The sequence below is a fragment of the Protopterus annectens genome, chromosome 1.part2 (assembly GCF_019279795.1).
Source record: "Protopterus annectens isolate FY-2018-M chromosome 1.part2, PAN1.0, whole genome shotgun sequence".
NCBI classification, from domain to species: domain Eukaryota; kingdom Metazoa; phylum Chordata; order Ceratodontiformes; family Protopteridae; genus Protopterus; species Protopterus annectens.
The window spans coordinates 139602531-139674619 of NC_056727.1; positions in this window are offsets into that span (position 1 = coordinate 139602531).

Genomic DNA, 72089 nt, shown 5'->3' on the forward strand with positions numbered 1-72089 from the left:
CAGTCAGCATGTCTGTGTATGTAGTACTTTTCTGTAGTATTTAATGTGCACGCAATCCATATAGTGGAAACAGTTATCTTGTAGTGATGTATTGTTGAGCATAGTAACACTTGTAGTATTTTTGTGTGCTGCTGTAGGTCACAAGGCAAACACCACATACACCACAAGGGATGCTATATAAGGGCTTTGAACAGAAATACTCCTCATCAGCCGATGTCAGTGGCAGAGCTGGTCCAACAAGTATATGTTGATATATTATAACTGTAGCCATATGTATGGGTGTATTACAGAGAATAACATGTGGAAGGTTGGGCCACTGTGCAAGTATGATTTGCTTTGTGGGATATTGTGCCAAGAACTGTGTAATGTACAGTATTGTAGGCAGATATGTATTACAAGCTACATAGCATTACTGTAATGTTAGGCAAACATTAGTTATGTCAATCGGCATTTACAATACACAATAACAGGATACATATGTATTTTAGTGAGCCGACAATTTATCAGCATGATAGCAAAGTAAAATGGAAGAGCTATTTAACTATCCATGCACATAAGACATGTAATATGTGCAAAGGTAAATACTAGGCTGTCTTAACAAGGGTATCTGTAAGCCTAGCTAGCATGTGTTGGCTTTTGCCACCCCATTAGGTTGGTTCCCTGTGCCTCTGAACAGCAGAGCCATCAGTTCCCTGTGCCTCTGTCCAGCAGAGCAACTGCAGTGATCCCTGGGGTACATGTCTGTCTCCCATCCACACGTCAAGGTTTCCCTTGAAGAGTGCTCATGAGGGGCCCTGCCTGATGTACATTGGAATCATGTTCCAAAGCACAGGGAGTGTCCGGGTCAGGAATCTATCTGTCCAGCATGTCTTACTCATCATAGTGGTTAGGGGTATATCCCTAGAGCATGTGGCTCTCAGGGGCTTCGGTTTAGGTGGAGTATATCCAGCAATACAGGGTTTGACATGGGCCTTGTATGTCAAGCAGAGATCACCTGTGAGTATGCTGTATGCACCTGAGTACGGCTGGAGTTTCATAGGTTGGGCTGCATAGGTCATCTATTTGAGGTCAGTAATCCTCTTGGTGTGATACTGGTGTGGTCTTTCAAGCTGTTGCAGTTGTCTTGTAGGTATATCCCAAATGGGGTGTTGTATCCTTTAATGGGTCTAATATGACATGTGTAGAGTCACAATGGCCCTCTGATCTGGATGCAAACCCATTAGAGATTAGGGGGGCCATGCAGATGGATATTCTAACCACCTTGTCATTATGGGTATCGAAGGAGAGATTGCTATCTACTGGGGTTCCCGGATCTCACATTACCTTTTCTGTATGTAGGGGACGAGCACCTATGTGGTAATCCACAGGTAATTAGTTATATCCAAAGGGGATGACTATGCATTTTTAGGCATTCAGCTTGACGCCATGATATTAACACCAGGTATCTGTCTCAGTGTGACCCTTCCAGAGGGTGTCTGTAACAGCTGGGGATAATATAAATGCATGGCCCCCTCCCCCCAACAGGTACACAAGCATATATCCATGTACACCACAGGGCCCCTGTACCCACAACTATGCAGGTACAAGCTGCACTCAGTCTGCATGGGACCTGCCCACATCACAGGTTGTATCATACACATATGGCAAAACAAGATGCTCTTCATGTACACATCATGTAAAACATAGCTCCATGTCAGGTTGTGTACATACTGAATGGTGCACACCAACAGGTATCACAACCCACAAAGGGGGAGACACCACTGATAATGGGAAGTACTTTACTACTACCCTGCTGAGTCTGGTCTGGTAGGCCCTGAACCTTGATCACTTAAGTGATGTCAGCAGTACAGATGTAGATGACAGTATGGTTGATGTCACACTGCATATCATAACCTTGCCAGGTCACAGGACATCATCACCCATACTGTGTACCACCTACACTCGGTATACTAGATGTACATTCCTATGTCACATGAGTGTTTTGCAACAGGACTGCTGGCAGAACCAACACTACAGAAGGTGTCTGAATAATACGTGATCATCACACCAGTAGCAGGTACAGTATGTCAGGGTTAATGAATTTTATTCCCCCTCATTGTAGTCCATACCTCACAGACAAACAGAAGGCATCTGCCTATTGAAGTATGTGAATGACTATGAACTAGGAGCAATAGCTGACTCGCATTGTCACCCCTATGTTAATAACCCTGTACCCATGAACTATCACCTAGGCAGCGGTCAACATAATGGACATCTGTGTGAGGAATGCAGCTGGGCAGTTGTCTTTCCTGTGATAGCTACGTCACCACACCTGTCAGGTAGTCATATGAGGCAACACTAATAATGATAGGGTGCCATTCATGAATATAGAGATCATTGTCCAGCCATACAGAACACTCAAGTGACCCATATCAGATCACATATTTCCTTTAAGGGGTATTGACCATGTGCAGATGGCCTGCACCAGCCTTCCCATTCCCCATCTCCACTATGTAGCATGATGCATACCCTGAATAAATCCATGTCCAACCCAGTGATGTTGGACATGCTACACGTACTCATCCTGATCTCGAACACATACTTCAAGGACATCCACCTACCAAATGCTGGACAGATCCTTGTCCCATACACTTGACAAAGTCCTGCCATACTATGCATTCCTGTCCATCAAAGCTGCACATTGCTCCCCTCTCAGGCATTGTGTGATGAGTGCTTGGTAATGCATGGTATATGTATCATTAACCCTGTGGCTCAGTAATGTGGCACTGCTCCACTTGGCCCCAGATCCACCTGTCGGCTACTGCCAGGTAACCTTTCATCCTAGATTCATACATGGCCCATGGCATATAGCCCACTAGTTGACTTGAGAATCATCTCACTGACATGAATCCTCACAAACTTTATTGCCAGATGTGTTGACAGCTCTGCATAATATGGTGGAGGTGCTCTTCACTTTAGGGACGTAATACAGATCTGTGAATACAAACAGTACTACACAGTGGGCTGGAGTATGGCCAGCACATAGGTTTCACTGGTGTGGATCATAGCCCTGCTATGAATGTCACACAATGTGATGTGATATCTTGACATGTCCATGACATCTATTGGCCTGGCTGCTACACTGCCTAGCTAACCTGAAAACATATCCCACATACCATCCTTTATTTGCATAACCCTGTTGTCAGTGGAGCATATATGTCATATGGGACAACACAGACATGTGAAATAGATGCCCATCACAATAATTTGGGCAACACATGCACACACATGGCCATGGATGATGGCCAGAGACATGGAGCAACACACACAGTAGACGTGTTATGCTTGTGTGTACACCCTGCCGTACAATGGCTACACATGGTTCAATCATGGCCTTTGTATAATGGTCATAATGTAGATGTGGAAGACTAGACATCCTACAGGCATGTGCACATCTTGTATAGGTGTAACATCAATCCACCACATAAGATGTGTTGCACATCTTGAGGGTGTTGCAACATGACAACAGTCACCTGTACAGTATCCGCATCAGGCCACAGATACAGTACATTCCCAATGCTGGTGTTGGACATAAATGCCATACTAGCTCCTTGTGTGTGTGTGTGTGTGTGTGTGTGTGTGTGTGTGTGTGTGTGTGTGTGTGTGTGTGTGTGTGTGTGTGTGGTACACAGATGTCATGTGGGACATGGTGTACTGACGTGTTCGCCATGTCTGGCCATAGTTGCCAGGCTGCAGCAATATGGTTGCAGATGTGCAGGGGTGTCATCCATATACCCATCAGTGACCTGTGTCACAAATTCCACATCATGGTTTAGTGTGTATACACCTCAGTGATGTGGGTCACATCCCACAGTATATATGTATATATGTATTGTATCTGAACACAGTTATGGCTATGAACCCTGTCTGTAACTCACACTGTATAGCACTAGAGATGCCTCATGATTCCCTGCAATGGCCATGCACATCAGCTAAATTTGCAGTATATCTGTAGGGCGGACAGACAACACAAAGAATTGGTACACCATTGCCCCAATGTATATTTGACAGGACACCATTGTGTTAAACATGTATGCATGTCATTGCACACATCAGCAGATCACAAGTCATATTATATGTGATTATCAAGGTCATATGCCACACATCAGGCAGGTGTACTGCTAACCTGTACTGGTCCACATGGTGTAAAACAGGGATTTATGCTAACCACTACTATGATTGTGTAATTTGCATGCCATCTGCTATGATACATGCATGCTGTTGTGTGCAACCTAGGGATGTATGATAACTACCACTATTATTGCCTGCGCTGCATGCCATCTGCCATATCACATGCATGTTGCATGCCTTCTGTCATATCACATCTGTGTGTGTGTGTGTGTGTGTGTGTGTGTGTGTGTGTGTGTGTGTGTGTGTGTGTGTGTGTGTGTGTGTGCGCGTGTGCGCGTGTGTGTGTGTGTGTGTGTGTGTGTGTCTATTGTATAGATTGTAATGTACAGTTCTTGTTTGCCCTCACAGGTGATGTAGGTGCATTGCCCTCCTGCGGTACATCTGATGTTAGTGTCCCCACAGACTCTAGCAGTGATGATGAATGTATGATTGGGACACAGGCAGAGTTGTCAGGGGCTGAAACTGTGTCATTGGTTACAATTCCATCTATATCCACCTCATCCCCGCACACAGATCCCATACCTGCACATACCCCATCACCAATGGTCATAGAGGAAGGGCAGTTGGCACGTGGTAGCTTGAAACAGGAAAATGTGGAGGCTATGGAAATTGTGCCTGCACACCATGGTGTCAGCCAAACTACTGGTGGTGCCCCACACAGGCACGTGGCCAGTGGTGCTCGTAGGAGGGCCTTTGGCTAACATGCTCCTGCACGACAGAGCGCAGCAGCTGGTGTCACCAGATGCATGTTTCACGCTGTAATGGAGGCACAGTCAAATGCTGAATGGTGCAAAAGAGAAGATCAGAGGCTACAGAGGGCTGCTGTCCATTCTTTAAACAACAACATCCAGGCAATGTTAAATGCTCAACAGCAGATTGCTGATGCTTTGGATAGACGGTTGGGTGACATGGCTGGAGTCCTTGACCGCGGCATTACAATCCGTGAGTGTGAGATGTCTATGTTGGAACATCTGGTAGGAGTGAGGCGTCGGACACATGGACGTAGGCCTGCTACATCACCTGTGTCAGGTCTACGTGTACGAGCTACCTCACATGCCCGCTCCCATAGTGGCAGTAGCAGGAGCAGTGCATCTAGTGCTGTGCTGTCCACCCCATGACACAGCAGGCCATGTGCACGTGGCCCGAGATGGTCCCAACAGGGACACAGTTCCAGTGGACAGGTGACATCAGACAGTACCCAATCTGCACCTCTGTCTGGTAGTGCCCATGCAACCCCTGGCTGGCACAGGTCACATGTCCATGGCCGGACACAGTGAACTGTAAAACCTCACCTGTACAGTCTGCAGCTGTCAATAATACTCCTGGGTAGGCCAGACACATGGGAGAACTGTGTGCATACATACATGCACACACTGGACACATATGTAGGGCACCGCAACACACACATGCATAACATCCACACACGCCCAATTACATCAAAGGCCCAAACCCACACACATGTCATCCAATGGTGCAGCCTAGGCCTCTGGCAAACATTAACACCCTGTGCATATGATGATGCCTGTGCCGCATCCCTGACATCCACACCATCAGTGCAGGGACATGCTTATATGATCTGATGCACAGGGTCAACAGACTAGGATGATATGTGTAGTTTGCAAATATTGAGGACTGTTGACAGGCAGCAGATATACCATGTAGTACAGGTGTACAATACTGTTAACAGTATGTGTCTTGTGTAACAACAGTGCAGCCTAGACCTTCAGCAAACATTAACACCCTGTGCATATGATGATGCCTGTGCCACATCCCTGCCATCCACACCATCAGTGCAGGGACATGCTCATATGGTCTGATGTACAGGGTGAACAGACTAGGATGATATGTGTAGTTTACAAATGTTGACGACTGTTGACAGGCAGCAGATATACCATGTAGTACAGGTGTACAATACTGTTAACAGTATGTGTCTTGTGTAACAACAGTGCAGTCTAGGCCTCCAGCAAACATTAACACCCTGTGCATATGATGATGACTATGTCGCATCCCTGACATCCACACCATCAGTGCAGGGACATGCTCATATGGTCTAATGCACAGGGTGAACAGACTAGGATGATATGTATAGTTTACAAATGTTGAGGACTGTTGACAGGCAGCAGATATACCATGTAGTACAGGTGTACTATACTGTTAACAGTATGTGTCTTGTGTAACAGCAGTAAATGCATGTTGGTCATGATGTTCTGCTGTCCTTCTTCAGGTCAAATTGAATGTGCCGGTGGATGTCAGTGTTTGCAGTTAAGTGTCCCATATGTCAATGTTGTCTACTCACAGGTATGTATGAATATACCAGCATGCACCGTGTAGCTGCCACATACCAGTGGGTATGTCCCATGTTACAAACATGTCAACCGTTCCAAGAGCATGATAGCTGTGTGTTAAGCTACTGTGGCCACAGACGTGACATCCATAAAGGGTGACATCACAGGCGCAGTTACATGGAGTGGTGAGGTAAGAGAGTGGTCTAGCTGATTACAAGGGTAGAGGCCAGTGGGAAGTGTGATGCCTCAATGGGAATCAGTGATACACGTTCCCATGTCAGGATGCCAACACACAACTGCACCCACACACTCAAGTATTGACACACATGTATTCAGTGACACTGTAACACACACACTCATGGCTTCACCGACACAGTAACACACAGTCACACACAGCTGCTACTGGTGGGATGAGGACCCCTGCCTATGTGCAAATCATCATTACAGTACTGTGCACCTACATGACCCACCACAGAGAATACACATGTACAGGTAGTCAGTAAGGCCTAAGATCGGGGACATCAACACGGATAGTAGAATCCATTGCCTGGATGGTGGGAGGGGTCTTATCAGTTCAGTATGGTAATATACATCCTCATCCCGGGGACCAGTCATCCCTACATACACATACTGTGGCATTCAGTAATTAATACACCTATGTCTTGCATATACAGAAATCTCATATGTGTGAGATACACTCCCCTGCCTATGTCCTGCTTTCTACATTGCAGTCTGTACAGATGTGTACACTAGTGTACAGGAGAGTGAGTAACAATTGAGATGTATTCCCCACAATACGTGACATATATGGACACACACGCAACCACACATGCCAGTACTGTGAATCTCAGACCTGCCTAGCTCTTGTTATGTATGTCAGATGTACAGCAGTATTGCATGCATTACAAACTGTACTGACGCTTCCTGTGCCAACAGTGCTAATATATGCACTAGGGACGTCATATCCATTAACAGGTGTCAAGTGATTTACCTTCACTGTCACCCTGACTGCTGTCTAAGTTGTGTGTTATGTCCTTCAATTAATGAAACCATTGCTTACCAGTTACACAGAGTATTGTAGGACTGCCTGTGACACACCTGTGAGTTGTCCACAGCAAACATCCATCAGCAAAGATGCCCCATCACTTAGTTATTTCAGCACATCTGTCCATACCTGTGGTACATCTTTCTGTACATTCAGCATATCACCATATACAGTTGGCAATGTTGAGGCTGCATTGCAGCTGCATGATATACTAGGATACACACCACCAGCATACATCAGCAACTGCACATGCATGTTATCTGAATGGGCAACACTACGTGTACAGGTGTGTAGGTCCTACAATCCTGACATCTGGTCTTGTTTGTAGGCATTGCAATTGGTGGATATGTGTAATGACATATATGACACATGGACTGTTGTATGATATGATGGGTGACCAGTACAGAGGGGATGTTACCTCTGTCAACACTGATATCACACCTTATGCACTGCTAGCATTCAGCAGCCATGGACCTACATTCCATGTGCATGTGTGTAATAGATGTAGCCACCTGTTTGAACAAAGGACTACAACAGCTATGCTATTAACAGGTATGTTGTGTGTGTGGCATGTACATACCCAGGGCAGGTACATGTATGTCATATCCATACATGAGGGTGTATACTGGTGTACAGCAACAGACATCTGCTAATGGTGGAAAGTACTGAGGGCCCCTGGTATGTGTGCATATCACTCCTACATGGTCCAGGTACATGTGAGGAGGATGACCCCATTGTACATAAAACACTACCGGTCCCTCTATGGTTACCCCATTTACCTTTATCATGATGATGATGTTGCACACAGCACAACGCAGGAGTACTATTCACACATAATGATTGGGCAGGTACTGCTGTGTTAATGTACATTACATGCACAGAGTGATGTATACGGCCAATGTACAACTATTTGCATGTATGACTGACACATGTCTGTCTGAGGGAGTCTTGTGATCACATAGAGCAACACCATTACATAATACAGGCATTGCTGGTGTTTCCTGTTTCATTAGTTTGTAATGCTTTGTTGCCACATGGTATGTCCCTGATACATCTCTATATATGTTTGTACCTGCATCTTAATACCCTGTTCAGTCTCAGCCTCTCCACAGGATATGTGCCCAGAGAATGGCACACGGCAACAGTGGTCCCGCTACACAAGGGTGGGGCCACAACTGACCCTGGGAACTACCGACCAATAAGCCTGACCAGTCTGATCTGTAAGGCTATGGAACAAATCCTTATGGAACTCATAAATGGAGAGATTGGGAACCTCCAGTCGCTGGACCCCACACAGTTCGGCTTCGTCAAGGGCAGATCATGCCTCCTGAACCTGGTGGATTTCTTTGAGACAGTTGCTCAGGCTATAGATAAGGGAAAGGAGGTACACACGGCTTACCTTGACCTTGCTAAAGCATTTGACACCATTCCCCGTTCAGGTATTATTGATAAGCTCACCAGCCTGGGCATAAACCCTTACGTCACAAGATGGATCGCAAACTGGCTCTCAGACAGATCCCATAAAGTAAGAGTAGCGGGATCTATGTCCGAATCCAGACCAGTAACGAGTGGTGTGCCTCAGGGCTCTGTCCTGGGGCCCCTCCTGTTTGGCATATACTTCTCAGAAGTACAGGCAAGCACGGAAGGGCTGTAGCTGACTAAGTTTGCGGACGACTGCAAACTGGGTGCTATAACAGAGTCTCTGGCCAACATGGAGATACTCCAGAAGGGCCTAAATGAGACTGATGCATGGTGTCAAAGCCATGGTCTCAAGCTAAATGCATAAAATGCGTAGTAATCCCCTTTGGAAAAAACAGAGTACCCGCAAACTACAACATAGGAGGTAATCCCCTGAAATCTGAAGAAGAAATAAGGGATCTAGGGACCAAAGTAGATAGCCAGCTTTCCTTTGATAACCATGTTGCCAAAGTGGTTAGAAAATCCTTCTATGTGACCCATCTGATCATGAAAGGGTTCGCATCAAGATCTAAGGATGTAATGGTGACCCTCTACTCTTCCCTCATCAGACCCATTATTGAGTACAATGCACCAATTGGAATGCACCTGGCTAGACAGCTCCAGCAGCTGGAGAGACCACAGAGGTACCTAACCAAGAGAATTACTGGCCTCAAACAGTTGGCCTATGCAGCACGACTGAAAAAGCTAAGACTGTTCTCTGTTGCATACCGCTTTCTCAGAGGTGATCTCTGTCTAATGTACAGAGCCATGTCCAACCCAGAATTGTTGAAGATGCTCCATCTTAGCAAAATCAAATCTACTCGAGCTACACACTCTAGGGATATAAACCTCAACACAACAATGATTAGAACATGCTGGAGGGATAGATTCCCTTCGCAGAGACTTCCCTTACTATGGAACAGGGTCCCGATCTACATAAGACAGAGCCCCTCACTATCACTCTTCAAGAGGAACCTTGATGAGTGGATGGGTAACAGAAAGTTCACACCGGGTATCACACCAACAGCACTACTAGATAGGGGCCAAGGGTACTAGCTGCTAGTACAAGGGTCTAGGGAACTACTAAAGGGGTGGTGAATACCACACAACATGGATGGGCTAATATATGCCTTCGGGCAGATAGCTCAGTACCAACCTATGAACCTATGAACCTACCTATATGCTGGACATAAACACTCACATGTATATCAACATGATGGGATACATTCCTATACTGTTGAATGACTGCGCTGTATGATATCCTCTGGTTACAGCCTCTTATGCTCAATTAGCCTCTACATTGCTTAACCAATGCAATACTCGCATACTGGTAGCCAAATACGCTTACACCCGCTCGATCCCACACTTGTTAATGCACTGGCATTGGTGCTTGCATCTGTCACTCACACCCCTGGGTGTGAGCGAGGACCACAGTATTACCTTGTGATGCCTATTACATCATACTACATGACTCCAGTATCGGGTCTGGCCACCCATTAGGTGATGATATCGCGTTCGACTGTACGGAATCAGCGGCCTGTCCAGTGACACAATCATATTTGTGTGTCCCTCATACAATGTGCTCCCACCTTGTGATGCCTATCACATCGGAATACATGAATAAAGTATCAGAAACAGCTGCCTACTAGGTGATGGCATGGCATTCGACTGTATGGAATCAGCGGCCTGTCCGGAGAATCCTTCATATTTGTGTGTTCCTCTTAGGCATACCTTGTGATGCCTATCACATCTGACTACATGACTACAGTCATAGCCGACCTTAGGCATAGGCGAACTAAGCGGCTGCCTAGGGCTCCGCTTTAGTGGGCGCACTTTACCAGTATTTATTTGGTGTAGGTAGACCAGGATGGGGGCACTGGGTGGTGTGGTGGGGGGTGCCATTGTGCCCTATGCCTAGGGCACCAGTTGACCTAAGGCCACTCTTGACTACAGTATCAGGAATGGCTGCCCATTAGGTGATCGCATGGCGTTTGACTGTACGGAATCAGCGGCCTGTCCAGTGAATTAATCATATTTGAGTGTTCCGCATACATTCTGCTGCCATCTGGCTGATACATGGGAACCAAGACCCTGCATTACAAACAAGTATTTGGATTGTGGCAGCCACATCCGTTGGATGGGTCATGCTACCGCATACCTATTCTAGGTTTGCCACCTTCTCAATTGGCGAAGGTAGGACTTCAGGGTTACCACCTGTCCCACTTTGCGAGGGACAGTGCTAAAATAATCAAGACATAGCACATGTCCAGATTACAGGACATTATTATATTCTACGTTTAATTAATAATTGCATACAACAGTTATTTTACATATGACACTTCTATATGTTATGTGAAGTAGCATAAGCAATTCGAATGCAACTTGATTAAGTTTTTATTTGTGCAAATAAGTGTAATCCTGTACTATGCATGGCTGTAGGTATGTTTAGTCCTGGAATGTCTGACATTTCTACAGAACATGTTCCACTCTGGCCATTTGGAAAGGTGGCAACCCTATAGAACCTGTATATAGAGACATCAGACTTTGCAAAGCAACACACCCACAGCCAGTAGAAAGGGGTATACTTCACTGTTTGCCTAAATAAAAGGTTACTCTTTTAGCATTATAGTTGCTTATACTGTTACCTATAACATTTAGGTGTTTCAGAGGAACATAATTGTTTTATGCTACTACTACAGACAATATAGGTAGTCTTTGCCCTAAATCACAAGACATTTGCCTTAATTACAGCTATTATGCAGGACACAACTGCTCACAGGGGAGTGTCCCTCGCAAAGGTGGACAGCTGGTAACCCCAAACCTATTATTCTATCAACTTTCTAAGGTAGTCAGCAGAACATGCGCTTTCTCTCACTATCAGACCTCTCATACGAATGGGGAAGAAGAAATACTGAATCAGGGACACTGCATAATGACCTCAGGGACACATTTAGATGGTTGGTGCTATTAACCTGACACATTGACGGACACAGAGCACATATGTATTCATACACATTGTCTGAGGTGCATGCAGTTTATGACTCTTACATGTTGTCATTATTCATTACATGTATTCCGCCACCTTTCCTCCTAATATCACTAGTTCTAGGATGGTTTAGTTGGGACTGTGTTAAGATTCTGATTCGTAATCACGGAAGTCCCTGGTAATCAGGGAGAGTTCAATGATATAGTCCCTATGTATTCCCCCAGTGGTTTACGGACTGTCCAGTAGATGTGCTCTTATAGTTTGGGACGTATGGGCATCTGCTATACCCACACTGGAATATTACTTACACCCACGGGGCAGTCCTATTACATGTCTGTCAGCCAAAACCTGCATTCCTAGCCCCATAATCGCATACCCATAGTTCCCCCACCTGCCACTACTCTACAGCACTCATCCTTACTGTGGGCGCAGGTGGATGCAGGTGGAATATGAACACACCTCTACACACTGCCCACTCTCCCCATGTTGGGACAAATGTCGTACGTTGTGTCAACCCATGTGTTATCAGGCTTGCACAACCTACTGTTCCGTGTACAGCTACATCCTGTTCATAATTGTGATCCCCCATTGGCTTATATGTACCAAATGTTTGGTGTCCCGCAAGGGACGTCGCTGTCCATGTTTAAAGTGTAGACCTTGTAGATCTCTCCCAATGGTAGTTTCCTGCCGGTGGTCTGGGAAGCAGTGTTGTATTTACCTTTATTGCATGTCTGTATGTCTCAGCAGCCTAACTGGGGGGTTGGTAAGTAGACGTTTGTTGAGTGGACGTCCCACCAACATATGCCCGGTCTAAACATGTTACCAGTAACTGCTGTAACATAACCTAGGTATAGACATGTGTATATTTACTGTAATATATATATATATATATATATATATATATATATATATATATATATATATATATATATATGTGTGTGTGTGTGTGTGTGTGTGTGTGTATGTATATATATATATATATATATATATATATATATATATATATATATGATTGTATATATGTACATCAGTGGGTCAATACATTCCCTGCTCATACGCACTTACATATGCGTAATGGTGTTTATAAGCTTCACCAGCATACTAGTGCCTTATTCATTATAATACCGACACACTCCAGTTATCTTGTAGTCGGTATGTAGCACGTTATACAGCAGACAGATATCGCTATATGTTCATGTACGGATTACCGATGGTAATTGGAATGTGATAGTGTGATTCGACCCATCCCTCTTCTGCACAGCCTATTATTCCATGTACTGTCGATGTTTGTATGGGCACATTCCTATTATTTATGTCAACAAATGGAATGCATGTGTTACAGAATGTGTACTTCAACATATTTTGTTGTCTGCATGTGAGTATGCATATATACCTATTACTACCTAGCTGACCTCCATGGAGCAGTCCATTAGAACTGGCTCATCCAATCCTGGCACGCCTGGGTCCATAATTGCATGCCCATAGTTCCTCCACACCACCTGTGTTAAATTTACATGCATAACATCCATTATCCACTTGTTATCACAGCCATGACACACCTTTACACATTTCCCTCTCCAGAGCTTTTGGGGCCCTACACACATTCTGTCCCACCTCGTGTATTCACAGGGTCTCCCGCCATGTATATTTGCACATATGTGCCTTTCCTGGGGTTATGGAATACGGCCATTTGCACTTTCTAATTTTTGGAGGTCCCAGTATGGGACTATATTCCGTCTGTGTGTAAAGTACACCTAGCATTTCAACGATGTTACTCCCACTGGTAAAACCCTGCCTGTGGAGTGAGTAGGGGTGCTCTGCTCACTCCTGGGCAGCTTTTTATGACATATGCTGAAAGCACTTTATAATACCAACATTGCTCTTGATTTCCTTCACATCCCTTGTGTATGCTTTACTGTTACAATGTCCATTCTTTATATAGATATATATATATATATTTCTCATATATGTGTGTGTGTGTGTGTGTGTGTGTGTGTGTGTGTATATATATATATATATATATATATATATATATATATATATATATATATATATATATATATATATATTACATCTGTACATACAAATATACATTTCCTATGCTGGGAGCTGCTTACACTCACGCAGGCGCACTTGCCTATGCTTACCGTGCATTACATATGTTTACTGTCGCTTATTTGTGCTTATTTGTGCCTTATACATTATGAAAATACCACTTTGATTGAAAGGATCTGGTTAATAGTCCCATGCAATGCACACATTCACCTTTACATGTTTAAATGTCGGCTTTACAGCAGAGCAACATTCATTCCACAAGGAAAATGATATGTGCTATTGTCGACCTTGAACCGTGAATGCCTTTTCTTTAGGCGGATGCTCTTACCAGTGCACTATTGGTGTTCTGCCTCATTTATATGTATACCCATGGTGCATAGTTACCCGAACACACGAGTCATCACTTCACTTACACAGCAGGCATCCATTTACCTGTTGGGAAAAATGCACTACTACACATGCCCCATTCCCTATTCCTTACTGCTCTGGACTCGTGCCGCATGTTGACTCACTCTGAGGATATTCAGACCTCCAAAGCTTATAGTCCTGGCACATACGTGTGTTCAATTGTCAGGGTGTTCATGTGGTCTTCCGGGTTTAGGCTTGTCCGACTGGGGACCGGGACTGCCCTGTACCTAGTTGAAAGACAGACTTAGCAAGGGGAGATTGTTCATTCCACTTTTAGTGTCCTACCTGTGGTTGGGGATGCAGAGGTGTGCTCACCTATGGCCATCCTGATATATAACAGCACTAACTATTACAGGGATTTCCTATATTGTGACCATGCTCATTCTTCATATCTATATATGTGTGTGTGTGTTCCCATACCGTTGAATCACCGCCACCTACCGTCGTGCATACACTCTTGCATACCCGCTTACGTCTCGGGTTGCCACCTTTTCATATGGACAAAGTGGGGCATTTTCTGGACACACATCAGATTTTACAGGCCAACACATACCCATGGTCAGTACAAAGGTTAGAACTTTACTTATTTGCCTAAATGAAAGCTTATTCCTGTAGCGGTTTGTTTGCTTAATCTGTATCTTGTAACATTGAGTATTTTACATAAATAACTGTTTTATGCAACTGTTACATGAAATATGGTACATATTTCCTACAATCACAGGACATTTGCCATTGTATTATATTTGGTCTGGACATAACTGCCCAAAAAGGGACTGTCCCTCACAAGGTGGGGCAGGTGGTAACCCTACTTACGTCTGCTTTAAAGTGCCTTAAGCACCCTATATCCGACTGTCACTATGTGAATGTGTAAGGTATATATTCTCAATAATGCACATGGGGAGATGTGCATCACGGTCAGGTGTTTAATCCCTCGCAAGATGGGGCAGGTGGAAACCCTACTTACGTCTGCTTTAAAGTGCCTTAAGCACCCTATATCTGACTGCCACTATGCGAATGTGTAAGGTATATATTCCCAATGATGCACGTGGGGAGACGTGCATCACAGTCAGGTGTTTAATCCCGGGTCGTAGGTTCTGCAGGACCGGCTGGAGGCTGAGCAGTCTTGTGGACAACTACTGCTCATACAGTTTGTGCCCAGATGTATACAGGACTGGACATCATGTCGTGACACCAAGTCTAATGTTTAGAACAGATACATATCCCATGAGGGATATCCAAAAATTGTGGGGACCGATGACCATCTTTGCTTTACGGCTGTAAGGTAGGTTTATACATGCAAGGGATGCATAGTTTGCAATCCTGAGACTGCCTAGGGTGAGACTGTCTACTAGATATTGGTAGGGGGTCACTATGTGCAGATATGGCCGCACCTATCTAGCAGCCCAAGTATGGCTGGTTTTGGTGGACATTCAGGAAGGGTGGTGTGCTGTGAAGGAGATGATGGGTATTCAATTATGTATCCAGGTGTGTTGGGGTTGGATGGCTCAGTTCAGGCTGGACCATTATGTGGGTATGTGCCGGTAACGTTTCTGTACATGTGCATTGCACATTTTAATGTTCACATGTTTGTGGGATTGTATTGTGGATGTGTATATTTGTTTTTTGGTTATCTTCCTGATTCACCCACCGCTCCCTCATAGACCTTCAGTTCACCTATTGTGCATCCAACCCAGTCTCCCCTTGGCGAATTATTACATTACCCGTCACCCCCCACCCCCATATTCCACAAACAACATTCATCCCTTCTCTAGTTGATGGCCCATGGCAAAGTCAATAGAACACATTACGTACACTACATATCTCTGGAATCAATATGGTTGTGAGGTCTACACTAACATTTCAGATCATCCACATGCTGTACTTCACACACATAGGTACTTGCAAATACTTATCTTTCATGACATGGTAGGTAGACCCGGGTAATACACTTTCATCTATAGGCCATCCTGACAAGGACGACTTGGACCATGAATGGGCAGATATTGCACGAATGCTCTGACCATTGGTAGGGTTGCCACATTTCCATATAACCTGGATGGGACATTTTCGTGGCACACATCTGAGTTTACAGGCCAACATATACCCACGGTCATTACAAAGGATAGTACTTTAGTTTCATGCCTACATATAAGCTTTTATTGTTGTAGCGGTGTAGTTGCTTATTCTGTTTCATTTACTTGCTTATTCTGTTTCTTGTAACATACAGGTATTTTATATACAGACATACGTACTGTATGGAACTATTACATATCGGACATAATTATGTCCTACTATCACAGGACATTTCACATTTATTATGATTTTGGTATAGACACAGCTGCCTAGTGGGGGACTGTCCCTCACAATGTAGGACAGTTGGTAACCCAAACCATTGGGCTAGGCTTGGCAATTGGCGGCACGCTAACACGATGCGTTTCGCTTCCACTTGGTATAACTAGCGACACTACAATGGAATACGGGCACAGGCTTTTAAATATCTTTGTTCGAGGGATGGTGACGCAATATTCAGGTATGTGCCTTTGTGTTTACTTCTTATTGTATTGTTTGTAATAATGTCTTGTATGCTTTGCATACATTTCAGTATCCATGGACACTGACAGGAGTGATTACTATTAGAGGCATGCTATACTAGTCAGCATTTTAGGTTGCACGTATGCAGCACAGCCGACATGTTCACACCTCTGTGCAGTGCTTGGACACACCCCCTGCACTCGTACACATTTACTATGCACGTGGCCATTACAGCAGTGTGCCTTCATTATGTATGTGGTTCAGCTGCACCATCTCTATGCCGCACGGTCGGTGACACGCTAATGCCATCCTTGCGCCGAGCTTCATGAATCCCGGGGAGTATGCACACCCACCAGAGACTCAAACATACTGGAACTGGTATTCACCAGTATGGGAGAGAGCTGCACCCCCATATCTCCCATGTCACTTCCTCACTAGTGAGGTTGGACCACAAAGCTGTCTCCTTCAAAATAAAAATCAACTTCATAACCCCAGAAAACTTTGCAACAGTTAAGAACTATTCCAAACAAACTTCATCCTATTAAGCAGTAGATTTTCAAAATTCAATGCCCTCCTAACCCCAAGTTCACCACATCCTATCTAAATTGTTTACAGAGACCATGTACAGCCACTGTATAGAGGCTTCTGCACCTTCTAAAAGCAAGTCCAAAACAAACCACACTAGTAAAATCCTAACCTTAATAGGATATATAACAAAAGGAAAAACATCAGAAAGATCAACTCCTATAATGACAGGAGCTCTTAGGTTCATAGGTTCATAGGTAGGTACTAGGCTATTGGCCCTAGGGCCTATATAAGCCTAGCCAAAAAGGTACCCTGGCTTTTGCCACCCAAGAAAATTATTTTCCTGTGCCTCTGTCGAGCAGTGCCCCAGAGGTGATCCCCGGGGTGAATTTCCTATTTCCCATCCAATCATATAGGTTTTTCTTGAAGAGGGACAATGAGGAGCTTTGCTTGACATGAATGGGTAGTTTGTTCCAGAAGTTTGGGACAGGAATCTATCTCTCCAGCAATGAGAAGTATGGGAAGTCTCTGGGACAGGAATCTATCCCTCCAGCATGTTCTGTTTATTGTGGTGACAAGGTTTAGGTCCCAGGAGCATGTGGTTCAGAGAGATTGGGATTTCTTTAAGTGTAGCATGTCCAACAGCTCTAGGTTTGACATAGCTGGAGTTTTTTGAGACGGTCTGCATAGGGCATCTGTTTGAAGCCAGTAATCCTCTTTGTGAGGTATTTCTGTGGCCTTTCCAGTTGTTGTAGATGTCCTGTGAGGTACATACCAAAAGGGGCATTGTACTCTATAATGGGTCTAATGAGTGACGAGTAGAGGGGAACAATGACCTATTTGTTCCTGGATGAGAAACCTTTTGTGATGAGGTGTGCCACGTAAAAGGATTTCCTGACTACTGTGGCAATGTGATTATCAAAGGAGAGACTACTGTCCACCTGTGTCTCAATGTCTCTTATCACACTATCAGTGTTACGTAGACTACCACCTTTATGGTAGCTCATGGGTACAGAGTTTTTACCAAAGGGGATGACAATGCACTTTTTGGCATTGAGCTTGAGGCCATGGCTTTGACACCAGGTATCTGTCTCAGGGATGCCCTTTTGTAGGATGCCCACATTGTTAGGAGTTTCAGTTATGACCACTAGTTTGCAGTCATCTGTGAACTTTGTTAGCCAAAGACCTTCTGTGTTGGCTTGTACTTCAGAAAAGTAGATACCAAACAGGAGAGGACCCAGGATGAACCATGTGGTACTCCACTTGTCACTGGTCTGAAATCAAATTTGGAGTCTGCTACTTTCACAGTGTGAGTTCTGTCAGTGAGCCAGCTGGCAACCCATCTTGTGACATAGGGATTTATATATAGTTTAGTGAGTTTATCTATAATTCCAGAGTGGGGAATGGTGTCAAAAGGCTTGGTGAGATCTAGATAAGCTGTGTGAACCACCTTACCCTCATCTACGGCTTTGGTGACTGAACCAGCTTACCCTCGTCTACGCCCTATGGCTCTTAATTAAGATAAACAGAAAACTAAGAGGAATAATTAAGTCAAGGCCATTTATGAGGTCAAGATAGCCTCATAGGCTAAAGATAACCATAATACCTTCTACAGCTATGTCTGAAACATCAAAGACAGTACATAGCAGTGTGCCAAACTAGTGGTTATTTGTACCACCTTCACTAAACAGAACAACATAGTGAATATACTAGCTGACAAATTCAGCTCAGACTTCATCCTGCACTCTACTCCCCTGCCTCCCCATATGAAATATTACTAGCATAACCCCCCCCAATTATCAACAGAGGGCTGATACCAGTGGAGCTCACTAAGGCCAAAAACACAGCCTCACCCAGACAATATCCTGGGATGCCTTCTAAACAGAGTAAAATATGACCTATTTGAATCACTTGGGTCAGTTTCAACTGACTTTATACCACAATAATGGAGGACTGGAATGGTTGTCCCACTTCACAAAGGTGGATCATCAGCCAACCCAGGAAGTCTGACTAGTCTAATACGTAAAGCCATGGAATTAATTATAATGGAAATGATCAACAAAGACATATACAGTGTACAGATACTGGACCAACTCAGTCTGGCTTTGTCAAGGGAAGGTCATGCCTACTAAACCTGGTAGGCTAAATTGAGAAGGTTACAAAAGCAATGGATGAGGAGACAATGATGCATACTACCTACCTAGACATACCTAAGGAATTCAGTGCAATACCCCACTCAAGTTAGTTGATAAACATGTAGAACTGGTCATAAACCCCTACATTTTGAAAGTTATCTTTTCACCTGCTTGTGGTGAGGAAGATTCACCAGACCCTTTTCAGTGAGCACACCTGCAACACACTTGGTCTACCTGCATCATCGCAGCTCACCCCCCCCCCCAAGCAACTGCAACATTGCCAGATAATGCCACTGCTACTGTCCAGTTTCTCCCTACAGTTATTGCAAGCTAAGAATAACACTTTTCAATAAGGATACCTACCAGACAAGTCTGCATAGCACACTTGGTCTACCTGCATCATCCCAGCTCGGGCCCCGCCCCCAGCAACTACAACATTGCCAGATAAAACCACTGCTATGGTCCGGTTTCTCCCTCCAGTTATTGCAAGCCAAGAATAACACTTTTTAATAAGGATACCTACCAGACAAGTCTGCATAGAACACTTGGTCTACCTGCATCATCGCAGCTCGGGATCCACCCCACCCCCGGCCACTGCAACATTGCCAGACAAAACCACTGCTATGGTCCGGTTTATCCCTACAGTTATTGCAAGCCAAGAATAACACTTTTTAATAAGGATACCTACCAGACAAGTCTGCATAGCACACTTGGTCTACCTGCATCATCGCAGATCAAGCCCCCCCCCCCCCAGCAACTGCAATATTGCAAGATAAAACCACTGCTGCTGTCTGGTTTCTCCCTACAGTTATTGCAAGCCAAGAATAACACTTTTTAATAAGGATACCTACCAGACAAGTCTGCATAGCACACTTGGTCTACCTGAATTATCACAGCTGGGGTCCCCACCAGCAACTGCAACATTGCCAGATAAAACTGCTGCTACAGTTCAGTTTCTCCCTACAGTTATTGCAAGCCAAGAATAACATTTTTTAATAAGGATACCTACCAGACAAGTCTGCATAGCACACTTGGTCTACCTGCATCATCGCAGCTTGGTCTCCCCCCCCCCCCTCCAGCAACTGCAACATTGCCAGATAAAACCACTGCTATGGTCTGGTTTATCCATACAGTTATTGCAAGCCAAGAATAACACTTTTTAATAAGGATACCTACCAGACAAGTCTGCATAGCACACTTGGTCTACCTGCATCATTGCAGATCAAGCCCCCCCCCCCCCAGCAACTGCAATATTGCAAGATAAAACCACTGCTGCTGTCTGGTTTCTCCCTACAGTTATTGCAAGCCAAGAATAACACTTTTTAATAAGGATACCTACCAGACAAGTCTGCATAGCACACTTGGTCTACCTGAATTATCACAGCTGGGGTCCCCACCAGCAACTGCAACATTGCCAGATAAAACTGCTGCTACAGTTCAGTTTCTCCCTACAGTTATTGCAAGCCAAGAATAACATTTTTTAATAAGGATACCTACCAGACAAGTCTGCATAGCACACTTGGTCTACCTGCATCATCGCAGCCTCCAGCAACTGCAACATTGCCAGATAAAACCACTGCTATGGTCCGGTTTCTCCCTGCAGTTATTGCAAGCCAAGAATAATACTTTTTAATAAGGATACCTACCAGACAAGTCTGCAAAGGTGACTGGATATTTACAGTTCTTGTTATTAGCAGATGTGGCCCTTAACAGTTATGTTTTAAACATTGTGACTGGTTATTTATATTTCCTTTTACAGTACATTTGTTAAATTTACTAATTATTTTTTAAACATTGTTTTGGCCGGCATGCATACCTGCAAGGGCCCCCCCCCAGGCAACTATAGTTTGTTCTATTGCCACTGGGTGGCATAACTTAACAATATACCTGCTGTATCTTGTCCCAAATAGATCGGCCTCCACACTGAATACTTGTAAAGTAAGGCAAGTACCATTTACTTGGTGTATTTTGTCCCCAGATAGATTTACTTTCCTTTGTATTAGTTGCACACCAATGCCATAAAGTAGTGATTCTGCAACTAACTGATTACACTCCTAATGTCCTGCTTCTACCTCTTCCTTGTTTACACTTCCATTACAGCTCCAAGGCTTCCACTTCTTATGCTGATTGCTTTTCTTTGCTGTCTTCTGTGAGGTGGCGGGTCAGATCTCTACCTGCTTTTTTCTGGTTATACCGTCCCCCATTTTGTATCTCCCTCCTCCCCCATGCACATTAACTAGTCTATATTAGTGGGACTCCTTGAGCGGCACCATTTTGAAAGTTGTCTTTTGGCCTGCTTGTGGTGAGGAAGCTTCCCCAGACCCTTTTCAGTGTGCACACCTGCAAGTAAGTGCCTGCAAGTGTTTAAGCTCTTCTCAAATGTCTGTGGTGCACCTGGTTTAACAGGCATGTTTATGTTTTCCAACTGAAGTACTTAGCTAACGTTATGTAGTCTAGGGATCTAACTGACATAGTGATTGCTTTTACTACAGAAACTGTTTGCTGTTTCATATGCTGTTATCCTCACAATAGTCTAAGAGACTAACTGAAGCTGTGACTGCTTTTACTACATAAACTGTTTGCTGTTAAATATGCTGTTATGCTTACAAGGAATTTGGCTGGAGACTTGTGTTATGTGATGCATACAACTACAGTAAACAAGTGCTACATTCTCCATATTTTCCTTACCTCTGAGCTTACCTACCTAACCAATGATTGTTCTTCATAGTCTAGCCTTTTTCCTTCTCCTTGGCTCTACCTGCTCCGTTCGCCCTGCGGGCTCACTCCGCTCCCCTACCCTACCCCCAATTCTCACCCACCCCAGTGCTCCTACACTTATTCTAGCCATAAGTCCCCGTCTCACCCAATCCACTCTCATCTCCTCACTATCCCCTCCTCCCCTCCAATCCTCCTATATTCTCTCAACCCTCCCCATCCCTAATCCTTAAAGCTCTAGATACACTTCCATAATCCTCCCTACTACACTGTCACCAATAATTCTATTACATCCTCAACACCTAACCCCCAACTATTCTATTATACCTAAACCACACCATGTCTTTTCAAACCATTCTCATCCTTTCCTTTAGCCTACTACTCCTAATACCTCTATACCATGCTAACTCCTATTCCTCTTACAAACTACCCTTCTTTCCTATCCTCTCTTCACCCCACCATCACCCCTAACACACATCATAACTCTGCCACATCTCATTTCTACACTATATCCTCCTACCTAGTGCTTCCAAACCCTCTTCTCTGCTTTAAACTAAAACTCCTATCCTCCTTAATGAAACATCATATTCCCAAAGCACTATTGTACTTCCCACCAAACTCTAGGAGCAAATCCAAACACCTGCTCTCATTCCCATTTAACTGTCTATGCCTAGCAGGAGACATACACCCCAACCCAGGACCTAGTACCAGCAGCAATCCATCTCCCTCCATTACCACCCACACTACCAACCCTAAATACCTCAAGATCTTGACCATCAGTACCCACAGTCTAAGAAACAATGTAGCCCACTTCCACGCTTGGCTATCCCATACCCAACCTGACATAGCAGCTGTCTCTGAGACATGGCTAAAACTCAACATTTCAGACTTTGAAATACTACCCCTGGGTTTCAAGTACTTAGACAAGACAGCCTAAAAGAGGGGTGGAGGAGTAGCCTTAATCTATATATGAGGTGGGGATGGGTTTGAGATGGAATATGGGAGGTGAGTTTGGGGTGGAAGGTTGGGCAGAGGGGTTGATTTGGGTGGATGTGTTGTTGGTGAATATTTTAGTGAGTTCTGCTATAGAGTTAGTAAAGAAGGCCTACTCTCCATCACTCCCTACCAAAATCCTATTCCACAGTTCAGCAATGCTGAACTAGTCATAGGAAATCTCAAACTAAATAACCAGAAATGCATTTGCGTTATAGCCCTCTATATCCCCCTGGAAACAACATTAACACACTTGAGGAAATTCTTCTATGGGCCTCATATAATATCAAGCTTGAGACATACATCCTAGGAGATGTGAACATTGACTGGAACAACATTACTGCCAATAACCCCAGCATTTCAATCAATCTATATAATTTCACTCAACTCACAAATGCTATAACCAGACCTAATAAAAATAACTCCCCAGGCTCCATACTGGACTAGATCCTTGTCTCCCACCCAAGCAAAATCTCCCACACTGGCACCTTACCAGACTCTATCAGTGATCACTTACCAACCTTCATCCATAGAGGAACTCCCTCCTCTCCTCATCTACACCAATATATCTATACTCGGAATCTCAACAACTTTAAACCTACAGCTTTTTCCAATTCTCTCAAACTGATAAATTGGGACACTGTAAAAGCTCTACCTCTGGACAGTGCTGTCAAATTCTTCAACTCAACTTTCTTAGACACTCTTAACTCCCAAACCCCTCCAAGAATAAAATGTATAAAAAACAATTCCACCCCTTGGCTTAGTAAAGATACCAAAACACTATTGCAACAAAGGGACAAGACCTGGAAACTCTACCATCATAATAGGCACCCTGATACCCTTCTTAAATATAAACAACTCCGCAACTTAGCCAAAAAATGTATCATATAAGACAAAAAAGCATACTATATCAAACTCCAGTCTAACCACGCCTCTAACCCCAAACAATTCTGGAAAACCATCAACTCACTTCTCAACCCAGGCACCAAAAACAACCCTTGCCCTGACACTAGTAAATCTGACTCAGAAATAGCTACTCTATTCAACTCCTTCTTTACTAACTCTATAGCAGAACTCACTAAAATATTCACCAACAACACTTCCACCCAAATCAACCCCTCTGCCCAACCTTCCACCCCAAACTCACCTCCCATATTCCACCTCAAACCCATCCCCACATCATATATAAAAAATGTCTCTCTAAGCTTAAGCCTTGCTCCAATGCTCCTGACAATATACCCACAATCTTTTTAAGAATTGCAGCAGACAGCATCGTCATCCCCATTAGCATACTCATCAACAGATCCATACTAGAATCATATGTCTCCAAACTGTGGCATGCAGCCTTTATCCTACCCCTCCATAAAGGAGGCAAAAATAATAACATCTCCAACTTCCGACCCATAGTGATTCTGTCCCCTATTTCAAAAATTCTTGAGAAATGCATCCACCTCCAGCTCATGCCATTCATTACACATAACCAACTCCTCACCCCAACACAACATGGGTTCCATCCTGGCCATAGCACAATAACAGCTCTTTGCTCTTTTCTCTTTTCTAGACATCGTAAACCATGCCTGTGACTCCGGATGACTTGTATCCACAGTCCTCCTTGACATCTCCAAGGCTTTCGACACAGTCTCCCATACCCACCTTCTTCACCACCTTTCCAATCTTAACCTCTCACAAAACACCATTACCTGGTTCAGCAGCTACCTCTCTGACAGATCTCAGGCAGTAAAATGGAAGACAGGCACCTCAGCTTTCCTCCCCACCCCAACCAGGGTACCCCAGGGATCAGTTCTTGGCCCTGTGCTCTTCAATATCTTCATTAATGATTTCCCTGCAGCCATTCCTAACACTAAGATAGTACAATATGCAGATGACTCAACTTTAGTTTGCTCTGCATCAAACCTCCCTGAGCTCCAAACAAAAACTCAAACTGCCTTCTCAACTACTGAGAAGTGGATGCTCCAAAATCTCCTCTCTTTGAATGCCAACAAATCAAAGATCCTTCTATTCTCTCCCTCAAAATCTATCCACCTAGACAAAACCACTTTCAAGATTACAAGCCTTGCCATCTCCACTACAGAAGTTGTTCCTTTTGCTAAACTTCTTGGAGTTACTACTGAAGAACACCTAAAATTCGATACCCATATTCAGCTAAATATAAAGAAAACCCATCAGAAACTTGGCATGCTGTACAGAAACTCCCACTTCCTCTCCCCCTCAACAAGACAGACCCTCGCCACTACCTTCTTACTACCTTCACTAATGTATGGTGCTCCCCTACTAACCAACCTATCTTCCTCCATCTCTTCTAAACTAGAATCCTGTTACAATAAAATCTCAAAGTTCGCCACCACTTCCAAATACTCCACTCACCACTGTAAACCTCTCCACCAGCTGCAATGAGTAGAACTCCCAAACTACCTTGACTACCTCCAACTCATCACCATTCACAAGCTTATTTTCAAACCAACTATATGCCCAGCGCTAACACACATCTTAACATTATACACCCCAAACAGAACTCTAAGATCTACCCATCAAAATATAATCTCTGTTTATAAATCAAACTGTCCCGCTGGTCAGCTTCTCCTATCCTTTTCCATTGCCAAAAAATGGAATTCTCTCCCTCCATCTCTAAGAATTTCTGAGGACTCTGAACAGTTCTAAACCAAGCAACATTCTTACCTATCCCAAAAATGGAAATGCAATTGCACCCTACCTACCTAACCTGCTTAACACACAAATACTTTATAACACACACAGTTTGTTCTTCCTTACACACTATCGATTAACCCTATGTACTGCCTTCATGCTAATGCTACCTTTATACCACTCTGAGAGGATTTATACCTCTGTATTAATTTAACTCATGCTAATATTCATGCATAAAGAACTCATCCATGCTAATGTTACTTCTATATCATTCTCAGATGATTTAAACCTCTGTATTAATTTAACCTTGTACTACTGTTCTCAACCACTAAACATGTAAACATCCTTCTCCAGGCTGCTGTTTAACTTTTGTTTAGTTTTTTGTACTATGTATTATTGGAGCTTTTCTCCCCAGGCCTCCACTGAAAACAGGTTCTTTGAGCCCATTGGACCTCCACTGTCATCAAACTGGAAATAAATAATAAATCATTGAGTTGCCATCTGTCTCATGGACAAGACCCATACAGTCCAAATTTGTGAGACTATCTCCACTGAGAGACCAGTCCCCTGTGGGGTAACTCAGGGCTGTATGCTGGGACCACTCCTATTTCTTCTTGGAGGTAAAAGCTAATGTCAGGAGATGTGGCTGATCTAGTAAATGGATCACTGCAAATTGGGAGCTATCATAGATTCTCCCATAACACAAATATCTTATAAGCAGGTCTAATACAGACAGATCACTGGTGCCAAAGTCACAGAGTAAAACTCAATGCCAAGAAATGCTAAGTAGTGCTTTTTGGGAAAACTGCCATCCAGGCTATTTACTTAATTGATATGACACCTCTAAGAGCTGACCTAGTAGCTAGGGATCTGGGAACATATATAGACAGTAATCTGTCCTTTGACCAACATCCCACCAAAATCATTCAGTGTTGCCCAACTTATAAGTAAGGGGATGGCATCCAGGTCCAAAGAAGTTATATGATGCCACCTTATTTGGTCCCTATCAGAGCCATCGAGTATAATTCCCCATCAGTATGTAACTGACTAGAAATATGCAAAAGCTGAAATGCCCACAGAGGTTCCTTATCTGGAGAATCCAAGTTATAAACACATTGTCCTATATGGATCTCCTTAAAGCACTAGCTCTCTATGTTTCTGAGAGGCAATTTATGCCTGGCATACAAGGAATTCTCAGAACCAACTTTGATAGATCTTTTATACATCGACAAAATGAACAGCATCAGAACCTCTAGATTCAAAGATTTAAATTTTGCTTGTGACATAAATAAGACATATTGGTGAGACAGATATTTGTCTCAGAGGATATCCATGCTCTGAACAGGCTCCCCATCCATGTGAAGCAGAGTCCATCCCTAACCCTATTTAAGTGTAACCTTGATCGATGGATGGGAAATCAGAAATTCACCCTGCTTCTGGCACCCATGCCTCTGATAGATAGAGGCAGACCATAATACCCAAACTAATGCCCCCCCTACATAACCTCTAAAATCTGCTTAACATATCCCTCCTAATAAATACCTATTATACACAAGGACACAGTTGGGCTGGGTTCCACATAGGTTCATAGGTTCATAGGTAGATACTAGGCTATCTGCCCTAAGGCATTTATAAGCCTAGCCAGAGTGTGTTTGGCTTTCGCCTCCCTTTTAGATTAGTTAACTGTGCCTCTGTATAGTAGGTCAGAGAAGATAGCCCTTAAGGGTTTGTTTACTGTGGCTCTGTCTAGCAGGGACACAGAAGAGATCCCAGGGGTAAACTTACGATCTCCCATCCACTCGTCAAGATTTCTCTTGAAGAGGGTCAGTGAGGGGCTCTGCCTAACATGAACTGGGATTCTGTTCCAGAGTAAGGGGAGCCTCTGGGATATGAACCTGTCCCTCCAGCATGTCCTATTTATTGCTGTGCTGAGGTTCAAGTCCCTGGACTGTGTAGCTCTAAGGGATTTGGATTTCCTGAGATGGAGCATGTCCATTAATTCTGGGTTAGACATGGCTTTGTACGTCAGGCATAGATCGCCTCTGAGTAGGTGGTAAGCAATTAAGTAGAGCTGGAGTTTCTTTAGTCGAACTGCATAAGGCATCTGTTTGAAGCCCATGATCCTGTTGGTGAGGTACTTTTGGGGTCTCTCCAGTTACTGTAGGTGTCAGGTAAGGTACATCCCAAATGGGGCATTGTACTCGATTATGGGCCTGATGAGTGATGAGTAGAGGGGTACAATGACCTCTCTTAATCTAGATGTAAACCCTTTCATGATAAGGTGGGCTATATAGAAGGTCTTTCTAACCACTTTGGCAACATGATTGTCAAAGGAGAGATTACTATCTACTTGGGTCCCCAAATCCCTAATTACTTCTTCTGTACTTAATGGATTACCACCTATGTGGAAATTTGTGGGCACTTTGTTTTTCCCAAAGGGGATGACTATGCACTTTTTGGCATTTAGCTCGAGACCGTGGTTCTGGCACCAGGTATCCGTCTCTGTAAGACTCTTTTGGAGGATGCTGTGTCAGCCGGAGAGTCCATTATGGCTCCCAGTTTGCAGTCATCTGCGAACTTGGTCAGCCATAGTCCTCCCATGTTAGCCTGTACCTCAGAGAAGTATATACCGAACAAGAGACGTCCCAGGACTGAGCCTTGTGGGACGCCACTTGTAACTGGTTTAGAGTCTGACATGGCACCTGCAATTCTGACCATGTGGGTTCTATCCCTGAGCCAGTTTGCAACTCATCTTGTGACATAGGGGTTGATATTTAAGCTGGTAAGCTTATTTATGATGCCCGAGTGGGGTATTGTGTCGAAGGCTTTTGCGAGGTCCAGGTAGGTTGTATGGACTACATTTCCCTCGTCTATGGCCTTGGTAACTGTTTCAAAGAAGTCAACTAGGTTTAAGAGGCAAGATCTGCCCTTAACAAAGCTGAATTGGGTAGTGTCCAGTGTCTGGAGGTTCCCAATGTCTTTGTTTATGAGTTCCATGATGATTCGCTCCATAGCTTTGCAGACCAGTCTAGTCAGGCGTATAGGGCGATAGTTCCCTGGGTCTGTTGTGGCACCAACTTTGTGGAGCGGGACCACTGTTGCTGTACGCCATTCTTTGGGTACATATCCTGTAGTAAGGCTGAGTTTGAACAGTGACTTTATGTGAGGGTTCAGTTCTTCTTGGAGCTCATGTAAGATGCAGCCTGGGACACTGTACGGTCCCAGTGATGCTGTGTTTTTTGCTTTGGAGAGGGCAGCTTTCACCTGTGCATCTGTAATGTCTGGGAGGCTACATTCTGTTGGGATAGACATTTGCTCTTTTGGGGGGGGAAGAGGGGGGAGACATCTGCACTGAATCTGTCTGCCAGGATATTGGCAATGTCTGTGGGTTCAGTGTATTTTTTGCCATTTTGCACTAACTCAGAGCATATCTGGGAGTTGCCACCCAGATTCCTGACATAACTAAAGAAGGCTTTGTGATTATCTTTAGCGTCTTGGGCAATTCTTCTTTCGAAGCTGGCCTTTGATGATTTTATGAGGGATTGTAGTTTCTTGCTAGTACTGATCAGATTCCCTTTTTGGGATTTTGCTCTATCATGTAGTAGCTTTCTCCCTCTGTTGTATAGCTTATTTATGGCCGGGGTCCACCAGACATCTGATTATAAAGTGCCCAGTGGTTGTTAACCTTCTGCATACCTATGAACATATAAACCTATGAACCTTAAGGGTAAAAATAGGCCAAAATGTAGCATGTCATAGCTAGTGAGGTTTGACTCTATTGGCTTGAATGTAGCCATAAAAAATAAAAAGTAAAAAGTAATGGATATTGTTAAAGCCATGTAATTAAACACTGATTTGTCTTTAAGGGTTATTTGCATATATTCCCATGGACTTCTACTACAGGAGGGTTAATGTATTACACAGTGAAGAATTTTGTTTGGGTGTGTCTTTCTTTGAGTTTTTACTGAGGCTATTAAGTTATGTTAGTTCACCTGATGGCTATATTATAAGTTGAGAGTCTTTGCTGATCCTATTCTGACAAGGAAGTGAGAACTGTAATTTCCTGCAGAAGAGACAGACATTGTTAAGTGTTACAAACACTGAGGTTACTAAGGATGGAGAATTATATTTGATCTAATGGACACAGCTGCAAATACTTAGCCTCTGATTAAATTTCTTGGTCAGAGAAGTCATGTGGTCTTATATGTAAGATATTAATCCAAATGTGTCCTTGGGTACCTGACAATGGTTCATCTTGTATCAGGGATCCAGTTTGAAGACCATTAGGAGAATACTTCTTTCCTTGCAGAATTTAAACTTCGATAAAAACACACCAACGTCGAGAGAAAAAGACTTTATATAGCAAAGCTTTTGGGTTGATACCCTTCTTCAGTACTAATACAAAGCAATAAACAAAGCAAACAACTATAAATAGGCGTCAAACATATCACATGGTTGCAGCCAGTCAATCATGTGACAAACATATACAAAATTCTTAAAGAAACAATTAAAACATTGAGCACAATACTCAAAGTGCATAAAAAATAAAATACATACAGCAGCAAGTATATATATATATATATATATATATATATATATATATATATATATATACATATATATATGCAAGTATATGCTTAACAATATAACCTAGTCTGTTGTAGTTTAACTAAAACTGGTTTTAAAGTTACAGCAGTATTGAAACCAGGAAAATGGTCAGCAGCCAATCTCAAAATCCATTGATATTCTTTAATCTCTAAAAAATTATTAATGTCACCACCTCTCAGAGATACATGTACCATATCTATCGCCGCAAATTTAAACTTATGATTAGCACCATTGGTATTGTGTTTATATAACACATTCTTATCATTGTTCCTTCTAATTTTGGATTTATATTCAGTAATATGTTCTTTTAGTCTTCTCGTGGTTTTCCCCACGTAGAAAGAAGAACATAGGGTACATGTAGCTAAATAAACCACATTTACACTAACACAAGTAGCTGTTAAGTTAAATTTATAAACTCCTCCAGTAATAGGGTGAGTGAAAACATCACTACCATTGCCTGGAATATCTACACAACATGTGCAGTTCATACAGCCAAAAGTACCATGTCTCAGCATAATATGGGGGTTACAACCACCCTTAAAGTCCTTATAGCACAATTTATTTTTCAAAGTTCCCATATTCTTGTACGAGAAATAAGGTCTAGAGTCCAAGACATTCCTTACCTCTGCTGATGCCATCAGAATAACCCAATTCTTTTCTATGATATGTTTAACTGACTTTGTCCTAGTATTATATGTAGTAACATATCTGATCTTAGTTGTGTCCACTCTATCCTTACCTAATTCGAAAATGGACTCATCCGGCAATGAAAAGCTAGGTCTAAGTGATGTCTCCCTATCCCTTATAGTATTAGCCTTTAATTCTAACAACAAGTTAGGATCATAGCCACTGCTCAAAAAATCAGTCTTCATTTCATCAAGTTGAGTCAAAAAGAGGGAATCATCAGTATTTTGCCTACTGGCCCTATTAAATTGTGCTGTTACTATTCCTTTGAAGACATGTGGAGCATGCATGCTATTACTGTGTATATATCTACCAGCATGCACCTCTTTCTTATGTATACTAGTATGTAACAAGCCTTCATTCAGTTCTACCTTCAAATCTATCTGAAAACTCCATGTTAAATTTTAAAAAAGTAGTTGTATTATTCAAATAGTCCACGAAATTAGATAATTCAGTGGAAGACCCCTTCCAAATAAGGAAACGATCGTCTGCAAAACGTTGATAAAAGCAGACATTGCTATTCAAGGGGTTAAGTTTACTACAAATATATGTTGTTGCCCATTGATGCAGTACCAGATTAGCATATGTATTAGCTACTGATGTGCCCATCGCTTCACCAGTTAGCTGTAGGTAGAACTGGTTATTAAACAAAAAGACATTATTAGTTAAAACTACATCTAGCAAAGAACAAATATTTTCCACTTGTCTCATAGGTAAAGAGGCCTGTAAAGTCAAAAATTGTCTGATAGATTCAATCCCATAGTCATTAGGTATGACTGTAAAAAGGGATGAAATATCCAAGGTCACAAAAAGAAAATCACCCTTGCACAACTCTGTGACATGCAAACTTCTAAACCAATCTTTTAACTTAATAACAAAATCCGTAGTATCTTTTAGGATATTATTACAATGTAATAAGAAAGGGTGCAGTTGTTTTTGTAAATACAAATAGGCTCAGTTATCCAGCCATTGCCGGATACTATCGGTCTCATGGGGGGGTTATATAATGATTTATGTATCTTTGGTAGCCCGTAGAGTTGTGGAATAACTGGGCAAGATACAGTAAAAAAATGAAATAAATCTAAATCAGTATCGCCATTAATCTGTAAATCATAGATCATCATATTAACTACACTAATACATTTCTTGACATCCATAGGTGTAATGCATTTAAACGCATTTCCTTCCTCAAGTAAAGCAGTCATGGATAATACATATTTATCATGATCCATGATTACCACTGAACCTCCCTTGTCTGCCTGTTTAATAACGATATTTTTATCAGTTTCCAAAGCTTTCAAGGCTAAAAATTCATCATAACTTAAGTTATAACGTTTTTTCTTTACATTCTCAGAATATAATTTCCTTAATTCAACTTCACATAAATCATGATATGGAGTAAGAACAGGTATATTGAGAGGTATAAACGTACTTCATCTTTTACATACAGGTAGATTAAATGTAGAATCTCTAAACAATAATTTTAAATTCACGTTTTTCACAAACTGTTTCAAGTCAGTCAAAGCAGCCACAAGATCGTCACTAGTCGTGGGTATAAAACTAAGCCCCTTCTGAAGTAAGGAAAAACGTGAGGCTTCTAAAACAAAGCTAGACAAGTTCAAAGTACCTTGAACTATCGACAGCTCATTTTTCCTTGGCCTATTGAACTGTCATTGTTCCGTTTGGTTGCATTCATAGTTTGCCTTGTTAAAGACCTGCCCCTCTATATACTCTGCTCCTGCACCTTCTCCAGCTGATCCAGCTGAAAACAATTTAAACTTCACAACTGTTTCTACCTTGGATGAGCTGAGCACAAGACTTTTTGATCTGTTTACAGATAATGCAGATATTTTTTATGTTTTGCTTGAGTGCTGGTTATGTTTGTTGAAGTGCTGCACAAGATGATATTGTAAACACATAACCTGCCTCTGGTAAAGGAAAGGAAAGGAAAGGAAACAGTACTGCCAACATGATATGAGAACATCTGCCAGCATGAGGCAAGATCAGAGATAATTTTGTCAGATAGCCTGTCAACAATGTAGTTGTGGGTGTGCCCTGATATGTACAATGCTGATATGAGGATGACATGGTACCTGATCATGAAATAAATGTTGAAATGATCAAGACAGAGCCCAACTCCAGCTCACCATGTTCATCCTTTTCAGGTCCCGATCAATAAATTTGGCCATGATTGTATAAACGCTTTTTAAAGGCCTAACAGCAGACCATGGAAATTAAGAAAGGTGCAATTTGTTCAAGTATCACTGGTTCAAAGATTTGTAATGCAGAGGAGGACAGAATTAACTCTCTGGCAACCGATATCGGACCAGACTTATCAATCATAGATAGAGATGAAAACTGGCACACACCAGTATGATGCAACTTTCTATCTTGATCTGGAATTGTTGATTATCCTGAAGATTGATAAGGTGAGGTCAGTGATAATGGGTATAAAAGTTTATCAGCAAATGGACAGCCTTGTCTGTTAATGGATTTCAACAGCTTAAGGACTGCATTGATCAGAATTGTACTTAAGATAAATTGACATAGTCCACTCGTTTCTAACAGCTCCAGCAGACCTTTCCTGAAGAGTATAACAAGGATTGCTGGACTGTTGATGGAGGTAACTCCTTTCTAATATAATAGGTCTACACCAGCATGGGTTTCTTCATGGCAGAGCTACAGTTAGCAATTTAGCCAAGATCTATGATATAAAAATATTGGTCTACCTTGCAGCATAATCTAAGGCATTTAATTTCCTACCTCACCATGTAATACATAAATCAATATCTAGGTTTTATACAAATCCTTTTATTACAAAATGGATTATGATCTAGCTGTCAGGTAGAATTCATACAGTAGTTATTCAGAGTTTTCCATCACATTCAACTAAAGTTCTTTGTTGTATAGCTCAGGGCTCAGTCTTCGGCCCTTGGTTGTTTAATGTTACAATTCCTACTGGATTATTGTAAAATAGGATTTACCAACAGCAGCAAGAGCAGCAGCAGCAAAAACATTAATGAAATTACTTTGTGTCAGAAGTGTCAGACTATGTGTCTGAATTCAGAATCTCTTCCAGTCGGGACAAATGTAATGCAAGGATTTTTGGAAATCCTAGAATTATCAAACTTTTTTTTTCTGCATGGCTTTGTCTTGGAAGATGTTACTTCTTACAAGGACCTAGTAATTAATATTAGAAATAACGTTTCATTCAAAAGTCATGTGGGTATCATTGTGAGCAGGTTTTTATGTTTAATTGGTCACATGCCAATAAATCTTTTCCTAAGAGTTGAGATCTGCCAAAGAAACCTATTCTTAATACATATCCAACCAGTTCTTGAATATAGCAGTTTATTTTGTACAAAGAGCTTGCGTTAGTGTAATGTATTAGAGATGGTTCAAAATAAATTTACAAAAAACAATAATATCTACTTCTATCTTATAGTATGACAAAAGGTGTCAGCATTTAAACTTGTATTTTATGCGCTACTATTATGTCAGAGACAAATTGATATTATAGCAATAACCCACGCCTGGGTGTGGGTAATGCTGGATTTACCCACGATTGGTGTGGTTTGGTCACGAGGGCGATGCCCGAGTGGCCAAACAAAAACAACCGTGGGTAAATCCTGCATTACCCACACCCAGAAGTGGGTTATTGCTATTATAAAATGACATTATTTAAGGAAAAAAAATACTTACTTTTCTTAAATAATGGCATTGTATAATGCCTCCTTGCTGCCCTTCCACAGCTGTCTGGTATTCTGCGGCAGTTCTGATGTACTGTGCATGCGTATGCTTATGCAGTACATCAGAGCTGTAGGTGGAAGCAACAGAGAAAGCAAGATCTCCATTGCTTTTTACAAACTATCTTGCTATGTTAAAGGAGTTTAACATAGCGAGACAGCTTTAAAAAAAGCAATGGAGAAAGCAAGATCTCCATTACTTTTTTTAAAGCTGTCTCCCTATGTTAAACTGTGTGTAAAAAACAACAGAGATCTTGCTTTCTCCGTTGCTGTAAAAAAAGACTTATACTAATGGAAAAATTCCGGGCGACTGGACCTTTTTCCATTAGTATAAGTCTAATTTACAATGTGCACGCTGACCAATCAGCATGCAGGTTTTAGAATATTAATGTGGGGTCGTTGTATAATAGCCTATAAGCCATCCTATTCCAAAGACTGAAAAGTTATTTTAAATATGTGAATTTATAATTGTGACAAAACCTTAGACATTCTAACAAAAATGTATACATGATAATAAAACAAGGCCTCAAAGTAATTCTGTCTCTCAGTACATTCCAGTTGTTTAGAACAAGACTCTTACCCATTTGTAATTCTTACTCTGTATCTTCTTTCATAATCAGTTTAAATAAGTGGTATGGTCTAAATATTTTCAACCTAAGCTTTAGGTAGTCAGTGTTTCTCAGTGGCAATTGGGACAGAACTCTGTTAACAACCTTTTGAAATGCATACGTTGAAAAATCACTTAATTCTCATGTCAGCCATTGAGTTGCTAGACAAAAGAAGCAGAGCCTCCTCTTGATTTGATTAATAGCATAGGGTTCTGTTAGAAAAATATATGGCTTACAAAAGTATGCCATTCTTAGAAACACTTAAGTTTTCCTTTGTGGGTGGTATCTATTGACAAGATCCTAAGCTTCTGTTATTTTTTCATCAGATGAAGGCCTTTCTCATATTACCTTTAAGCAATATCTCCTTTGAGTACTGATCAATAATTGTGGCATCACCCCATGGTGGTCAGCTACTATGGCGTCAGCTAAAAGAAATTTATTTAAATATGATGCATTTTTTTAATTTTGTATTTTAAGATGTTGACACATTTGTAAAACTATAATTAAGCTATGTGAATCTACAGTATATGTGTTTCTGATGACAGAAACATTTGAGGAAACTTGCAACCCTTTTCTGAAAATGTAAAGAAGAAGTGCAAGGAAAATAAATGTATGCTTTTAACTCATTATATCCAAGTAACACCTCCAGGTGCATCTGCAGTTAAATCCTACTAACGTCTCTAGGCGGCAAATATTGCTTGTTCATATTTGCATCAATAATTCCAAAACCATGCTATGTTCAAGGTTTTAAAAGATTTCACTGGAAAGCTTATACAATGGCAAACTCAACTGCATTGATATTTGACCTCTGTCTAGTGCAGGTAAATAGATATTAAATGTTGTTTTTATGATATTAATTTATATCGACATAATATTCGCATTTTCTAAATATCTCAACAACCAAGTAACACAGACAGAAATCCTTAGCCTCATATGAAAGCTCTCAGCTAGATGAATAAAATGTTGCTGACATTATGTGTGTAATTTGGTTGCTGAGATAATGTAAGCTGTTTACAAAATATTATAAATGTAATAGTTACTGTGCTTACTGTGACTTATAAAATTCAGTTTAAGACCCAGAACCTAAAGAATACTACTACCATAAAAATAGTTTATGCTGCAGAGTTTGCCATTTATATTTTTTCATTACCTCTATGGTTCCAGAGATATGAACATTTGTTTGAAATGTCAGAACATAATTTGATTCTGACAAAAGGTTAGGCTCCACCCATTGGAAGTTTCAGTGCAAACTTCCTGAGCTCCATTGGATTGAATGAGTGCAAAGTGTAACTTCTAGTTTTCTCTGTATTAGGAACAAAAGGTCATAAAATGCAATCAAGGAATTCTTCAAAGATGCAGTTAAAGAAAACCATGAAAAAAGGAGCCACTGGTATGTAATTTCACTAGTTTGTGAAAGCAGAAGAATTTGTTTTCTTTTAAAAAGAAGTGGTATAGTCTGATGTACATCCCATGCTTTTATGAGGGATTGCATATAGGTTCATAGGTTGGTACTAGGCTATCGGCCTTAGGTCCTGTACAAGCCTAGCCATAACAATTCCCTGGCTATTTCTTCCCACAGTATTTACTTCCCTGGACCCCTGTCTAGCAGGGTGACTGACGTAATCCCCGGGGTGAATTTCCTATCTCCCATCCAATCATCAAGGCTCCTTTTAAAGAGGGCCAAAGAGGCGCTCTGCTTGACATGTATGGGCAGTCTATTCCAGAGTCTGTGAAGTCTCTGGGTCAGGAACCCATCCCTCCAGCATGTTTTGTTCATTGTGATGACAAGGTTTAGATCACTGAAGCATGTGTCTCTTGGAGATTGGGATTTCTTTAAGTGTAGCATGTCCAACAGCTCTGGGTTTGACATAGCCTTGTATGTTAAGCAGAGATCGCGTCTGAGTAGACGATATGTGACAGAGTATAGGTGGAGTTTTTTTAGATGGTCAGCATAGGGCATCTGCTTTAGGCTTGTGATTCTTTTAGTGATGTATTTCTATGGCCTTTCCAGTTGTTGCAGATGTCCTGAGAGGTACATACCAAATGAGGTGTTGTATTCTATAATGGGTCTAATGAGGGATGAGTACAGTGGGACAATGACATCCTTTTTTCTGGATGAAAAGCCCTTAGTGATGAGATGTGCCACATAGAAGGATTTCCTGATTGTTGTGGCGATGTGGTTATCAAAGGTGAGACCACTGTCCACCTGTGTCGCTAAGTCTCTTATCACACTTTGGGTGTTTAATGTACTGCCACTTATGTGGTAATTCACAGGTACATGTTTTTTCCCAAAGGAGATAACTATACATTTCTTGGCATTGAGCTTAAGCCCATGGCTCTGGCACCAAGCATCTGTTTCTGTAAGGCCCTTTTGTGGAATATCCACATCATTTGGGGATTCAATAATGGCTCCCAGTTTGCAGTCATCTGCAAACGTTGTTAGCCAGAGTCCCTTGGTGTTGGCCTGTACTTCAGAGACTTAGATACCAAACAGGAGTGGTCCCAGGACTGAACCCTGAAGTACTCCACTTGTCACTTGTCTGGAGCTGGATTTGTAGTCAGCTACTTTTACAGTCTGTGTTCTGTCAGTAAGCCAGTTGGCAACCTGTCGAGTGACGTAGGGATTAATGCCCAGCTTAGTAAGTTTATCTATGATTCCAGAGTGGGGGTGGTGTCGAAGGCCTTGGCGAGGTGCAAATAGGCTGTGTGGACCACCTTACCCTTGTCCATGGCTCTGGAGACTAATTTGAAGAAGTCAATCAGGTTCAGGAGACAAGATCAGCCCTTCACGAACCCAAAGTGCATGGGATCCAGTGTTTGAATGTTGCCAATGTCTTTGTTTATAAGTTCCATGATAATACGTTCTATGGTCTTGCAGATCAGGCTCATCAGACTGATGGGGCAGTAGTTCCCGGGATCCAATGTGGATCCCCCCTTGTGGAGTGAGATAACTGTATATGATGAGGAAAAGTATATATATTTGGAGCTGAAAACTAAATGAGTAAAGGAAATATTGTGAAAGAGAACCAGACAAAAATGGAAAACAAAAGTTTGTTGAAGTTTTTCACATGAGTTAGCTAGGATTCTTTGTAGACTCTGTAGGCAGGCAATTCTAAGTCAGTTTTGTGTTTATTGTTTGAGTGGGATTGTCATCACAAAGGAAGTCAGCAAGAATATTCACAGCTTTAACAACTGAGGGGCTAGACACAATTATTGATCTTAGAGAGGTACTGAACTCATTTCTCAGATTCAGTCAATTAGTAAGAATATTAAACCCATGTAGACTTTAAAATGCAGATATAGCTATTAATAGTTAGGTCTACTAGGAGTTACAAATGGTGAGTATATAAGGATCAGCCCACCAAGGAGAAAGTTGCAAGCAGTCATACTGCCATGACATTTGAATCACTGATGATTTGTAACCAATGTGTTTTGTTCCCTTCCTGCACATTCCAGATGATGGAGTTACACTTTCATCCCTGCTCTCCATTAAAAAAAGGTATAATTTCTATTTTTGGGGAGATGGTGTGACCTTAGTGGCAGTTGTTTTTTTAGAAATCTGAAAACTGGGGACAGAAAACCCCACATTATAGGATGAAAGGACACAGTTCTCTTCAAAAGTACTTTAAACTAGGCTCAGATTTGTTACTTTTTTATACAGTGCTTAACTAGGAGAGCAGGTCATTGCAAATGGGAAGTAGAGCATCTTCAGTTTAGGAATCGACATAGAGCAGAGCTGACATTTCTTCCTTTAGGATGTGTTTTTGATATGTCCATAAGGAGGAGGTATTTTCTTGTAACAGGCAAACTCCTTGACATAATGCAGAATAGGAACACATAGGCAACACTAACTGTGTGATGACAAGCTGTAGAAGCATAGCTCTTATCATTCCGCTTCATCTTCACTCTATCCTTGCCTATCTTCCTTGAACAATAATATGCTATACATATTTTGGATTACATTTAAATGTGGAACATGTGACAGTTGTCAGTGTATTACCAATAAATATGGGATGCATTCACTATTTAAAATGTTTTAGTACTTCTGACACAACTGGTTTAGAGAATTTGGCCTGCTCAGTCAATATGTTTATCATACTATGAGTTTTGATATATAAAAGAAAAAAATCTGTACTGTTTGCTGTTGTATTGCATTGTATTTTACTACTGAATCTGTTGCACTTTGACTGTATTTCATACCAGCTGCTGCTTTTACTTGATTTAAGAAAATATCTGTTTCTCCTGTTTTATTCTGTTGCTATTATTGATTCAAGAAAAAACTGTGCTTTTTACAGTTTTCCTTATTTAATTTAAAAAAATATATATCCTGCTTTTTTTCTGTTGTTTCATTGCACTTCTGTTGGCTGTAGTATAGATTGGATTCAGACTGGCTGAATTCAGTTCTATTTTTAGACTGAACATTGCAATCACAACATCTTTTTTTGGATAACTCCCCATGTACATTGGTGGCAAGAGCATACAGTAGGGCTGTCTAACTGAAGGTTACTGGTTCAGGGCTTAGTTTGAGCTATTTCATTAGTGCAGAGCTCAGTTTGAGCTATTTAATTCATGTAGGACTCAGTTTGAGCTTTTTTTTCTGATTTCTTTGTTTAGCTGCTTTATTCTTGCTTGTGCATAGTGCACTATCATGCACCACTGAGCAGAGGGAGTAACTCTTTGTGGTTATAGATGCAAAAGTGCCAATAGAAGTATTTTGCCTTAGAAGTAGTTGCTATCTACCAGAGCAGTTCTTGAATAGCTCTCAGCTGTTCAGTGAACCGTACAGCAGAGATTTTATCTCTTACCTATCAGCATCAGACCCTATAGATCCTCTCTTTTATAGACAGCCTACTGTACACCCCATAGGTTAGTGACCTTAAAATAGCTCTCTACCTGACACCCCCATCTTTTTCTCTTTATCTGCTTAGATAACAGGTTCAAACCTAGCATTATGGACTGTCAGGTTCCATCTATTTCTCCTATCAGCAGTTTTTTTTTTGAAGCAGTGCTAGTAGTTTTTTTTTTGAAGCAGTGTAGCAACTGCCTCATGTACACTGACTCATAGGTTCATAGGTAGGTACTAGGATATCTGCCCAAAGGCATTTATAAGCCTAGCCAGAATGTGTTGGCTTTCACCACCCCCTTAGATTAGTTCCCTGTGCCTCTGTCCAGCAGAGCCACTGAAGTGATCCCTGGGGTAAACTTTCTATTTCCATTCCACTCGTCAAGGTTTCTCTTGAAGAGTGCTAGCGAAGAGCTCTGCCTAATGTAGATTGGGATCTTGTTCCAAAGCATGGGAAGTCTCTGGGGCAGAAATCTATCCCTCCAGCATGTCCTATTTATTGTTGTGGTGAGGTTTAGATCCCTAGAGCATGTGGCTCGAGGGGATAAGGTTTTCTTTAGGTGGAGCATGTCCATCAATTCTGGGTTGGACATGGCCTTGTATGTCAGGCAGAGATCACCTCTGAACAGGCAGTATGCAACCGAGTACAGCTGGAGATTCTTCAGTCGAGCTGCAGAGGGCATCTGCTTGAGGCCAGTGGTCCTCTTGGTGAGGTACTTCTGTGGTCTTTCCAGCTGTAGCAGGTGTCTTGTAAGGTGCATCCCAAATGGGGCGTTGTACTTTATGATGGGTCTGATGAGTGATGAGTAGAGGGGCACAATGACCTCTTTTGGTCTGGATGCAAATCCTTTTGTGATTAGGTGGGCCACATAGAAGGATTTTCTAACCACTTTGGCAATGTGATTATCGAAGGAGAGATTACTATCTACTTGGGTCCCTATATCCTTTATTACATTTTCCATATTTAGGGGACTACCACCTATGTGGTAGTTTGTAGGTACTTTGTTATTTCCAAAGGGAACAACTATGCACTTTTTGGCATTTAGTTTGAGGCCATGATTTTGACACCAGGTATCCGTCTCAGTGAGACCCTTTAGGAGGATGTCTGTGTTAGCCGGTGAGTCAATTATAGCCCCTAGTTTCCAGTCGTCTGTGAATTTGGTCAGCCATAGTCCTCCTGTGCTTGTCTGTACCTCTGAGAAGTATATGCTGAACAGGAGGGGTCCTAGGACTGACCCCTGGGGAACACCACTTGTAACTGGTTTAGAGTCAGACCTAGCTCCCACAACTCTCACCATGTGGGTTCTGTCCGTGAGCCAATTGGCAACCCATTTTGTGACATAGGGTTTATGTTCAGGCTGGTGAGTTTGTCTATAATACCAGAATGGGGAATGGTGCCGAAGGCCTTTGCAAGGTCTAGGTAGGCTGTGTGTACCACCTTTCCCTCATCTATAGCTTTGGTAACTGTCTCAAAGAAGTCCACCAGGTTTAGGAGGCATGATCTGCCCTTAAGAAAGCTGAACTGGGTAGGGTCCAGTGTTTGGAGCTTCCCAATGTCTCTGTTTATGAGTTCCATGATGATGTGCTCCATAACCTTGCAGACCAAGCTAGTCAGGCTTATAGGGCAATAGTTCCCGGGGTCTGTGTGGCTCCACCTTTGTGGAGTGGAATAACCATTGCTGTGCACCACTCTATGGGTATGTAGCCTGTGGAGAGGCTGAGTTTGAACATTGTGTTTAGGTGAGGGGTTAGTTTGTCTTTGAGCTCATGTAGGATGCAGCCTGGGACACCACCCGGTCCCATTGATGCTGTGTTTTTGGCTTTGGAGTGGGCTATTTTAACATGAGTGTCTGTGATTTCAGGGACTCTACATTCTTCTGGTATGGTTATGGGCCCTTTTAGGGGTTAGAGGGGGATGATGTTTGCACTGAACCTGTCTGCCAGGATGTTGGCAATATCAGTTGGTTCAGTGTATTTTGTGCCATTCTGCACTTATTCCGAGCAGATCTGAGCATTGCAACTTAGATTCTTGACATAGCTAAAGAATGCCTTGTGGTTATATTTGGAGTCCTTGGCAAGTTTTCTTTCAAAGCTCGCCTTGGACGATTTTATTATGGATCATAGTTTCTTGCTGATACTGATCAGGAATGTCTTCCCTTCTTGAGATTTTACTGTTTTCTGTACTAGTTTCCTCCTTCTATTGTATAGCTTGTTTATGGCAGGGGTCCACCAGACTGGTTTCCTTTTCTTGGAGGAGTGAGTCTTGGTTTTGCTTGGGATAACATGATCCATGCATTCTTGTAGGTGCCCATAGAATGCATTAGTATAGGATTTTGCAGCTTGGACAGCATTATCCTTTAGCATGGGGGGTTTGAAACTTTCCACCTCCATCTTAAGTAACGTGAAGTTTGCTTTTGAAATGTTTTTCACGGTGGATTCCTTGTCTGTGGGGTGGGGGCAGAATGTGGATATTCAAAGTGGTTTGTTTATGGTCAGATCTAACCAGCCAGGGACTGACCTCTGGTGTGGAACACTGGATGCCCATGTTGGTGATGACCAGGTCCAATATGTTGTTACCGCTGGTGGGAGTGTTGACCAGTTGTTTCAGGGTGTTTGAGTTTATAAATTCTAGGAAATGTTGGGTAAGGGAGTTAGTACTTGAGTAGTTCTCCAAGTTAATGGTTGGGTAGTTGAAATCACCCAATATTAGGGTGTTTGATAGGACCTTTATGTTACCCAGTGTTTCCAGAAATGTGGAATGGGGGTCCTTGGACATGATGGGTGATCCGTAGCAAGCTACAATGTGAATTGCAGTTTTGCCCATTGTTAGTTGCACGTGGATAATCTCTGAAGCATCGTGCTGTGCCACTAATCTGGAGGTGTGGGTATCCTTGATAAATATGGATACTCCCCCATCTTTTGTATTTCGGACCAGGTTCTGTGGCTGAAATGTATGGTATGAGTTGTAGCCTGGTAGTGCTGGGGTGCTCTATGGAGCCTTAAACCAGGTTTCTGTTACTGCACATATATCTCTTTTCTCCATACTGAGGAGTGCCTCGAGTGTGTGCATTTTGAGGTTTAGACTTCTGGCATTGAGTAGCATTACCCTCAGATTTTTGTTACTTGTGCTATTTAGGGCAGTGGGTTTGTCCTTTGAGCCTTGCTTAAAAAAGCTACTATGGGGGTGGCAAGAGCCTTGGCCAATATTCAAAAGCCTAAGGGTGAAAGGTGCAAGCCGTCTCTAGCGAAGCAGTGTGGCTTGTTGAGCATGTCATCCCAGGCAGACAGACACTGGATCCCCTTTGAATGGCACCAGAAACTTAGCCAATTGTTGAAATTGATATTTTTTTCTTTATACTGTGGTATATTTCTTGGTGAGGGCAGGATGCTACTCAGGGTCAGAGTCATACCGGCCTGGGCTACGTTATTAGAGAGCTCTTCCATGTCTCGTTTCATGTAGTCCAGGGAGGTATGTCTCAGGTCATTATCACCAACATGGACAATGACAGAGTCGTATTTGTACTTGTTCTGGAGTGACCTGAGTGCTTGTGTTATGTGGCAGATCCTGGCACCTGACAGGCAGCTAACAGTAACCTTATCCTTATTCAGCCTAGTCAGTGGGATGTCAGTGTGCCTGACTACAGAGTCACCTATTACTAGTATGTTGAGAATGTTATTTTGCCTTGAGGGCTGTGACTGCATGGCACACTGGTTTTGTGAAGTATGTGTTTCATGGTTTGTGTTGGGGGGTGGAGGTTTCTTGGATGTCTGCTTTGGATGGCTCTGTTGCTTTTGCAGATTTTTGTTTAGAGCCTCAGAGTATGTTTTCGTGTATTTACATGTGTTTTTTACCGGTGCTGGTTTAATGGGTCTGTGTGAGACTGGTGGTGTGATGCCAGTATTTCCATTCTCCTCTTGACTGTCTGATCCAGTCTTGGGTTGAGAGAGCTTAGCCTCCAGTTTGGCTGTATAATTGTATCTCTCACATGCATTAGTGTTTGGTGGTAGGAGGAGAGGGTCGTCTGTGTGCATGAGGCAGTTGTAACATTGCCTCAAAATGCCCAGATTCACCAGTTGGACTAGAGAGTACACCTGAAACTTCTCTTTGGACATGCCTGGATAGGTACAGTAAACTGTTTTACTGAATGACTGGTAAGGTTGAATAGACAGCCTTGTCCTTCTGTAGTGCTAGGGTTTATAAGTGCTTGCTATGAGTTTTGAGCAAGTGCCGGGCTGAGAAATGAATGTCTTGAATGCTTAAGTTGAAAGTTTGTCTACTTCCAAGGGAAAATTTGAAGAGGAGACTTTGTGGAGCCAGGAATAGTTATACCCTAGCTAACTGGCACTGCCCAGTATGCACAACTGGGCAAATGCAGTTTTTATAGCAGGAAAATGAAATAAATAGAAGTTAGCCCAAAATGGCCAATAAACTCCTACTTTTGTGGCTGAAACCACTCCTCCAGGGACAGATAGGCTGCTCAAAGCTCCCATCTCTCACAGGTGAACAGAGAAACTTCCTTCTATCCAAGTAAGGTATGGGTAAACACAGATATTTGTAACACAGCCCTGAATTCAGGACTAACCTGAAAACTGGACTATACTTGTGTAGAAAGGCAGGAGACAAGTATATATATATATATTTCAGAAAATAAAGCAGATACAATCAAAAAAACACTTTAAATGTGCATAAAAATATGCTTTTTGTTATATAGCTCAGTTCAGAGTTGTAGTCAATGCCCCTAGTAATAAAGTAGGAAGACACACAAATACAGTAAAATCAGATGCATAAAGTGCACATTTTGTTTATATATATATATATATATATATATATATATATATATATATATATATATATATATAAAACAATTAGAAAATGAACAATCTGATTTAGGCAAGTTACCTAATTAACCAGAAAAAAACTCAAAACTGAGCCCTGTTCTAGCAGTCTTCAATCAGACAAGTTCTAACTGCACACTCCCACTACTAGAATGCAGGGGAACCTTCTCCAAAAAAGATGGCCTGGATCAGTGCTCAAGTTATACAAACAAAGCTAGATTCAGCAGGCCTGAATCTGATCCTATGCTACAGCAAAGAGGCGCAACAATTTCAGAAAGAAACAGTTCAAATAAGCAGGCACAATAAGCCTGTGACCAGGAATTCCCAGCTCAGAAAGGCAGAATCCAGGCTCTCCTCCCACAAGAGTGCAGAACACAAACCTTCTTAATGTAGAATAACTGGCCAGATGCCCAAGTGCTTAAACCAGAACTAATACACTTTTAGAATAGCAGACACTGAGCTTTCAATCAGCAATTCCAAGCTTAGAAGGATGTAAGCTACCTGTTCTTCCACAACTGTGCAGACCACAAACATTCTTAATGTAAAACAACTGGTATGAAGTCCAAGGGCTTAAACCAATAGACTTAGAATAACAGTTACAAGTTAATCAGGCTACTACCAAGCAGCAATAAGTGCAGCAGAATAAATAAAACTGAGTACTTTTAAGAAGAGGCAAAAGTAAAATAAAGTAGGAGGAAACACAAATACAGTAAAAGCAGATGATTTTTTTTTGTTAGTAAAGGAGAGAGGAAGAAAAAACCCAAGTGGGATGGCCTTCTCAAATCTTCTCTCCGTATTACGTAGAGTGAACACTAGACTCAGAATATGATCTCACTGTATTCGGTTAAGGGATCAAATGAGAAGGACTCAGGAGGAGTGTTCAAATACAGACTTACAGGAGGGGCGGGCAGTTCCACAGCCACCAACACAAACACCAGAACAAGAACATGGAGGGCGGGTGGGGACAAACAAGAAGAAGAATAAGTACAGTTGTACAGATAACAGAGATATTAAATCAAAATGCAGACAAAAAATGAGAATAAAAACTTATCTTTTCTAAATATTACAACTGGCAGGAGGTCAATCTCTCTGCAGCAGCCTAAGCAAAAGGTATATCTGATTGAAAACAAAGGACAGAAATCAAACAATACAGATGCAGGAATACTTTGGCCAGATGAACCAAGTTCTGAAAACTTAGTGCCACTCAGAAAACACACAAGACCTCCAGACAAATGATGTCAGTACAACTGAGGTCAACACTAAGGTATACAGCTATAACACACAAGAAGAAGAATAAGTACAGTTGTACAGATTACATAGATATTAAATCAAAATGCAAACAAAAAAAGAGAATAAACACTTATTTTTCTCAATATAACAGCTGGCAGGAGGTCAATCTCTCTGCAGCAGTCTGAGCAACAGGTATATCTGATTTAAAACACAGGGCAGAAACGAAACAATACAGATGCACGAATACTTTGGCCGGATGAAACTAGTTCTGAAAACTTACTGCCACTAAGAAAACACACAAGGCCTCCAGACAAAGGATGTCACTACAACTGAGGTCAACACTAAGATATACAGCTATAACACACAAGAAGAAGAATAAGTTCAGTTGTACAGATTACAGAGATATTAAATCAAAATGCAGACAAAAAAAATGAGAATAAACACTCATCTTTTCTCAATATCACAGCTGGCAGGAGGCCAATTTCTCTGCAGCAGCCTGAGCAACAGGTATATCTGATTTAAAATACAGGATAGAAACCAAACAATACAGATGCAGGAATACTTTGGCTGGATGAAACTAGTTCCCAAAACTTACTGCCACTGAGAAAACAGACAAGGCCTCCAGACAAAGGATTTCACTACAAGTGAGGTCCACACTAAGATATACAGCTATAACACACAAGAAGAAGAATTACTGTTGTACAGATTACAGAGATATTAAATCAAAACTCAGACAAAAATGAGAATAAACACTTATCTTTTCTCAATATCACAGCTGTCAAGAGGTCAATCTCTGCAGCAGCCTGAGCAACAAGTATATTTGATTTAAAACATAGGACAGAAACCAAGCAATACAGATGCAGGAATACTTTGGCAGGATGAACCTAGTTCTGAAAACTTATTGCCATTAAGAAAACACACAAGGCCTCCAGACAAAGGATGTTACTACAACTGACGTCAACACAAAGATATGCAGCTATAACACACAAGAAGAAGAATAAGTACAGTTGTACAGATTACAGAGATATTATATCAAAATGCAGACAAAAATGAGAATAAACACTTATCTTTTCTAAATATCACAGCTGGCGGGAGGTCAATCTCTCTGCAGCAACCTGAGCAACAGGTATATCTGATTTAAAACACAGGACAGAAAACAAATAATACAGATGCAAGAATACTTTGGCTCGATGAAACTAGTTCTGAAAACTTACTGCCACTAAGAAAACACACAAGGCCTCCAGATAAAGGATGTCACTACAACTGAGGTCAACACTAAGATATACAGCTGTAACACACAAGAAGAAGAAGTACAGTTGTACAGATTACAGAGATATTAAATCAAAATGAAGACAAAAAATGAGAATAAACACGTATCTTTTCTCAATATCACAGCTGGCAAGAGGTCAATCTCACTGCAGCAGCCTGAGCAACAGATTGATCTGATTTAAAACAAAGGACAGAAATCAAACAATACAGATGCAGGAATACCTTGGCTGGATGAAACTAGTTCTGAAGACTTAGTGCCACTAAGAAAACACACAAGGCCTCCAGATAAAGGATGCCTACAACTGAGGTCAAGACTAAGATATACAGCTATAACACACAAGAAGAAGAATAAGTACAGTTGTACAGATTACAGAGATATTAAATCAAAATGCAGACAAAAATGAGAATAAACACTTGTCTTTTCTACATATCACAGCTAGCGGGAGGTCAATCTCTCTGCAGCAACCTGAGCAACAGGTATATCTGATTTAAAACACAGGACAGAAAATAAACAATACAGATGCAGGAATACTTTGGCCAGATGAAACTAGTTCTGAAAACTTACTGCCACTAAGAAAACCAACAAGGCCTCCAGACAAAGGATTTCACTACAACTGAGGTCAACACTAAGATATACAGCTATAACACATAAGAAGAAGAAGAAGTACAGTTAAACAGATTACAGAGATATTAAATCAAAATGAAGACAAAAAATGAGAATAAACACGTATCTTTTCTCAATATCACAGCAGGCAGGAGGTCAATCTCTCTGCAGCAGCCTGAGCAACAGGTTTATCTGATTTAAAACAAAGGACAGAAATCAAACAATACAGATGCAGGAATAACTTGGCTGGATGAAACTAGTTCTGAAGACCTAGTGCCACTAAGAAAACACACAAGGCCTCCAGATAAAGGATACCACTACAACTGATGTCAAAACTAAGATATACAGCTATAACACACAAGAAGAAGAAGAATAAGTACAGTTGTAGAGATTACAGAGATATTAAATCAAAATGCAGACAAAAAATGAAAATAAACACTTATCTTTTCTCAATATCACAGCTGGCAGGAGGTCAATCTCTCTGCAGCAGCCTGCGCAACAGGTATATCTGATTTAAAACACAGGACAGAAACCAAACAATACAAATGTAGGAATACTTTGGCCTGATGAACCTGGTTCTGAAAACTTAGTGCCACTTATAAAACACACAAGGCCTCCAGACAAAGGATGTCATTACAAATAAGGTCAATACTAAGATATGCAGCTATAACACACGACAAGCAGAATAAATACAGTTGTACAGATTACAGAGATATTAAATCAAAATGCAGAAAAAATGAAAATAAACACTTATTTTTCATAATATCACAGCTGGCAGGAGGTCAATCTCTCTGTAGCAGCCTGAGCAACAGGTATATCTGATTTGAAACACAGGACAGAAACCAAACAATACAGATGCAGGAATACTTTAGCTGGATGAAACTAGTTCTGAAAACTTACTGCCACTAACAAAACAGAAAAGGCCTCCAGACAAAAGGTTTCACTACAAGTGAGGTCAACACAAAGATATGCAGCTATAATGCACAAGAAGAAGAATAAGTACAGTTGTACAGATTACAGAGATATTAAATCAAAATGCAGACAAAAATGAGAAAAAAAACTTATCTTTTCTCAATATCACAGCTGGCAGGAGGTCAATGTCTCTGCAGCAGCCAGAGCAACAGGTATATCTGATTTATAACACAGGACAGAAACCAAACAATACAGATGCAGGAATACTTTGTCTAGATGAAACTAGTTCTGAAAACTTACTGCCACTAACAAAACAGGCAAGGCCTCCAGACAAAGGTTGTCACTACAACTGAGGTCAACACTAAGATATACAGCTATAACACACAAGAAGAAGAATAAGTACAGTTGTACAGATTGCAGAGATATTAAATCAAAATGTAGACAAAAAATGAGAATAAACACTTATCTTTTCTCAATATCACAGCTGGCAGGAGGTCAATCTCTCTGCAGCAGCCTGAGCAACAGGTATATCTGATTTAAAACATAGGACAGAAACCAAACAATACAGATGCAGTAATTATTTGGCCGTATGGAACTAATTCTGAATACTTAGTGCCACTAAGAAAACACACAAGGCCTCCAGACAAAGGATGTCACTACAACTGAGGTCAACACTAAGATATACAGCTATAACAAACAAGAAGAAGAATAACTACTGTTGTACAGATTACAGAGATATTAAATCAAAATGCAGACAAAAAATGAGAATAAACACTTATCTTTTTACAATATCACAGCTGGCAGTAGGTAAATCTCTCTGCAGCAGCCTGAACAATAGGTATATCTGATTTTAAACACAGGACAGAAACCAAAGACTACAGATACAGGAATACTTTGGTGGGATGAAACTAGTTCTGAAAACTTACTGCCACTAAGAAAACAGACAAGACCTCCAGGCAAAGGATTTCACTACAAGTGAGGTCCACACTAAGATATACAGCTATAACACACAAGAAGAAGAATAAGTACAGTTGTACAGATTACAAAAATATTAAATCAAAATGCAGACACAAATGAGAATAAACACTTATCTTTTCTCAATATCGCAGCTGCCAGGAGGTCAATCTCTGCAGCAGCCTGAGCAACAGGTATATCTGATTTAAAACACAGGACAGAAACCAAACAATACAAATGTAGGAATACTTTGGCCTGATGAACCTGGTTCTGAAAACTTAGTGCCACTTATAAAACACACAAGGCCTCCAGACAAAGGATGTCATTACAAATAAGGTCAATACTAAGATATGCAGCTATAACACACGACAAGCAGAATAAATACAGTTGTACAGATTACAGAGATATTAAATCAAAATGCAGAAAAAATGAAAATAAACACTTATTTTTCATAATATCACAGCTGGCAGGAGGTCAATCTCTCTGTAGCAGCCTGAGCAACAGGTATATCTGATTTGAAACACAGGACAGAAACCAAACAATACAGATGCAGGAATACTTTAGCCGGATTAGCCGGATGAAACTAGTTCTGAAAACTTACTGCCACTAACAAAACAGAAAAGGCCTCCAGACAAAAGGTTTCACTACAAGTGAGGTCAACACAAAGATATGCAGCTATAATGCACAAGAAGAAGAATAAGTACAGTTGTGCAGATTACAGAGATATTAAATCAAAATGCAGACAAAAATGAGAAAAAAAACTTATCTTTTCTCAATATCACAGCTGGCAGGAGGTCAATGTCTCTGCAGCAGCCAGAGCAACAGGTATATCTGATTTATAACACAGGACAGAAACCAAACAATACAGATGCAGGAATACTTTGTCTAGATGAAACTAGTTCTGAAAACTTACTGCCACTAACAAAACAGGCAAGGCCTCCAGACAAAGGTTGTCACTACAACTGAGGTCAACACTAAGATATACAGCTATAACACACAAGAAGAAGAATAAGTACAGTTGTACAGATTGCAGAGATATTAAATCAAAATGTAGACAAAAAATGAGAATAAACACTTATCTTTTCTCAATATCACAGCTGGCAGGAGGTCAATCTCTCTGCAGCAGCCTGAGCAACAGGTATATCTGATTTAAAACATAGGACAGAAACCAAACAATACAGATGCAGTAATTATTTGGCCGTATGGAACTAATTCTGAATACTTAGTGCCACTAAGAAAACACACAAGGCCTCCAGACAAAGGATGTCACTACAACTGAGGTCAACACTAAGATATACAGCTATAACAAACAAGAAGAAGAATAACTACTGTTGTACAGATTACAGAGATATTAAATCAAAATGCAGACAAAAAATGAGAATAAACACTTATCTTTTTACAATATCACAGCTGGCAGCAGCCTGAACAATAGGTATATCTGATTTTAAACACAGGACAGAAACCAAAGACTACAGATGCAGGAATACTTTGGTGGGATGAAACTAGTTCTGAAAACTTACTGCCACTAAGAAAACAGACAAGACCTCCAGACAAAGGATTTCACTACAAGTGAGGTCCACACTAAGATATACAGCTATAACACACAAGAAGAAGAATAAGTACAGTTGTACAGATTACAAAAATATTAAATCAAAATGCAGACACAAATGAGAATAAACACTTATCTTTTCTCAATATCGCAGCTGCCAGGAGGTCAATCTCTGCAGCAGCCTGAGCAACAGGTATATCTGATTTAAAACACAGGACAGAAAGCAAACAATACAGATGCAGGAATACTTTGGCCGGATGGAACTAGTTCTGAAAACTTACTGCCACTAACAAAACAGACAAGGCCTCCAGACAAAGGATTTCACTACAAGTGAGGTCAGCACTAAAATATACAGCTATAACACACAAGTAGAAGAATAAATACAGTTGTACAGATTACAGAGATATTAATCAAAATGCAGACAACAATACAGATGTAGGAATACTTTGGCTGGATGAACCTAGTTCTGAAAACTTTGTGCCACTTAGAAAACACGCAAGGCCTCCAGACAAAGGATGTCACTACAACTGATGTCAACAGTAAGATATACAGCTATAATACACAAGAAGAAGAAGTACTGTTGTTTAGATTACAGAAATATTAAATCAAAATGCAGACAAAAAATGAGAATAAACACTTATCTTTTCACAAAATCAAAGCTGGCAGGAGGTCAGTCTCTCTGCAGCAGCCTGAGCAACATGTATATCTGATTTAAAACACAGGACAGAAGCCAAACAATACAGATGTAGGAGTACTTTGGCCGGATGAGCCTAGTTCTGAAAACATAGTGCCACTAAGAAAACACACAAGGCCTCCAGACAAAGGATGTCACTACATCTGAGGTCAACACTAAGATATACAGCTATAACACACAATAAGAAGAATAAGTACAGTAGTACAGATTACAGAGATATTAAATAAAAATGCAGACAAAAAATGAGAATAAACAAGTATCTTTTCTCAATATCACAGCTGGCAGGAAGTCAATCTCTCTCTGCAGCAGCCTGAGCAACAGGTATATCTGATTTAAAACACAGGACAGAAACCAAACAATACAGATGCAGGAATACTTTGGCCAGATGAAACTAGTTCTGAAAACTTAGGGACACTAAGAAATCACACAAGGCCTCCAGACAAAGGATGTCACTACAACTGAGGTCAACACTAAGATATACAGCTATAACACACAAGAAGAAGAATAAGTACAGTTGTACAGATTACAGAGATATTAAATCAAAATGCAGACAACAATGAGAATAAACACTTATCTTTTTCTTAATATCACATATGGCAGGAGGTCAATCTCTCTGCAGCAGCCTGAGCAACAGGTATATCTGATTTGAAACACAGGACAGAAACCAAACATTACAGATGCAGGAATACTTTGGCTGGATAAAACTAGTTCTGAAAACTTATTGCCACTAAGAAAACACACAAGGCCTCCAGACAAAGAATGTCACTACAACTGAGGTCAAAACTAAGATATACAGCTATAACACACAAGAAGAAGAATAAGTACTGTTGTACAGATTAAAGAGATAGTAAATCAAAATGCAGACAAAAAAATGAGAATAAACACTTTTCTCAATATCACAGCTGGCAGTAGGCCAATCTTTCTGCAGCAGCCTGAGCAACAGGTATAACTGATTTAAAACACAGGACAGAATCCAAACAATACAGATGCAGGAATCTTTTGGTCGGATGAAACTAGTTCTGAAAACTTACTGCCACTAAGAAATCAGACAAGGCCTCCAGACAAAGGATTTCACTATGAAGAAGCACAATAACTTTATTCGGAAGGATTGAATCCAGGGATAGGACATATGTTACTAGAAAGACTGAAGATGAGGAAAAGTTTTTTTATGTTACTAGATTTTCTTCTTTTTCTGATGAATTGATTAAATTAGTGAGAAGGCACTGGCATATTATTTGTGAAGATGAATCTATTGTTTTTTTTGTTTCCTAAATATGTTACGTTTTCTTTCAAGAGAGGAAAGAATTTGAAAGAATTATTGAGTTATAATTTTATTGTGAGGAATAATAGCCTTTTACCATTAAGTACTTTTTCATGTGGTAGTTGTAGTATTTGTAGTAAGGTTAAGAATTTGAACATCATTAATGGTGTTAATTTTGTTCCTAAATTTTATTTCAACTGCAGATCAACAGGGGTGGTCTATATTTTAGGCTGTCCATGTAATGATGTTTGGTATATAGGACAGACGAAATGTATGGTTAGTGTTCGTATTTTGGAACATTTAAGACATTAGAAGGATTAATTTGGCTAGTCCTGTTGCCAAACACTTTCATGATGTACATGATAATTCTCCCAATAGTTTGAAATTTTGTGTTCTTGGAAAGCCCTTCCTTTCTAGAGGGGTGATATTGTAGCTAAATTATTGGAATTAGAAACAAGAATGATTTTAAAGTTTAAGACTTTAAAGCCCTTTGGTATGAATCAGGAGTTAGGTATTTAATTTAGCATACAGATTGTAATAGTACTAATATATATTAATTTAAGTAAGTTTGATCTTTTATGGATATTTATTGTAAGTTAATATTGTTCACTTTAAATGTTTAAATGCTATTATGCTTAATTGTTTGATATGTTCATTAATTGAACAATGGCAGCTTTGGTTTGATGTATATATATATATATATATATATATATATATATATATATATATATATATAGATTTGAAGTTAGAATGAACTGTGATCCATGAAGGCGAATTGCCGAGGTACCAGATCGTTGTGAATAAAAGACACTGATGGTTAAGTGCTGGTTATTGTGTTTCTTCATATTTGCTATTTTTGGTGTTTTTTGGAAAAGGATTTCACTACAACTGAGGTAAACACTAAGATATACAGCTATAACACAAAAGAAGAAGTACAGTTGTACAGATTAAAGAGATATTAAATCAAAATACAGAAAAAAATAAGAATAAACACTTATCTTTTCTCAATATGACAGCAGGCAGGAGGCCAATCTGTCTGCAGCAGCCTAAGAAATAGGTATATCTGATTTAAAACACAGGACAGAAACCAAAAAATACAGATGTAGGAATACTTTGGCCAGATGAAACTAGTTCTGAAAACGTAGTGCCACTAAGAAAACAGACAAGGCTTCCAGACAAAGTATGTCACTACAACTGAGGTCAACACTAATATATACAGCTATAACACACAAGAAGAAGTATAAGTATAGTTGTACAGATTACAGAGATATTAAATCAAAATGCAGACAAAAAATGAGAATAAACATTTATCTTTTCTCAATATTACAGCTGGCAGGAGGTCAATCTCTCTGCAGCAGCCTGAGCAACAGGTATATCTGATTAAAAACACAGGACAGAAAGCAAACAATACAGATGCAGGAATACTTTGGCTCGATGAAACTAGTTCTGAAAACTTTCTACCACTAAGAGAACACACAAGGCCTCCAGATAAAGGATGTCACTACAACTGAGGTCAACACTAAGATATACAGCTGTAACACACAAGAAGAAGAATAAGTGCTGTTGTTCAGAATACAGCGATATTAAATCAAAATGCAGACAAAAAATGAGAATAAACGTTTATCTTTTCTCAATATTACAGCTGGCAGGAGGTCAATCTCTCTGCTGCAGCCTGAGCAACAGGTATATCTGATTAAAAACACAGGACAGAAAGCAAACAATACAGATGCAGGAATACTTTGGCTGGATGAAACAAGTTCTGAAAACTTAGTGCCACTAAGAAAGCACACAAGGCTTCCAGACAAAGGATGTCACTACAACTGGGGTCAACACTAAGATATACAGCTATAACACATAAGAATAAGAATAAGTATAGCTGTACATATTACAGAGATATTAAATCAAAACGCAGACAAAAATTGAGAATAAACACTTACCTTTTCACAATATCACTGCTGGCAGTAGGTCAATCTCTCTGCAGTAGCCTGAGCAACAGGTATACCCTTTACTCCTAAATCACTCAAGTACAATTTGAGAGAGATGCTCCTACACTAAGAATCTGAAATCACTACTCTTGTTCCCCCAGAGCAGTGACAGTTAATAGATGTCAGCTCACAAGCCATGACTCCTATTCATAATATGCACCCAATGCCTAAACCTTCATATGCAGAGGTACTTTCCAGAAACCTACCTAGACACAGAGACCTCCAAAACGCAAACATGCTACACTTAACTCAACACCCAAAGTACCCAATGCACATAAAAAATTAGCACCTGCATCTCACCAAATAGGCATTTAAGGCAATGCACAACTATTCCAAATATTTTAGTTAGAGGTTACTTTATAGTGAAGCATAGAGATGCCCCACTCATTAGGTTGAACTAGTTGAAGGTTACAGTCATTTGCCTGTCTGGTGAAAGGATTCACCAGATCACACATGCACTCAAGTGTTTCAACAACAAGTACCATTATGACTCCATCATAGTTCATGCTGGTGTGAACAACTTGAGATGTGCCTCTCTGGACTATATGAAGGGAGACATGACTGAGCTTTCTGAATATTTGTCCCAAGCGGATATGTCCCTAGATGTGAGCAGCATTTTACCCTTGCCTAGGCTGATACCACAATATAAACAGAAAATGACTGACTTCAATAATTGGCTGAGTTTATGGTGTCATTCTAAGGGGATCTGGTCCCTCTCATCTTTGGACAACATGGTGGGTAGACCACACAGCTTTGCCAGAGATGGTTTCACCTGGCACCTCTTGGCTTTCGATTGCTGGCTAAGACACTTGTTACATACAGTTCCAATACTTCCAGGAGCAACAGGTCTAATAAAAAATAATTTACAGTTGTATTAAATATGCTGCTAATACATGTAATCATGTATGAACTGCAGTAGACAGTTCTGAGCACACTGCAGACACTGAGAAAAGCACTCTTGGCTACCATCAAAGACTGAAAAAATATTAATTTCATGAATTCTTATAGTACCCTGACTTAGGAATGAGGTCTATTCCTGCCATGGTATTAGAAACCCCAGACATTGGAGAAATTAAACCAAAGAAACCCAAAGCATTTTGAGAAATTAAACAAAAAGACTAAAAGAAGAAGAAGTGGAGAGGAAGCTTCAAAGGTAAAAGGTTCAGGTATCAAGTATAAGGAACCTACAGAGAATGTTAGGTCATTGTAATAGGTTAACAAATGCTGCAGCCATATTTAAGTAGACTATGAAACAGGTAAGTGGAAGAAATGATAAGATCCCTGATGAAGGAAATAGGTAGAAAATACTAGATGGCAATAGAAGTGGAAAGGATGGGTGTAACATTGTAGCAGTAGAAAAGGGAGATAAGATACCTAAAGACTATAGAAATCCATAAGGGGTATTTCTCTGCTACAAGACTAAGTCATGCAATCATTGTACAGGTAATATGCATTTCCAGTGCAATGAAGGAAAGTATATGGGAGACAGGTTATTTAGAAGGTGAGTGTTAACTGGACTACGTATGTTAGGGAATGCCTGACACTTTGTGCATTATGGACAGAGGCATAGAGAAAGAGATATAATAAGAGGGTGCTTATTCTTTGAAAGGAACAAACAAACGAGTAGACAATAATCAACGTTGTAGACCACAAAAAGCATGATGATAATTAGCGCTTTCATCCACTTTTAATCCACACGTGAACTTCTTCAGAATAAACGAGAGCTCTCCCCAGCTCTCGTTTATATACAGGAAATGATGTAAAAAAATTTTTCTTAAAATTAATTAAGTACTAACCAATTTGTTTATACACAAATTAAAAAATCTACCTTAAAAACTGTTCAAGTTGTTACTATAATTCCATAATATTCCATGTCATAAAGAAATCTTATTTTTTTAAATAAAAATACTTTGTTCATACTTTCAAAAAATATATATATGTAACAAGTACTTGGTTCTCCAATATATGACACCTTTAATTGTGTTTCAAGTTGACATAAAATTTAAGGTGCAAGTTTATATTTATATTTCTATAACAGTGTTCATAAGCTCACATTATTCATAAACTTAGTATCCATATGGGCATAAGGACACGGCTGTGTATATATGTATATATATTTTTTGAGAGTATGAACAAAGTATTTTTATTTTATTTATGTATTTTAAGAAAAATTTTTTTACATCATTTCCTGTATATAAACGAGAGCTGGGGAGAGCTCTCGTTTATTCTGAAGAAGTTCACGTGTGGATTAAAAGTGGATGAAAGCGCTAATTATCATCGTGCTTTTTGTGGTCTACAACGTTGATTATTGTCTACTCGTTTGTTTGTTCCTTTCAAAGTTTTTCGGCTTAGGTCCGTTGTTCTAGGGTGCTTATTCTTTAAACGTTCTTCTTGTTTTCTGGTGTTCTATCAGTGAGAGCTTTGTTCAACAGAAGGAGATGTAGATTATTCTCCACTTATGGTGGATGTGTATTTACCAAAGCTTGTAAAATGCTACTGCATTCAGAACCAAAACAGGAAAACATTATGAGATAAAAAGCAAGAAGCGAAAAAATGTTGAAGCAGGAAGCATGGGGAATGGAAATGATTTGGGGTCTAATAAACCAAAATGGAGAACAATTTTAAGGTAGGGTGCAGGGCCATAGCTGCCTCATCTAGCCCTGGTGCCATTCCTATGATCAGCAACCAATCAACTGTAAGCTGGTGAAGAAATAAAAAGAGGTGCCTTTCCTGAGTCTCCTTTTTTGGCACTCCTCTGTTGAGTAACTGGGTCCATTTCCCTGATCTGAGCTCCTCAACTCTAAGCTGAGAAAGGAAAACAGTAAAAGAAATAAAAAAGATGCTGTTTCATTGCTACATTTATAACTGTATCAGTCTACTTGCTTCATTTGTAGCAAGCAGATTTGACAATTTACACAAGTGCTGGTAAGGAAATGAATACAGATTTACTGAGCAATCAGCATCTCCCACTTGTGCCTCCTAAAACTTTGAACCCCTTTGCCCTACCATAGATATGCTTCTAGAACTGTGGAATTTTAAGTGAGAATCATCATCTTCTTTCGGCTGTTCCCATTAGGGGTCACCACAGTGGATCACCTGTTTCCTTTTCTTCCTGTCCTCTGCATCTTGCTGTGTCACACCAACCACCTGCATGTCCTCTCTCACCACATCCATAAACCTTATCTTAGGCCTTCCTCTTTTCCTGTTACCTGGTAGCTTCATCCTTAGCATCTTTTTCCCAATATACTCAGCATCCCTCCTCAGCACATGTCCAAACCAACGTAATATTGCCTCTCTGGCTTTGTCTCCAAACGGACCAACCTGGGCTGACCCTCTAATATACTTATTCCTAATCCTGTCCACCCTTGTCACACCCACTGCAAATCTTAACATCTTTAACTCTGCCACATCCAGCTCAAACTCCTGCCTTTTTGTCAATGCCACTGTCTCCAACCCATATAACATAGCTGGTCTCACTACCCTCTTGTAGACCTTCCCTTTCAATCTTACAGGTACTCGTCTGTCACAAATCACTCCTGACCCTCTTCTCCACCCACTCCATCCTGCTTGTACTCTCTTCTTTTAAGTGAGAATGCAGTGTGAAAATAAAGTGATCAATGAAAGAAAAGGAAGAGAAGGCAAGAAACAAGATGTTAATGAAAGTCTAGTTTTGTATGAATTTAAAGTTAACCCCCAGGATTCAGTAAAATTCTCCCTACTCACATAAATTGCCTACTGTAAGTAGATCAATATACATGATAGTGAGAAAATGCTGTTCAGGTATGGCTATAGCACAGAGAAAAATACCTCATTTTCACTTCCTTAGCATATCTCTGAATTCCCCTTATTTAACAGTAGTGCTGTCAGACCTGTGGTGGTGGTGGTAGTATTTACCCTGGTGGTCCATGCATGGAATTGACAAAAGTACCCCCTACACTCAAAAACATACATTCAGACACCCATGCACACACACACACACACACACATACACACACACACACACACACACACACACACACACACACACACACACACACACACACACACACACATGCGCACACACGCGCACACACACACACACACACACACACACACACACACACACACACACACACACACACACACATACTCACTCATCCCCACCTGATCTTCAGCATTGAACTTACCTGCACCATGACTACGTCCACTGGAGTGCATACGGGATTTCTGTCTTTTGATGATGTTATGTTTTTTGCCCCACTATGGAATTTTTTGCAGCCAAGTGGTTATTTAAATTGGAAGCCACTGACATTCCTGAAAGAGAGCACATGGCTAATTTGCATTAGCCACTGCTCCAGATTGCTTCATTACTATGCAGCTGGAATAGCAGGACAGTCCTTCTCACTGAGTTTTCCCCTAGTGGTAAATCTCAGTGGTAGAGTGGCCTATGAATCATCTGAGTAATGTATGCTAACCTTTATCCTAATACTGCTCCTTGCCCAAAGCCTGACCTTGCACCTTACCTTAAGAAAACAATTTCTGTAACATACAATTATTCAGACAAATTTGAGCTGAATGCATTATAAGGTTTTGGGTAGTACACTGGAAAATGATATTTGTTTCCTTTTTTTGATGTACTGGGTATCTGTAATTTGTGTTGTTGGAATGATGAATTGTCTGCATATTTTGACTGATGTCTTCTGTGGCAATCATTTAACATCTTTATCATTCATTACATACTCAAATGTGTATATCTTATATAAATCAGTATGCATAGACACATATACACACAAACACCTACACACATACAAACTCATTTATTTTCTAGAAGATACATTAAATGCTTCAAAAAGAAAGAGCAATCATTTGACACATTTTTGCAGTTGTATGAATTTCTTCTGGACCACACCATGCAAAACTTTGGGATTATCAGATAATTATCTGCTAACAGTAACAGCTTACACTTCACAGATTGCTTTGTAAACAGACAAAACACTATTCTGACATTGATCTTGACTGCAATGTATTAATCAAGATAAAATAATAAAGGATATGGGAAATAGGTTTCAGAGGTATATGGAAATCCTGATGAATGTACTGAAGTCCCCAAATCCAGTGCTCTTGATATATATCCTGAATCCATTACCATAGAAGAAGATATCTGATAAATGGCAATGGTGTTACAATATCGTTGTAGCTATATTCATGTAGCATGATATTTCTGCTGCATATGTACACATTCTTCCTCAGTCTTCCATATGACATCACTACATCTTGTTTGGAGCACTCATATGATACATTTGGAGCATGTATATTATGTGCTTTCTTATGTTATATATATTCCCATTACTGACTCTGAGTCTCAAAACCTCACTCTTTTTTTTTGTCGCAGGTTTACATTATTTATCATGGTAGCTCTTTACTGAGTATTTTTTCAGTCCCCGGGATTCAATAAACTCTGTGCAGGAATAATGTTATTCCTGCACAGAGTGGTTCAGGTCTGTGTAGCCACAGCAGTGCGGCTTGCATATTCATGAAGATGTACTGATGCTAAGGCTAAATGGGCACAAACCATGAACGATTACAGGGGGTCTGTTTAAGTAGTGCAAGGACTATGAACATGCCCCCCTGCACTCAGAAAGTGCCACATGGCACTTTTCAAATGCATTTCAGTGTCCGCGGACACTGAAAGCAAAAACAAAGGTTCTTTCAATGTCTGCGAACACTGAAATAAGTAGAAAATCAGGAAATAAATGCAGGGTGTGTGTGACAGGTCTGTTACACACCCCCTGCATTGGAAAAGTGCCATATGGCACTTTGCAAGTGCTGTCAGTGTCCACAAACACTGACAGCTAATTAAATAGCTCATGTCAATGTCTGCGGACACTGAAAAAGTCAGCAGATGATCAAAGAAATGCAGGGAGTGTATGACAGGCTCTGTCACACACCCCCTGTATTGTAAAAGTGCTGTATGGCACTTTGAAAGTGCTGTCAGTGTCTGGGGACACTGACAGCTAATTAAATAGCTATGTCAATGTCCACGGACACTGAAATAGCTTGCAGATCTGTAAGGAAATGCAGAGGGTTTGTGACAGGTTCTCTCACAGCCCCCCCCTGCACTGTCAAAGTGCCATACAGCCATAGCCGTTAACTGTACAGGTGTCTGCAGAATGCCCATATGCCTGCCTCACATATTTCTCACCCTCTTAGAGCAATAAAGCAGTAGAAAGCCATACATAATGGGGGGGAGAAAGCCACAAAAATAGGGACATGTTAAATATTGTACTGACAGACCTGAAAGCAGACAGAATAAAAGGTTTGCAGTAGCAAGGACTTCCTGCAGGGTATGAAGACTGAAACAGAAATGTCTGCCATCTGAAAGTGTTGTACAGCCATAGCTGTCAACTCAACAGCTTTATGCAGAATGCCCAGATGCCTGCCTCACATACCTGTCAACCCCCTTGAGCAAGACAGCTGTGGAAGGCCAGAAATAATATAATTTTTTTTTTCCATACTAAGTAATATTTAAGCATAGCTGAGCAGGTGTGCGTGTTATGGCGCTCCACTTAGCATTGCTTAAACATTCCATAAGAGATAAACATATACAGCTGAAACTCCCAAGCTAATATAGTGTAGTGATTAGAGCCCTTGCTTTACATACAGGCATTCACTGTTCGAGTACCAAGGCAGGCAAATTATTTTTATATGGGAAAGCAGTGTTAAAATTATTATTTTCGACTTAAATTATGTAGTAACTGTTTTTTGTCAACCAGAGTAGTGTAGTTGGTGTAAAATGGAAATGTGAGTGCATATAATATGAGAAACCAGTCATGTATACAAAAGTGTCCTTTACAGTATAATCACACCGCTTGCTAATGTAACAAAAGCACATGGTGAGATGTCATGTAAAGTAAATCATATAAACTGACTAAATGAAGTCATTATTCTGTTATTTTCTAAAAATGAAAAGTGAGCAATGGTTAGCAATGCTCAGCTATGCTTACCAGGTTTAAGCAATGCTTAGACATGAATGCTAAGCAGCAGGTAGCTCATCTAAGCAGATAACCGCACTGTTAAACACTGCTCAGCAATTACTCCTTTAAGCACTGTTCAACTCAGCTTATTGGCTTTGCCCACTGCTTAGCAGAAATTAACATGTTCAAAATGGTCCATTGATGGCAAAGGGTGGGAATATCACCTTATTTAAATGGTGCAGGCAGGAATACAGTCAGAATCAGTTACAGTTTATCTGTACAGGTACTATGGCTGGTGTAGGTGAAGGACCCCACTTTCTGGTGCAGAGCTGGAGCATTCAGGAGTCCAGGGTCATGGCTGGATTCCTTGTAGAAAACCATGAGGAGAGACTGCTGCAGGTCCAGTACCAGGGCTCACAATAGAAAGCAGAGGCCTGGGACCTTCTCACATATGATCTCAACAGTGCTACTGGCATCCCCCAGACTGGTGAGCAGGTACAGCACCACTATGCTTACCTAAAGTAGAGGAACGGGGCACTCTTGGCCCAGTGGATCCAAGATGCATGGGCATGGAATAAGTATCACTATCAAGTAGTTTGTAGCAAATACTAGCCTGAGAATGTGAAATACAGGTGTGCATAATGTTTGTTTTTCTCCCCTACAGTGGCAGCAGAGAGGTCTAGTAACCTAGAAGCCCATGCTGACAGACTGCTGAGGCTGTGCCAACAGGCTGGTGAGTACAAATCTATTTTTCAGTATATTGTTCAAATAGCTAAAAAGGAATAAATTGCTTACTGCTAGTAGGTATACTGTTACAGTGTGAACTGAATAAATAAAAAAGTTTGACAGACTAATATTGATGTATAATAAAGATTCTTACAAACAATGTTGTGTTTATTCTGGTATGTTGTTGTAGACATATAGAATGTATACAGATTCTTCACAGGAAATATGGCTGTGACAGCATACATTAACTGAGGCTGTTCTGTGAACTAGCTATTAAGAAAAACTGTAGATGGTAGAGCTGTAAAACAAGATATAATTAAAATGTGAAATATGTACTGCACTAAGTTCTGAACCCTGAATAATAATGTGTAAAGTTTCAAAGTGTGTTCCATCCAGCATTGCTTTGTGTTAACCTTTGCTTTTCAGATTATATTAATCTAAAGCATTAATACACAGTACAAAAACTATCTGTCATGTGTGCATCACAGGATTACAAGTTCAGACTGTATAACCAAGAAGCTATTAGGCAGAAAACAGTGAAACAATAAACAACAGCTCCCCAAATGCTCAGTGTGATGAGAAATTGCTTAGTTGTTAATTTTGCACACCCAGACATAGTTCAGATCCAGGGAGTGGTACAAAGATGTGTGTATATCTACACACAAGGAATCAGAAAAAGTGTAAAAACAGTCAGGTAGCGTTAACAGATATTTTCTTTGCAGGTTTTATAGATAAGGAAATGTTGGCAGTAGCTGTATGAAGGGTATATTAATCAACTGTGTAGAATTGTTCAACTGTCCTACCACATGCCAGCAAATGAAAGCAGGATAGGTACATACAATGTGCACTCTTCCTGAAACATGTCTCTCAAGTGTCATGCTGTCATGGCTAGTGGTCACTGCTGCCAATAACCCTGGACACAGATAGACAACCAGTTGAAGTATGCCAGTAGCACACTTATATAACAGCAGCTACGGGTACCCCTTCTGTCCCAGATATGTAACCCTGACCTGTACGAGTCCACTCTAGTCATGTACCCAGAGTTGTCACATACCATTCCAGGCTGACAATTTAATAGGTATGCTTGTGCTACAGAAGCTATGGGCCATAGACTTTTTGTCTCTCCCTACACCCCTCACCTGGATCAATACTATAATTCATATATTCCAGGTATGTTTTTCTCTAAACCTCATGTTGGGAATTGTGTTCTATTATTGCTCATATATTTGATTGGTTGCATGCAAACATACCTTGTTCAAATACCATTGTTGGTGGCCTGTTGCCGTCAGTGTTACTGGCATGCTGTTATGATGCATACTGTTGTTCCATTTATGCATGTGTTTGTTGGGCTATGCAACTGTTTCAAATCTGTTTCATTGGGTTTAAATGGAAAACCCATGCATGCTGTTATAACTAATCTTGAAATGTGTTATTCATGACTAATCAACATAATTTTTAAAACTTCAACACCATAGCACATTTAGAAAGGCAGATCATGGTGGATCTGCCAGTCCCACCTCATCTGACCATGGCTCCGGACCCCAGCATGTCTGGGACCCAACCCAGGACTTCCTCATCTGCTAGCCCTGCACCACCTTTGAGTGGAACCTCCTCAGGAGATGGAGCCCACTTCCCCCACTGAGAGTGAGTGCTGAAAGGATCCTGTCACCCACAGTCAGTTCTGGGGTTTGGTGCACAGTGCCATACGAACAGAGTTGGGTGGGCAGTTGTGCCAGATTGAGGGCTGCCTGGTACACCTTGAGGGAAAAGTCAACCCTCCTGTCTAGCCCCCAGCAAAGCCACCTTTGGAGCTGTGAAGGAGCAGTGGTGACTGCCGATGGGTGGGGACCTCAGTCCCACTTTATCCATTTGGGGGCTCATGGGCTTTGGATTCCAAACCACCCTCCCCATCAAAAGTGTTTACCCTCCTCATGTGTCTTATACTGCCCTCATCTGCTGTCTTGTCTGTCTTGTCTGTCTGCAAATGCAATATATCCCTCCAAACCTACCTCCCCAAACATACCTACATCCCTTCCCCAACATCCCACTCTCACCTTAAAAAAGGGGCATCTGTCCAACAAAAAAAAAAACATTGCCCCATACATAACTTTACATTTCATCCCCATGTACAGTGAAACTAATCAATCAAGCAAAAATGTACTCTGCAAATGTCTGTCACCAACTCCCCTCCCTGTGGGGTGTGAGACTGTAAATTCCAAATTCTACACATTTAATTCACAGAATTTGTTTCTGAAGGAATGTAGAGCTGTGGTCCTTTCCTACACCCATCATGCACATCCTTAGCTGCTTTTCATAATGTTTTACCTTCTGCTTGCCTCCATTTCACTACTTTCCTATCACCCTTTTATTCTTTAAAGAAAATTAGCGCAGGTGTAAGTGGGAGCAAGTGGTGCTAAGCTAAGCTAAGATTACTTAGCTATTTGTTAGCATCACTTAGCTTTGTGCAACACCATACAAAACCACTTACAACTACTTAAAAGGACCTTAATCATTCTGTCTCCATCAGTCCTTGTTCTGCCTGGCAACAAAATAATCAGCCTTGCCAAGTCTTGAACCCGGGAATTACAATCACAGCAACATACCACTACACCATCCGAGCTGTGGAAATCTTGCAATGCTTTTAAGAACACATCAGTCATGCTGGTCATTTAATGAAAAAAGTAATCACTTTAAGTTCAGAACCTAGGACCCTGTACACAGTAATGATAGCAATGTACCTCTACACCATCTGATCTGTAGGAATTTGTAATGCTTTTACAAACATATCATACACAACAGTCATTCAACATAAGGAGGAATTACATATCCGTAGTAATGTTTTATTTATATATATATATATATATATATATATATATATATATATACACACACACGCACACACACACACACACACACATATATATATATATATATATATATATATATATATATATTCATACATAGATATATAGACAGATAATAACCTCTTACTACAACACATCTGCAAAAAGCCTGACAAATGCGAGGAGTAAAGGGCAAACAATAGTGACATCTTTGAAATATGGTTGTCATACACGTAGAAGTCTGCTAGAGTGGCATGATGTGCTTTAACATACAATGACAGATATATTTCAGGTCTGAAACGCAAAGGAATGTCATTATTTACTGATGTCATCCCAGTGATTTCTTAGAATCCCACAACTGTTGTGGCCGACAGACAAAACATATGAGCCATGCAACAGGACAGTGTCTAGACATTTGGATAGTTGAGCGGTATGATAGCAGTCATGTCACAAGTTGGAAAAACCTGTGACAGGTGCCACCCATGTCACCCAGCACATTCTGAACCACAGTAATACCAAAACGACACTAACCCAAATCAGCTCTACGCAATTACCCATGTATATCCAAATATATCGTGCACTACAGGGATGGAACTGTAGGGAAAAGCAGATAGTGGTGCATAAATGTCCACCCACAACCATTTGCATCACAGTCACAGCAACATACCAGTACCCCAAATGAATTCTAGAGTAGAATGAATGTATGAATTAACATATCCTGATTCCTAGTCACACACTACACTGACATATACTGGCCCAACTCACAGTGTACTGGGAATCCTGAAGTGTTACAGGACATTTCTCAGAGTACCCCTACAAACATATGCACTTGATAGACCACCAGCAGCTGTAGCAGCATGCACAGTCAGATAGAAAAAGTATCTCTGACACTCACATCTGCCACTCTCCCTACTCAGCCAAACAAATATCTACACACAACACTGTTACACAATCATGGCAGTTGCTTCACAATGGCCAGACATACATAATGCTCATATGTACAGATTTCCACAGAATGTCCAGGGTCTGAGACCATATTCATGGCCAGTGCCGCATAACACTTCCAGGAGTCTGATAAGTCAATGGGATGAAACCTTGAGTGCAGTCACTAACCAATGATATCACATACCTCTGACCCTGTTACTGCAAGACATCTGATCAAAGCATGACATACTTAGGGGCGAGGGGCTAGAGAGAGGGACATATCTCACATAATGGTGTTGCATACTGAAACAGTTGCGAGTGTCACAGGCTTTGTTGTAACATAACATCCCAGAAGGATATGATGTCTGAAACACCCATGGATGTCAACAGCTACTGACTACAATCCTCACATTATCCTACTGCTCTCACAAAAACAGACATTGTCTGAGGAACAGACCAAACATAACAGGCAAACCTCTGGAAAGTCTGTGGACGTCAGGGCAGTTGAGAGGTATGTCAGAAAAATATCACTGTCAGACATCAAGTCACACGGAAAATGCATGTCCAGACGAACCCTGTTAAACTAGCAACCCTCTATGTGTATAACAGCACTACTGACTGTACCTAATTCTGGAACTTTGTTCGCCATGTTGTTGGGCTGTCTCCACATGTCCTCTCCTAGCCCCACACCTCCATAATGTCTGCCACACAGGCAAGGAGAATGGGCTAGGATGTAATTATAGCACTGTGTTGCTATGACATTGGCAAATGGAAAGACAACACAGCTGCTCTGGATGCAAGTAGGAAGTGGGAGCCATCACCTGCTCATGAGCAGTACCTACAACAGGCAAGCTGCTGCCTATGCAACACAGGTCATAACCTATCTACACAAAGAGAGACTGCGGCCTCACAATCCTAAACATTTGCATTGTTGTGAGGAACCTCCTGAGCACTATAACAAGTATGTCAATCATGTAAGCTTGCAATGGAATGCAGAAGGGGGATGCAATGATGTCAAATGGGACACTAAATACTAGGCCGCAACAAAACCTGCTGGACTCACATGCTGCTGTCCAGCACGTATGGCCATTTCCACTTCCCCTGCCTGCATTGACATAGAGCACATCTCTGGCCCCTGAGTCACCCCAGCAAAGGTCAGCTCATGTATGACTACTAATGGAGTCTCTGTTGTCCAATACTGAGTGTGTCACTGGTAGGACAGCTATCTGGGATGTCGTAATTATTCATATGTCACCTGTGAATGCTACTCTGATACATATGCTTGTCTTACAAATGTAAGAGATGTACATAGGCATGTGTATACTACACGACAGGTTCAGATGTGTGTGTTGAACTGTATGTGATATACTGAGTTCATGCCTGACAACTGTCGAGAGTTTTGCAGACTGACCACATGTCTTCCTCATATATGAAACCTGGCTCATCAATAATCATCTCATCCTTAATCCCCCCAAAAAACAAATCCTTACTCTTTCTCCCCAAAACTGTTGCTCATATCAAATCTACTTTTCAAATGAATCACTAAATCACACTCTCATAATTGCTGACTCTAGTACTAAACTCCTTGGTGTAACCATTGATGATCAGCTAAAATTCGACCTCCATATAAATAACTGTATCAGGAAAATCCATCAAAAACTAGGACTTTTCTACAGAAATAAAACATTCCTAACCCCTGAATCAAGAACCACAATCTCCCACGCTTATCTTTTGCCATGCCTAACATACTGCTTTCAAATACTCACAAATCTTAACTCCACCTTACTTAGCAAACTCAAATCAACCTATCACAAAACAGCCAGATTTGCTGCACAACAAACCTTCAGATCTCACCTCTCTATCTCCCTCAGACATCCAAACTGGCTCAAACTACCGCACCTCCTACTCCTCTTTCAGCTCCAAGTTATACACTCCATTATTTATTCACCATCCTACTGTCCAGCACTTGCACCATAGTCTCCCACTATGTCCCATCCAGAATACTCAGGAGCTCCACCCAAGATCTTTTACAAATCTACAAGCCTAAGTCCAAAATAGGAGCCATTGCATGCACCTACAATTGCTCTGTTGGTTGAAACAAACTCCCACAAGATGTTAGATCACTTCCACATCCTAAAGTATTCAAACCAGCCACTAAAGAGTACTAGATTTGTACCTGTTCTCAGTCTCCTTGAATATACCTTCACCAAATAACAAACCTAACTTCCTCTGTCTTACCATCATTTCTTCTCCTCTATACCGAAACATTTACAACTTAAACTAGTTTACTTCATCATTTTTTACTTAACACTATCTCCTTTCCTTCTGCTGCAGTATACTTCATAACATTTTTATAGATAATTGTAACTATTTATATATATATATATATATATATATATATATATATATATATATATAGATACGATAATTGTTCTACAAGTTTTATTATGAATGATTATAATGTTAACTGTGTTTGTAACGGTTATATTTTTTGTAACTATGTTTTGGAGCTTTTCTCCCTGAGCCTCTGCTGAAAAAGGGCTTTTAATCAATCAGACAATCCTGGTTAACAAATGTAAAATAAAATAAATAAATAAAATGCCTCAGACAGTTGTAGACTGTCCGGCACATCACTGGCAACCCATTAAAGACTGAAGTCATAACAAACTAACATACATGTGATTGCTTGATGTCATATCCTGCAGAGTACACCTGTGAATGTGACACCGTCTTTACTGGCAACTAGGTGTTTTTCAGCTAGATTCATAAAGTGACACTATTTACTGGCCTTTGCCCATGAATGATATGTGCCTTTGTGCAGATGTCTTGCTCTAACAGGAGCTAGGTGTCTCACCATGAAACCCATGTCAATGCAAGCGTACATTGTTCTGTAGGATGCTGACATTTGTGCAGTCACTGACACCTACTTTCTAGCTGTGGATCACACACCAACCTTGCCAGGTCACTCAACCCATGATACATTTAGACCCCAAATGGAGCCCCACAAAGCCACAGAAGGTGGAGTATTGAAAATTAACATACACATATACACCTCCAGGCTGGCCAAACAGTATGCTGCATGGGTGAGATCCCAAGTGCAATTAACAGTTGACAAAACACCTACTCAAATCATAGCTAGCTACAAGCCTCAAAACCAAGATTATGGACACCCACCACACCTATTGGGACAAGCTGGAATCTGTCAGGATTTAACAGTCTACCCTGTTCCTTGGTGACTTCAAATACCCAACCATAGTGTGCATGACCTATGCCACCTGAACATGAACATACATAGATTCCTCGGCTTTGTCATTGGCAATGCAGTGGATCAGCCGGTCAACACTCCCACGGCAGGTGGAAATCTCATGTACCTGGTCCTAACCAACATGAGTAGCCACTGTAGAACTCCTACAGTGCCATCCCCCTTGGTAATATCTGACCACATAACCATCACTGTTCAGGTCACCATCACCCCTGCCCCCCCTTTACAGTATCAAACAGAATGAACTGTACACAAATGACTATAAATCCCCTTAGAGCAAGTAGAAGTAGCTGTACAGCCAACATCCCATTTGTTGGAACTATCAGCAGTGTCCAGGCCCACACCACAATATTATGTGGGTAGCTGCATAGCTCTATGGACTCAGCAGTACCTGAAGGACAACATCATGTCCCACAAGGTAGGGTAAATGCCTGTGGTGGACAGCAGCAATACACAAATACCATAATAGGTGGAAACAATTGCTGGATGGGCCAAGAAGAAACAGGTACCTCATTGTAAGCAATGTCACCTTGGTCTGCAAAAGCAAATAAGGGCACAGGTGATGCATCCTAAGGCTGTGTTTGAGTGCAAACTGGACACATCCACCAAGGCAAATCACTAGGCCTTCCACAAATTTGTCTGCAATTCCAGAGACAACACACAAATCTCCTCTGTAGTGGTGGTCAGTAACACCAAATGCACATATGGCATAGATATAGGCAACCGGCTGCAGACAGGTGCAGTCTAAACACCACCCTCCCTGTCCCCCCAGTGGTACACATGTACATGAACAGCACCTGGCCCCCTCCACTCATCATCAGGAAGCAGGTCTGTAATGGCCTCTCAAAGGCAACACACAGAGGTCTCCATAGTAATGATACCATCCCTGGCTGCATCCCACATGAACACAGGCACTGGTGTCATCCCATCTGCAAATAGGACAGCCACTGTCATCCCTCTTCACAAAGGTGAATGATGAATGGTGGATTGTGCAATTCACTGGGCCTCATTGGGGGGAACATGACACTTCAGGACCAGGAGTGCAATACAAGCTCATACTGTGCTGATAGAAGATGGGTATGATGTGGTCACTAGTGGTGGTTAATGCTAGTCAATGGTGATGTGCAGGTTATGTAAATAACATTGACCAATGTATGAAGTCCTGTGATGTGATTCCCTTTTTATGTCTTCCAGGTGACATGCAGCATGCAAGGCAGCCAGTGTACACTGCAGCTGAAACTGCGGCCATCACCGAGATGATAATCAACCACCATGGGGTGATGCTTGGCCATGACCAACAGAATCTGTGGAAGTGGACCGCCCTATGGGACGAGCTTGTCCACAGAGTAAACAACGTAGGCCACCATGGACGTACATACGAACAGGTCACACATCAGGCAACTGACCTGATACACCGTGCCCATCAAAGGGACCGTTCTGCCGCAGGTGAGGGTCCTGCTATGCAGGCCCCACTTACACCAATGGAGGAGCTCCTTGCTAGCCTTGGGGTAGCCACCACATGCAAGCAAAGCCAACACACACAAGTCGTGGAGGTGGGTGATATCAAGACAACAGACGAGGAGCATCCAGGTAAGACCCCAGTGTACATCAATTTAATAATGCAACA